Here is a 72,089-nt window from a genome sequence, read left to right as displayed (position 1 = left end):
AGTATATGGAAGATTATGATGGAAACAAAGAAGATTCTTACTTAATGTACTCTGATACTAACAACTTGTATGGGTGGGCAATGAGTCAATACTTATTTAAGGGATTTAGACGGTTAAGTGAAGGCGAGATAAGAGAATCAGATTTTACAAGTATATCTGATGATTCTAGTACTGGTTACATATTAGAAGTTGATCTTGAATATCCTAAAGAATTACATGACTATCACAAAGACTACCCATTAGCACCTCAAAACATGTGTCCACCTGGTTCAAAACAATCAAAACTGTTAACAACCCTTTGCGATAAGGAAAAATATGCTATTCACTATCGAAACTTAAAACAATGTTTATCACTTGGATTAAAAGTTACGAAAATTCATCGTGTAATAGAGTTTGAACAATCAGATTAGTTAAAGAATTACAGAGATTTAAACACACAGATGAGAACTAGAGCAAGAAATGACTTTGAGAAAGACTTCTATAAGCTAATGAACAATTCTGTTTTTGGAAAGACTATGAAAAATATTAGAAAGAGATGTAAACCTATAAAAATAGAATGTGACCCAAAAAGAGTAGAAAAACTAATTGCTAAACTAAATTTTAAAGATAGAATTATTTATACTGAGAATCTATGTGCAATCATAATGAATAAAACAAAATTAACTTTCAATAAACCAATATATGTTGGAATGAGTATCTTAGATCTATCAAAATATTTAATGTACAACTTTCATTATAATGTGATGAAGCCAAAATACCAAGACAGATTAGAAATGTGTTATACAGATACTGATAGCTATATATACCATATCCGAATACAAGATGTGTATGAGGACATGAAAAATTTTATTGATTACTTTGATACGAGTGATTACCCTAAAGATAATAGATATAAGATGCCACAGGTCAATAAGAAAATACTTGTTGGTTTAAGATCGAAAATGTATTCAACCAAGTTTGGAAAGGATACATATTGTAAAAAAGCAAAAGGAGTTAAGAAAAATGTTGTAAGTAAAAAACTTTCATTTAACGATTATAAAGACTGTTTGTTCAACCAAAAAGAATATTACAAGAAGATGAATTTAATCAGAAGTTATAAGCATGATTTGTACAGTATAGAAGTAAATAAATTAGCATTAAGTTGTGTGAACGATACGAGATATGTTTTAAAGAATGGAATAACTACTCTACCATGGGGACATTATAAAATAGAAGAGATGTAGTTTTAGATGTAAGTTAGGTATAAGTATAACTTTATGGATATAACTATAAAGTTTTCACAGGCTATATAAAAATTAATTTAAATATAAAAATATATATATTTCTACAAATATGAGCAAGACGCTTTGTGAACCATGTAACAAATACTTACTAGATATAGAAAAAACATAATAAGACTAAAACACATAAAGAAAATAGTAAAACTAAAATTTGTAAGAAATGTAAGAAAGAAAAATATAAAGCTCAGTTTAGATATATAGAAAAAGATTCTCTATGTCGTGAATGTCTGTACGAAACATTAGCACCCTTAACATGTTTAATGTGTCAAAAAGAATTTATAATAAACCCAAGATGTGCAAATGCTAAAAATGTATAGAATGTAGAAAAAATAAACCTGACTTTAAATATACTATAATTAAAGGTACTCATTTAGAAGGGCTACAAGATATTTTTGATTATGTAATTATTAATGGAGAAATTTATGCTGTTTTATCATCGCAAGAAGAAGAAGAAAAAACTTTATTAAAACTACCATTCAGATACGAAAAGCACTATGATCATCTTAAAAAAATATTAAAACTGGAAAATTACATATATACCAGAATGAATATAATCTAAATTGTTATAGAATTATATTTATTAACTCCAAGTCTTTATGTGGTAATGAGGATTGTTTAAATAGTAAATATATTTTCTTATCATTAAAACTTTATGGCTATAACATCATAAAGTCCTATGCGCACAAAAAACTATTTTTCAATCAAAGATAGCACTATAAGTTGTAAGATTTTATTATTTTAAATGTGGTAAAAGTCAATGCACAGTGTACAATACCCAATCTACTTTGTGCTATTCTTCTTCGTTAAAGTACTATGGTCAGTGGTGGCTTCGTAATTTTTTTGTTAGTTAGGGGTGGAGGGGGAAAAGTGCGCTCACGGTTAGGTACCTATGCTACTGTGAATTGTGCTTACATTTTCAGTAATCGATTTTCATTTCCGTAATTACATGCGCAACGCGGATAGTGCGACCTTAAATAATAATCGGACGCAAATGTCGATTGCAATTATGGACCAATAAATAGCAATACCCACATAGTGCATATTTGTAGTGCAGAATTATATTTGTGCTTCCAAGTTTAAGGTGTTATAATAAATCGATTATTCCTACATCAGTTAATTTTCCTTAGGTCCTATTGAAGTCAACATTTACGACAAAAATCAACTGGGTTAGATTCATTAAATTGTGTGAATAGTGTTATTGATATGCTTGATACGTGGTCTATCCTTTATTTATTATTGAGATATGTTCATGATGTTTTATTAATCAAAAATATCCCAGGTAAGATTTGAATATAATTGTGCGAATTTTACCCTGATTTGTATGTCATGCAGTTGGGGTTGTACAGTACAATATTGCGCTTGCTTCCTAGACAACCATTGAGTGATCAAGTTAATTACGTTTTAATTCTGTGGATTTGTCCCCGAGGTTATGAGAGACAAGATCATTACCTGGATCAAGGCTATTTGAGACGATGAAACAATGGAGTTTATTCTTCAGCCGTTACTGTACTGTATGGTCTCGTCAGTGACGGTGGATACACGGAGAAAAACCTTATCTTCTTCATGTCTTGACGTTCCCGCACCGGGACATATTTGTTCGAATCCCAGTTTTTAGTATAACTTGACACCCGAACCCGAATTACCGTCGTATCTTGGCTAAGCCTTTATTGAAATAACAGGAATGGGAACCCCTAGACCTTCGGACTCGAAGCCGGACTATTATAAATTTGATGCCCGAAGAGCAGACTCCAACCCGGACTGTTATAAATTTGATGCCCAAACAGCAGACTCAGACCCGGACTGTTATGAACTCTCTGATCAGACATGATTCAATAGATAACAGGGCACGAGCATTGAGCTTCTGCTGCGTCATGTTACGCTTACTGGACTTTTTAACCATTTAAGTTTAGAAAAGGATCTTTAGCCAGTACAATTTGTAAAAAATAAATGAAGGGTATGGGGAAAAGAGAAGGAATGTCACAAAACTGCATTTTCGAGAAAACTGCGATTTAATATTGAAAACCGCGTAAGAAGAATAGGGTTAGTTACATCTTTTGCCCCTTTTTATATGGACATTTTTACATCTACGTACGCATGGCATATACAGTCAAATAGTACCAAGAATCACCAACAGATAGGACAAAGCACCAAAAAAAACACATACATGGACATTCCTTGTTTTTCCCCCTTGTCCCTTCAAATAAATAAATTCTATACGCAATGGAGACATTTGAGAAAATTGTATTTAAGTTACTTTCATATAACATCAAAAGTATTTTGCTTTCTGTAAGAGAACTCATCCTGCTATTTTGGGCGTTCTCATTAGCAATAAGAGTTTGCATATACGATAAGATATGACGGAACTCTTCGCAAAAGTCCACGTCATCACCATTGTACTTTGGAACATAATCACTGATGGCTCGGGTTATATCCTCTTCGATCTTTAGGTTAAATTTAGTAAGAAACACGAAAGTCTCGTGAAGATTTTTGTACTAAGCTGTTCTTTGCTATACCTCTGAACTGAGGTTTTCTATGATCGGAAAGAACAATTCCGAAGAATATATTACATCACTTAATAAATTTGAAGAAGAGGAATTACCCCCGAAGGAAGCGTTTCATAATACTTTAACTGGTGTAATAAGTAATGAAGATTATTTGTACGCTCTCGCAGTATGGTATAGATTTGATTGCAAAACGCTGGGTGATTATCATGAGCACTATTTATTAAGAGAGGTATTACTTACTGGTGATATTTTCAATAATTTTCAAGATGAGTGTATGCTAACGTATCAGATCGATCCAGCACACATGTTTACAACACCTGGATTAGCATGGAATGCTATGTTAAAATTTACTAATATTGAACTTGAATTGCTTTCAGACATAGATATGTATATGTTTTTAGATTTGAATATTCGTGGGGGAATCACACAGTGTTGCCAAAGATATGCAAATAGTATTGAAAATGATTCCTGGATTGCGTATTTTGACGTAAATTTTTTGTATGGATTTGCAATGGCAGACTATTTACCATATGGAGGATTTCATTGGGATACATATCCTGAACAATATACTGTAGAAGATATCTTAAGTTGGTATAGATAAGGAAGAAGGGTGTTTTCTTGAAGTAGATTTGATATATCCAAAACATTTACATGAGATACATAGTGATTTTCCGATGGCGCCCGAAAAGAAAAATAAAAAGTTAATGTTAACCCTAGATAATAAATTCTACTACCGACTTTTACAATTTTACATCTTACAAGGTCTTAAACTTACAAAAATTCATAAAATTTTATGGTTTAAACAGGCTCAATGGTTAAAATCATATATTGAACATAACACAAAATTACGAGCACAAGCCACTACATCCTTTGGTAAAGATTTTTATAAACTTATGAATAACTCACCCTACGGTAAAACAATGGAAAATGTAAGAAATGGGGTTGATATTCAAATGGTATCCGATCGACTGAAAGCTCAGAAACTTTTAGCATCACCTCGTTTAAAATCTAGAGTTATTTATAACGAGGATTTGGTAATGTTTAACATGGAGCGTTCGAAAATTAAATTAAACAAACCTATTTATATTGGTGTTAATTTTAGAATTATCGAAACTTGCAATGTATAACTTTCATTATAATGTAATGAAAGCAAAATATGGTGATAACATCAAAATTATGTACACAGATAAAGACAATTTCATTTACCAGATATTTAAAGATAATTTATACAATGATATGAAAGAAATGTCTGATTATTTTGATACTTCTAATTATCCGGAAAATCATGCTTTATATAGCACAAAAAAGCAAGTTTTAGGTAAAATGAAAGATGAAGTAGGTGGACTCCCCATTATAGAATATGTTGGGTTACGTGCTAAAGTATATGCAATTTGCACTAAATCTGATAAAGAAATAAAAAAAAATTAAGGATATAAGAAAAAATGTAACACGTATGATTTCTATCGAAGATTTTAAGGATTGCTTAAACAATAATCGAACTATTAGAAAGAAACAAGCTCAGTTTCAATCTAAAGAACATGAAATCTTTACAGTATCTGTTAATAAAATTGCTTTAGATCCTCATGATGACAAGCGATGTATACTTAATTGTAACATTCATACATTGCCATGGGGTCATTATCAGTTACCATTGAAATATTGTGAGATGTGTAAAATGTAAAATAAAATCTTTTTTAAAATTTTTTCCTGAACTTTATAGAGAGCAAATAGTGTCTGAATATAAAACGTATAAAGGGTCAAAAATCAAATCTTTTTTTATAAAGAAATTATACAAAAAATACGCTTTTCAATCGAAACAGCATAATGATAATCAATGTAAAATATGTAAATAATATTTTAGGAGAAATATATAGAAGTGATGTCTTATCAGGATGAAAGAAAAAATATTGTAAATGAATTACATAAATCTGCTAGAAAACACTATGCTAGAATTCCTGTTATTACCAAAGGTATTCACGATTTATGACAGGCAGATCTTGTAGAAATGAATAGTGGGAAATTAAAAGGTCTAGCAAAAATTAATAAAAATTATAAATATTTATTAACTGTCATAGATACATTTAGTAAAAAAGCATGGGCGGTGCCTGTGAAACAAAAACTGGTGAACATGTTGCCAAATGTTTTGAGTCGATTTTAAAGCAAAATCAGATAAGTCCTAATTATCTTCGGACGGATAGAGGCAAAGAATTCTACAACACATACTTTACTCAATTAATGAAAAATATAATATTAAGCATTATTCTACATATACTGAAATAAAAGGTAGTATTGTCGAAAGATTTAACAAAACATTGCGTAATTTAATGTGGAAACGCTTTACTTTACAAGGTAATTATAAATGGGTCGATATATTACCAGAATTACTAAAACAATATAATCACACTAAACATAGCACTATCAAAATGAGACCTGCAGATGTAGCCAAAAAACATGAACAGGTTTTATTATCAACCGTGTATTGTAAAAAATTTGCTTCCTTTAAAGGAAAACCAAAATTTAAAGTGAATGATTATGTTAGAGTAAGTAAGGCGAAGAAGCAATTTCAAAGAGGATTTACTCGTAATTGGACGACTGAAATCTTTCAAATAGCTAAAGTATTCCTGACAAATCCACCGACGTACCACTTAAAAGATAGCAAGCAACAACCTATACAGGGACGTTTTTATGAACAGGAATTAATGAAAACCAAATATCATACGTATTTGATTGAAAAAGTTTTGCGGAAGAAAAATAATAAAGCCTATGTGAAATGGTTAGATTTTCCAAAAAGCAAAAATTCTTGGATTGATTTAAAGCATACTCTATTGTAAAAAAAAAAAAGAAAATTCAAAGCCTTTATAGGTGAATCATGTCGTCACAAGTATTTCTTGTAGATTTTATAATTTCAAAAGGTGAATTTTATATTTTAAATTCTAACAACACTGTAAATTTTCATTGCTTAGTTAAATTGTCATCATCATCACGAGGTTTATCAGTATCAGAAGTAAAAGGTATATTAAATCAAATTTGTTCTTCAACAAACGCTGTTTTTATGTAAAGGAGAAAATAAAGCAAAATGGTTAAAACGTTATTTAAAATAAATGTGATATATTTGTAATAGAGAGAAAAAAATCATGGAGTGGAAAATTCCTTTTACATGTATGGTAGCAGGTCCTACAGGCTGTGGAAAATCATATTTTGTTAAAACATTTCTTGACCATTATAGTAAGTTATTTAAAAATATTGTATGGTGTTATGGTGAATGGCAGCTGTTGTATGATACTCTTTCATGCTGCACGTTTAAAGAAGGTTTACCTAAAAATAATGAATTTTAAGCACACGAGGGTCCACATCTTGTAATTATTGATGATTTAATGCGTGAATGTGACCATCGGATTGTAGATATTTTTACTAAGGGTAGCCATCATACAAATATAAGTGTAATATTTATAACACAGAACATTTTTCATCAACAAAAGGGAATGCGGGATATTTCGTTAAATTGTCATTATATTGTTTGTTTTCAAAATCCTAGAGACCAAGGTCAAATTAATTATCTGGCACGACAATTGTATCCAGGTAATACAAATTTTTTTCAAGAAGCATATCAAGATGCAACTCGAATTGCACATGGTTATTTACTTTTTGATTTAAAACAAAATACTTTTGATGAGCAGCTAGTTCGAACAAATATCTTTCCAACAGATTCTTTTAATTATGTTTATGTGCCTGTAAAAAATAATTGCAATATGGTTTATATTCTAACAACTATTTGTGCTTTAGTAGCCGTAAGAATGATTAGTAAGGAAAATGCACATTTGTTAAAACTTTTAGCAAAGTCAAAACCGAAAGCACGTAAGGCAATTTTACAAAATGCAGATCCTGATTTAATTCGCTCTATTTGCGAATGTTCCTATAACGTATTACAGGGAAATGTTACATTAAATAAAACAGAGATAAATAAATTAAAAATATATGAAAACGAAATGATATTTGGTGAAAAAAGGTCCGTCATTAAAACAAAAGAAAAAAACGAATTATTATACAAAAGGTGTTTTTTACTGCATTGCTTGGACCTATTTTAGGAGGTATATTATCAAGTTTAATTAAGTAATTATGCAAAACGCACAAAACCTTATTTTAATCTCTATGAAACGATATCTAACTTGATGATAAATGAAAGAAATTTTAAATAACAAAAGTTTAAATGCAGAAGAAAAATGGGTACGATATAGAGAGGTCTTACAAAAATATTTAAAGATAATTCAAAAACCGGCAGCAGTTACAACAGCAACTACTACTATTGATAAAGAGGAGGAGGAAGAAGAGGAGGAGGAGGAGGATGAAATAATATCTACTCTTCCTGAAATTTGTAAACGTAAAGCAAGTCCTTTATTACGTAAATTGAAACAAAATCCTAGTATTCAATGGGATGATTATGGAAATGTGAATATTAATAATAAATTAATTCCAGGTGGAAATATAGTGGATTTGGTATGCGATTTTGTTAGATGTCGTAAGAAAAATATTTCAGTTGCCGGTCGGAAACCTTTTGCTACATTATTAGCTAAAGCTAATATACCCTTAGAGCACATTGGCAATCCTCAACGAATGGAATATATTATAAAACTCACACAAGTAGAAGGTGGAGAAGAGAACGATGATGATGATGAGAATGAAGAGGATGGTCCTCCAAACCGTAAACGTAAAGCTATCAACAAATGGTGTACTTATAAGCAATAATACTAATATAATATTGTAATCTATTGATATTTTTGAGTATATAGAAAGAAAGATGAATAACCCGTATTTTCGTCATTACAACAATCAAGCAGGAGGTGGTTACAATGTATATAAAGGTACAGCATATCAAGAAGGTTATGGCATTGGTAGTTTTCTAGTAGGCTTATTCCGTACTGTATTTCCTTTATTAAAACAAGGTGCAAAAACTGTTGGTAAAGATTTGATACGTACAGGAATTAATGTATCAGGAGATGTACTAGATAATAATAGACCTATTGATGTCTTTTTACAAGATCGGTGGCAAGAAGCTAAAACAAATTTAAAAAAAAGCTCAAAATAAATTAAATCATTTGTTGGTAGGATTTTGAAGAAAAAGAAAGAAAGTTCATTTTACATCAACATGTTGTGGTGTGAAGCGGATAAAAAGATCCAAAGATATTTTTAATTGATTGATTATGGAGCAAAGTGATAGTTTTTCTCACACTACCTAGCAATAGTTCTATGGAATATTTTCCTCAAAATACTCTTGCTTGTTATACTACTAAATTATATCATCGTATTGTACTGGAGAAGGGAGTGTGGGTAACAGCTTTTGTTGAAGTATATTATACAAGTTCATTTCAGAATGTTTTCAAATATACAAATAATATTTATTACCATATCATGAATACAAAAAGCTGGAACATAACTACAATCTTACCAGGACACAATTATGATGTTGATGATATTCTATCTCAAATTAATCATAAAAGTGATATATTAAATTTACAATTAAAACTTAAACCATCATTAAAACGAATTGAGGTTAATTGAGTAATAAAAGATCAAGAGAAGCATATAGAAGTACGTCTATCTCCTGAACTAGCTAGAATACTAGGGTTTGATCATATACAACAGGAAGATATTGTAGTTGTGCATCATGCTCGTTATCCACCTGATTTGCAGAAATCGCTACCTACACTTATGTATATTTACCGTGATATTGTAGAACCACAAATGGTAGGCGATACTATAGCTCCATTGTTACGTATTATAAATACAAATATTACAGAGCATGGTATTAATAATGTACATATTTTTGAATATCCTCATTATGTCACCGTGCAACGTAAACAATTTGATCAAATTATTATTGATTTAAGAGATAGTACAGGTAATCCACTTCCTTTCCAAAATGGCAGTGTATGTGTAAAATTACATTTTGGTAGACGTAATACGGTATTGTAAATCTTAACTTGTGTGAATATTAATAGTAAGGAAAATGCAGTGTGAGTGTATGAAATCAGAATTAGATTTATTTGCTGGTTTACCCACTCAAACTATTATTATAGGTAATAAAATAGTTCCATATAAGCCTGTGGCTTCAATATCTGATAATGCACCAATAGAATTTGTTGTCCCCGGTCATGGGGATGACTATATGGACTTACCGCACTCAATGTTATATATTAAAGGTAAAATTACCAAATCAGATGATTCTAATTTAACTTCTGCCGATAAGAAAATTGGTCCTGTAAATGATTTTCTCAATGCAATGTTCAGTGAAGTGCAATTATATTTGGATAATCAACTTATTTCCTACTCTTCACATACATATCCATATCGATCATATATTGGAAAACTACTAAATTATAATGCTAATGCTAAAACAACGCATCTTCAAACATCAATGTGGTTTAAAGATACTGCAGTTCATATGGACAGTGTGGCCGATGGTAATGTAGGATTTAAACAACATGCTGATATATTTAATCAGGAGAAATTTTTTACTGAATGGTGTACAACTGCGTATTAAATTAATTCCAGCTAAACCTACATTTTGTCTAATGGGTGACGCAGATGCTGATGGAAAGGTTGTAATTACAGATGCAACATTGCTTATGAAAAAGGTTGATGTATCACAAGCAGTTAAAATAGCACAAAATAAAGTATTACAAAATCCTAAATTTAGAATAAAATATCCTCTAACAAAAGTGCAGGTGAAGACAGAAACTTTACCACAAGGAATTATGGATAGTACACTTCCAGATCTGTTTTCAGGCATAGTGCCTAAACGTATTATTATTGGTTTTGTTACTAATTCTGCTTTCAATGGTACTTATTAAACAAATCCATTCCATTTTCAACATTTTAGTATGCCGTTTTCTACACTGTATGTTGATGGAACGCCTGTACCATCCAAATCATTACAACTCGATTTTGAGTTGAGTTGAGTTGATTTTAGTTTAGCGTCCCTTTCAGCAGCGAGGCTATATGATACGTGGACCTACTGATTAACGTGGAATCCGAACCACATGAGCTCCCGCCGGGAATCGGACAACCCGATTTTGATAGTAAGCTATATATACAAGCATATTCTACGTTATTTACAGGTTCAGGTATTTATTATTCTAATCAAGGTAATGATATTTCACTTGCCGAATATCCTAATGGTTATACTCTACTGGTGTTTGATTTAACTCCCGATTCAAGCGCAAGTGCTGCATTTCATACTAGTCCAAAAATGCAAGGAAGTGTACGTTTAGAGGTTCATTTTAAAGAAGCACTGCCATCTCCTGTAACAGCAATTATTTATGGTGAATTCTCTTCAGAATTAGAAATTGATTTCCAGAGAAAAAATATATTTATTAAAAAAATGTAAATACAATTGAACTTTATGAGGCACTACAACAAAATTTACCTAATGATCATTTTATTGGTGTTTATGCTGGAGATGAGCTACCGCTGTTTATTCATACATTTCCAGCCGTCGTAATTATAAGCACTGATTCTAGTGATAAGCCTGGAGAACATTGGGTTGCTGTTTATATATCTAATATGTATGTGGGAGAGTATTTCGATAGCTATGGTATACCTCCTTATATACAACATCATATAAGGTTTTTAAAACGGAACTGTCTGTATTATACATGAATAATAGACGTACTCAAGGTGATTTATCTCAATTTTGTGGACATTACTGTTTTTTATATCTAGCAAGTCGTGCATCTGGTTATTCACTGCGCGATTTCTTAAACAAATTCTCACTCACCACCATTGATGCTAATGATATTATGCTTTACTCATTTATGAGAGTACGATGATGGTCACTGGCATGAGATTAACCAGACTTGTTAAATGGTGTTGTTATTTCTTAATCTCTGTTAAAAATCCTTTTAACTCCGCCATTGCCGGTTACACCCCTTTTTGCCATGTTTAAATAGGGGTGGAACGAATTCTTTGCTATGTTCATTCTCTGCTATGTTAATTTAAAGTAGGTATTGGAACGAGTACACCCCCTTTGCTATGTGTCTCTGCTAGAGGAGTTGGAAAATCCGCTATGTCCGTAGCCTGTGTGGGAAATAGGGGTGTCCACAATAGGGGTTAAAAAGGTAACAAGTACATCCACATTATTCTCTAGTTTTTGCTGTGTTCGAATGGGGGTTGGAAACGATGCTCATAAAAGAGAATGAGTCCACCCCTAAAATGGACTATGTTCAAATAGGGTGGAAAAATAGGCCAACTGCTATGTATTCTAAATATGCTCATAAAAGAGAACGAATACACCCCTGCTATGTTTCCTTATGTGCACCCCCTTTGCTATGTTACATAGGTATTGATTGTCTTAAAATAGGGGTTGAATCTTATGTATTCTCTGCTCTGCTATGTGTTCGTAGTCTTATGTAATTTCTGCTATGTTAAAATAGGGGTTGGAAGGGGTGGAACGAACCTTATGTATTCTCCGCTATGCTCATAAAAGGAAACGAGTAGGGGTGGAAAAAGTGGCTATAAAAGAGAACGAATACACCCCCTCGTAGTCTGTCTGCTATGCGTTCTGTGCTACTGCTATGTTCGTTAGGGGTTGAACGAGTCCACTCCTAAAATGTACTCATAAAAGAGAACGAATACACCCCTATCACAGATGACTCAATTTCTCGTATCTATCCCCGGGTGTCCTCCGGCATAGTGTCAGGCGGCACTGGCCATACTCTTTTACTAGTTCTGCTCAGTTTAAATAGGGGTGGAACAAATACAGCCCTACTATGTTAAATAGTTGTGTGTTCGTAGTCTTGTGTATTCTCTGCTCTGCTAAAATAGAGGTTGGAAAATAAGTCATACTCTGCTATGTTTAAATAGGGGTCGAACGAATCTTATGTATTCTCTGCTAAGTTCGAATAGGGGTTGGAAACGATGCTCATAAAAGAGAACGAGTCCACCCCTAAAATGGACTATGTTCAAATAGACCAACTGCTATGTATTGGAAAGAACGATACTATGGTCGTAGTTGGAAAATATGCTCATAAAAGAGAACGAGTACATCCCTGCTATGTTACGTATGTTCAATTAGGGGTGGATTCTCTGCTATGTTAAAATAGGGGTTGGAAAAGTGCTCACAAAAGAGAACGAATACACGCCCTAATTATCTGCTCTGCTATGTGTTAAATAGTGGTTATTAGCTCTGCTATGTTCATAGGGTTTGAACGAGTCCACGCCTAAAATGTGCTCATAAAAGGGAATGAATACACCCCCTAAAAAGTGCTCATAAAAGGGAACAAATACATCCTTAAAATGGAGGTGGCAAAAGACTGTGGGTGGACGGTTCAAAATGCTCGATTTCCCATATCCCCCCTGTGTCGTCCGGCATAGTGTGTCAGGTGGCACTGGGAAATTCATTGTCTGCTTCAGGCGGGACTGAGAAAGTGGGTAGAGGTTCAGTGGCGCAGAACTCCCATTTTTCTACTACTATATATCTATTTACATAGGGTGTTTTTTTAACAATAAGGGTGCCGGTACGCTGGAACTCACATCCACAATGTTTAAAAAATTGAAAAGTTAGTTGCATGCCTTTCAAGGTAATAATAATAATAATCATAATGAGCACAATATATAGCATAATTAGCTCCCAAGGTTCAGACTTCAAGTTTTACACTTTTGAGCAGAACAGGATTCTCATAAAAGAATTAAAATATAAGCACGTCCCAGGATTTTTTTCGGAAGGAAAAATGAAATGAAATCTTTAAATTTTACGAGTACGTCCCACGTTTATGCCGGTTAGGGTACAGGAGAAGGTGATAATGAAACGATGGAATGAATAAAGTGGGAGAAAACGGGAGAACCCCGAGAAAACCAATGAGCACGGTATTTATCCACCACAAAGTTCACACGGTGCGAGCTGGGATCGAAGCAGGGACCTCAAGCACCGGAGGTGAAAAGCTCTACCACTAAGCCACAGCACCCTTATTTATTTCGGAAGAGTCAAAGGTATTTAAAGGGGAGTTCAAATCCAATTTGAGGATAAATTATGTTAAAATTTGTAAACTTGTCCCTAGAATTAGACTAAATTTGGACAAAAATCAGCATTTCGGGGGGGGGGGGCGGATCCTCAAATCCCACCCCACTCCCAGAGCGGAGTGCTATTACGAACAAATTACACTACCATAGAAACAGTAAGGATACAAAGAGCTAGTTGGATATATAAAAGATAGTCTTCAGAATATTATTGATGCGATAAAATTATTTTCAAAACCTTCCTGTTACGTCTGTGTATCTTATAAGAAACAGGTACTCAAAGTTCAAAAATAAATTTAATTTTTGATCCTTTATTTTAGACCTTTCTCTAAACAGAAGAAAAATACACGATTATTGTTGTTGTGAAACTTTTACAATACTTAGTTGAAAGGGTTCATAAAAAATTTGCACTCTAAGAAATCAATTGAAAACGCGCTGTAGAATTTATTTTGAGATTACCGTGATTCTGAAATTACAAATAAATTCACAGATTATGCATGGTAATGAATGGAATAAAACCTAGATAATTACCTACATTACTTACTGCTGGAGACCACAAATTTAAGCTAGTAATATACAATTGAATTCGGAGTTACTCATAGGTGGTTTATTATAAGTAAAGAACAGTGGAAATCAAAACAAAAATATATGTTATTTTACTACAGCAGTGTTTTCCTGATTTTTCAAGTATGAAACGAATAAATCAAAAACTATAAAGACCAATCTTTAGCTAATATAGTAAAATATTAAACTTAAAACCATTAATAATTTGCTACAATACGAAAAGCTAAAATAAATAAATTTATTAGCATCTACATAATATAATAAAGACCTAGCGTAAACACTATGTAATATATTAATAAAGTAGAAAAGGAAACTAAGCATCGTGTAAAATTATGGTAGATAACATACAAAGATAAACATGTTATTTAAGAAAACAGTAATTTCGTATATTATGCAGAGCACTCTCTCATATGCAAGGGTACTACCCATTCTATTCTAATAAATAAATAAAATATTCCCAAAAAATATCATTCTTAAAGTGATAGAAAGTATCAACGCTCATCTTAGTTTTTTTTATAGAGTTTTAAGAAAAACCGCAAAGTCATAATAAGTAAGTTTATTATGCAATAAGAAACCAACTAGCAATATGAAAATTATTTATAGTTGTTCCAAGAAACAACCGCAATGTTATCATTCTTATTCAATCAATGCTTCAACATTCCATTTGTCAACATAATTCAAACCGTTAGAACAATGAAAATACATCAATCTGTATGTGGTACACTCTTGCTGCCTTATTAAAGAACTAGAGGACACTTTCATTTCTGCGGACATGTGAAATACATTTAAAATTAAACAAAACAGACTGTTTTAAATTCGTAACATGAGTATAGAATAAAAATTATAATTATCGATTTTTATAATGTAGTAACTACGGCTGCTAAAATAAACCATAATATACAATTGAGTAAATACAATTATCTGCGAATTCATCGCATAGAACATAACAGAAGAAGAAAAAATGAAATCTTTGAGTTTTACGTCCCACGGTTATGCCGGTTAGGCTAAAGGAGACGGTGATGATGAGAGATGAGTGAAATGGTGGAATGAAGAAAGTGGGAGGAAACGGGAGAACCCCGAGAAAACTCACGAGCACGGTGTTTGTCCACCACAAAGTTCACTTGGCGGGGGTTGGGATCGAACCCGGGACTCCAAGCACCAGAGGTGAACGCTGTACCACTGAGCCACCGCGCCCCCGAACAAAAGAAGAAAGTGTCATGTAAAAACTACTCTGCAGGAAACAAATAACGAATGACTCCAAAGAATGTTTGTCTGACTAGGTTTTTGACTGTCACCAGTTTTGAATTTTGGAAGAGGTAATGTTGATGTTTTCCTTAAGTTCCATTACTTGAAATGGGGTCAGAAATTTCAATTTTTGTTGATTTTTTAATGACTCTAGTGTAAATTACCTATGAAGGAGTATTTGAAATTCTAAATAGAAACTTAATGTTTTCTTGTCATTGAGTCTTCGAGGATAAAGGAACTGTGATATAACAGGATGCAAACTGTGGACCTTACGAAGTGGGAGGAAGGAGAGAGCCCCAAGGAAACCCAGGCGCAAGTTGTAAGTTCATCACAAACTCCAATCAGTCCTGACTATGATCGAAGTAGGTATTCCACGCATCAGTAAAAAAGGCTTAGCCACTGAGAGTCTGTCGTTTGTAGGTTTAGTCGAGAGTTTAAACAATATTTCGAGAGTGGAAGTTTCGTGCGATAGTCCTACAGCTCTCTGCTTTTGCTATATGAAATTTATGAAAAGAATTGAGAGAACACGTTTTTCATAGACTGTGTGAATAAAGAAACTGATAGCAGAATATATTAGAAAATATGTAGGTAATGTGTACGTAAAGAGGGGGATAAAAATCTTTGTCGTGGGATCATTGTTTTTTCGAAAAATAGAAACGAGTTGTTCTTTGTTGAAAAGGAATCTTCACACTTAATTTGAAATTACAATTATTAGATGTTTATGTTCCAGAATGTGTTTCACTAAGGTATATCGAACCTGATTAGCTTTCAGTTCTCTCGAAAAATCTTAGTATCTATAAATTGACTCGTACTTGTGTTGGCAGTATGTGAACACAGTTTGTGTTAAGCTATTTTCTACAGTTTAAAAAAAGTATATATAGTATTCGTCGGCATAAATTTACATAACTTATTTTTTGGGAAGTGCGTTTGTTCTTCAAAGGATATTATTTGTCAAATGTGCAAACGCATATGGCATTTCAAAGTTGACTTATAACGATATCTTTTAGTACACTTTTCGCAAGTATACGGCTTTTCTCCTGTGTGCTTTAATTTGTGTTTTGATAAATTCCCCTTGGTACAAAATCCTTTAGCACACACCGTGCAAGAAAAAGGTTTTTCACTTGCATGAATAAGCATATGCAGTTTTAATTTTGACCTTATATTAAATATTCTACCACACTGTTTGCAAGTATTGGATCCCTGTCGTGTGTGGGTTACCATGTGGTTTAACAAACTATGTCTATAACGAAACCTTTTTCCACAGTCCTGGCAAATATAAGCCATCTCTCCTGTGTGGGTTAGCATATGGCGGTCCAAACTTGCTTTCGAACGAAATAACTTGCCACAATCCAGGCAACTGTATTGTTGGTATGCTCTGTGAATTAACATGTGACTTTTTAAAGAGGAGTTTTTAGTTAGTGTTACACCACACTGTTTACATTTATGTTTCTTACCCATATGTTCCGAAATGTGGTCTACTAAAGCATATTTATATCGAAAATTTTTCGCGCACTTTTCGCAAGTATATGGCTTTTCATCGGTGTGGATTAACATGTGTCTTTCTAAACTTCGCTTTCCAGTGAGAACCTTGCCACACTCCTGGCAAATATGAAGTAATGAATCAGAGTGCGTTGACATGTGATTTTTCAAATAGGATTTTTGACTAAATCGCTTTCCACACTGCATGCAAATATGAGGCTTTTCACCAGTATGTATTAGCGTGTGCTTTATCAGTTGTATTTTTTTTCTGAATCTCCTTCCACATTCCTGGCAAATATGTGATTTCTCAATTGTATGTATTAACATATGGTTTTTCAAAGATCCCTTTAAACGAAATAGCCGACCACAATGTAAACAAGAGTAAGGCTTGTCGCCTGTGTGAATGGATATGTGGAGTTTCAAGTTCCCTTCTGAACTGAATACCTTGCAACAGTGACGGCAAGTTCGAGAACTTGTATCTGCAAGAATAAATCCTTCGCTTTGTGAAGCTGATGCATTCCCTTTTCTGAAAAATGTACATTTATGTAAACGATGACGTGAAAATTGTTAATTAAAAAATACAAAAAAAAAACGCTATCCCTACCACGTTTTACACCTTAACATTTTAAAAATTTATTATTTTTTCTGATATACATATATATTACTTCTCTAGGAAAGAGCATTGATTATTCATGCTTAATTATTTGAGCTGATTGAAAAACAGCACTTACGGAGCTTTTATATAAAAGGACACTAATTACAAAAAAATCTAGCAATTTCTCAGTATTTTCGAAGTATTATGTAAAAGTGAAGAGTAATATTTTATTTCGTCTTTAAAATGTTTCCACCAAGGAAGTTAATACTCAGAGAGCTATGTTGTTATACTACTACGTAGTAACTGCAGTCAGGTGCTGAGTTGAGTTGATTTTGAGTTTAACGTCGCGTTCAGCAGCGAGGCTATATGATACATTGACCTACTGATTAACGTGGAATCTCAACCACATGAGCTCCCGCCGTGAATCGAAACCGGTCTTCCACGCCAAAGGCGCGTATGCTAACCACATAGCCACGGAGGAACTCTGCAGTCAGTTGAATTTCCTGGATATATCAAGTGCGAACAACAACCAACGATGCCCTTACGGTAAGAATAGTAACAAGTCGTAACTGGATGGAAAAGAAGACAAACAGAAAGTGTTAGAAAAATTTAGTATTATAAGTTAGTAATGGTGATTAAAAATAACTTCCGAACATACCATAGCTATAGTAGTGTAGGTGTTCCCCAGCGCGTGTGTGTTCTCTGTACCACCATCTATGATATATTATTTCTCTACTCAATTTCTTTATATGCCAGTTGTGCCTTAGGAAGATGATATATGGTAATACAATAAATTTATGAACTAAAGAACACTAAGTCTAAACATTCTACGGATTTGGCTTAGATGTAACAAAACTGAATACTACTAATTCAGTATTTATTACTTCTTAACAAGATCATAAAAGCACACGTTTTACTGCTCAGTTACTTATCAGACGAAAGAAAATTTTAAAATGGATATGTAGCTACAAATCTCAAGTCGGAAAAGAATGTTCACTAATTGTTATATAAAAAACACAAACAGAAAAATTTAAATATGCTTTCCCTTTTTATTTTCCTTAGCTTTCGTTTTAGTCCGTTTAAACCTTCAACCTTCTTTAGAGTAATTGGGTCTTTACAGTACTTGGAGTTCAAGGTGACTCAATTGCCGAAAATCCCACCGAAATCAGTAGGTTACTACAAGTAAAAAATTGACAATATGATGTGAATTTTGGTGGTATATAACTGATCCTATCAATTCTTTGTACGAGAAAGAGACAAGAAAATCGTTCATTTCTTCAAAAGGCTTAAAGATCTCGTGAAAGAAAGAAAAACAACATTTTTTGCAATACAAATGTTACAATTTTTAAGACGGTATAAAATTTTTTTGAGATTAAACACTTTATAAATTTTGATACGGTAACGTCAATCATTTAAAGGCGGGATTATCAAACTAGTTTTCTTCAGCGAAGCATCTAAAGAATTATGTATTTTTTTTCTGCTGCATTGTAATTTTTGCAAATAATAGCAAATACTGTTTGAGATATCATATTGCAAGGAGATTTCTAATTAGTATTAGAGATATTTATGCAAAGATTAATGTGAAGAAATCTTTAAAAAGGCAAATTTATATTTTAAAAAATATATAGCCCTATACATTACACATAAATAAATATATAGTAATTGCTTTCTTAAGATGATTTTTAAGTTAGCATCCAAGACAAATTCAAATTGTTAGTGAGGGGTAGTATCATAAGCAGAATTTCATACGAACGGTCTCATGTTCTCAAGATCGTATTGTTTTAGTAATATTATGCCCGTATTTTAAAATGGTAAACGAATCTTTAAAATTATAAATTGCTCAAGGGGTGAAAATCCGAAAACCCTCACGACTTTGCGTTTGAAGCACCCTTATTTTTTGTGAGGAACGCAATTATACGCATATGTTCTAATGCAAGCAAAAACATTAAACGAAATTACTTTGTCAAAGATCAATTATACATTTATTTCGTAATGGAAACACGATTTTAGTTTCAGTGTTATTATAACCCTTATATATAGTAAAACAATATCCCGTCCGCTGAAAAGAGTTGAAACGATGGTACGAAATGGAAATCACATTATAAGGCAGTAAAATAAGTCTACATAATCCAAGTGTATGAAAGTAATTGTTGTTAATAAAAATTAAGTTTGTCATTATGCTATTCTCTCTGCTATACAGGTACGTTTGGGAATAAAGTAAAGAAATACGAGGTGTCAGGCACATAAATACCTATCCATGGGGGCCTATGCATTCCCACTCACAACTTTGCATATGCCTTAGCATTGGTATTAAAATAATCACAGGATATGTCTTGTCAGACGATATGTGACAACGAAATACATTCATGAAGGAACTCACCTAAAGTTATACGGAAAGTATTGCCACTAGTGAGGCATTTTTCTTTGCACCTAGCCATTTTTAGTTTAATATGCACGGTCTGTAAGTTTTTACGCATAACGGATTGATCCTCACAGGTTCCATCCCCGTTACGTCAATGCTACACAGCATTTGTTCTTTTAGAATCTAGATCCGGATGAGGAATGAAAGACTTCAACGTTTTCATTTAATATTTTTCATTATCTTCACAAAATAAACGAAATAGATTTCAAACTATTTAAATGAGACATTTAACGGTTTTTATTCTCGTTCCTTTTTCTCTTTAGTGATGTAGGTCATTACACTACACAAAAATTGTATTCGTTTAACGTAGCAATTACTTCTGTTCTCTTAGTTGTCTTACATCTAGATCATATTTTATTTATGTTGTAGATCTTAGCGCAATGTGCATTAATTTTTATTATTATTATTAATAGGAGTACCGATTAGTTCGGTCCGTTTGTTTGTGGTCAAAATGCATGTATTTCAGAAGAAAATGAATGAGCAGATTAATTAAAGTATTATTCATCGCTGCTGGTTACTTCCTGAAACATGTCAGGCAATTTTCCAATTCTTTCTCGAAACGATATCTCATCCTTTCAGGCGATCCAAGTTAGGGGCCAATTTCGGATTTCTGTGAAATAAGTGAATCAGTCATCTGCCAAATCATGCTGTATGAATCGGAATAAACAGTAATCAGATGGAACAATGTCTGGCGAGTACGGCGGGTGTGGCCAAATATTCCACTTGACCGCTTCTAAATAATATTTTACGACTTTTGCGACATAAGGCGGATTACTTGTGTCATGCTTGCTCGTATTCCGGCCGTTTTTCTTGCAATGGACGGCTCAAACGAATCAATTGTAGCCTATACCAATCGCACGTAATGACATCGCCAGGTTGTAGCAGCTCATAGTGTACGAAATTCTTTTGGTTCCATCAGATACACAGCATGACCTTCGAACCATGAATATTCGGCTTTGGTGATAATATTATGGTCGACTGCAGCGATTGACCGGATATAGCGTAGTATTTTTTTCTTGGGGTTGTAGAATATCCATTTCCCGTCTCTAGTCTCAATCCGATGTAAAAACCCTTTCTTTGTTGCCTTTGAATCAGCTGCTCGTAAGTGAAACATAGCATTTCAACGTCTCTCTATTTCAGTTCATAAGACACTTAATTGCCTTGCTTGAGAATCATTCCCGTTGATTTCAATAGTACGGAGACTGCTTATTATATAACTTCCAACGATTCTGCAAGCTCTAGTTTGCGTTTGACTCAGATCATCACTGTCTAATGCCTCCAACTCTTTGTTTTCGAATTTCTTTGGCTGTCTAGAGTGAGACTTGTCTTCAACGTTAAAACCACCATTCTTGAAAAGTCGAGGCTGCTCCCTACATGGTTTTATCAGTTGGAACATTGTCACCATAAACTTCTAGAAGCATTCGATGCGCTTCAGGTGCACTTTTCTTAAAAGAAAAACAAGAAACTAAAGCCTGCCGTAAACGCTGCTTAGTTAATATAATATTTGGCGTATTCAACAAAGTAAAACACAGTTTCTGTAAAAGTCAAGGCGTCATAAAATGAATATTATATGCTGATGTCTAAACTCTTTGAAACTATCATGATCAGCTGTGGCTATGAAACATTCATAACAACCAAAATCATGATTTGAAAACGGACGGAACTAATTTGTACTACCAATAAATACACAGTGTATGACACTTTTATTTGAAAGAAGGTAACTGATACTTCGGAGGTTAATAATTTTCAACTCTGGTAAACAATCTGAAAGAGATTATACAAGTGCAGTGTGTGCAGGAAAAGATCGTTTAAATAAAGCTGTGTGTTTTTTACTGAACAAATCATAATTGCCATATAGACCCTAGCCATAAGAAATAACGAAATTGCACGTGCCAAGAGGAGCTAAAAATTCAAAATTAATTAAGTCCTGTCCTTGCATGTATGGACTCGCCATTGATCTGGGATTTTAATTGTTTGTGGTAATTTACTTTCTATTATTTTCTGGATAAAGAGCACATGAGATGTATGGGCGTCTGTTGGGATAAATGTCAATGGCTCAAGGGTCATTTTCCCTGGTGAAATGTAAATAGCGTAAAAATACATACGAACACCAATAATAATTGGTAGGTATATTTGGCTCATCCCTTTAACTTAGGGAGGAATACAAACGATAACCCCTAAATTAAAGAAACTGTCAAATGTGTAGATTTGTTATGGTATTATACGACACGGTATGTATAAGTTTTGGATAGTCCATTTCCTTCCCTTCTATCACTAAAAATTTGAAAAAATTTAAATTTCAGAAGTGTTTGATTTATTTTAATCTCTTTGATGAAGAATTTTTAAGGTCTCTTATGGTTATATGATTGAGTATAAGTGTAAATTTCCTTTCATCGGACATGGGTACATTGATGCTCTTATCTTAAATCTTAGGAAGAACTGATTGGTTCCCCCTCAAATTTTAGAACTGCGAATAAAAAAAAAAAAAAAAAAACAGAATTGGTATTTGTTCTCTAGGACTGAAATATGTCTTTCTGTAAATTTGGTTGGTCCGCCTGGCTCTCTTCTATTGCTAAAATATATGAACGCAAACAACATGTCATACCACCTGGTAGCTTATTGAGCCGATTTGTCTTTTTTGATAACACTTTGTTACAACATACGATTATATGGATGAACTTAAGGGCATATATTTTTGAATGGGATACAGGTATTATGGTGCACTTCCCTACGATCCCTTAAATTGGAAAATTAATAAAAAATAGGGATTGTTCAAAAATAGGTTTTTCTGAGACTAGAGTATATATTTCTGAAAATTTAGTTAATATTGTTCTATTGGTGAAAAATATTTAAAAAATGAAATTTTGGAGGTTTTGAGAAATAAAATTAAACCTTGAAGCTTTACGTTCGCATGGTTATGCCGGTTAGGCTAAAGAGACTTTAGTGATGAGAGGAAATGGTGGAATGAACAAAGTGGGACGAAACGGAAGAACCCCGAGGAAATATACACACACGGTGTTTGTTCAGCACAAAGTTCATTTGGCGTGAGCTGGGATTGAACCAGGGACGCAGATACGAGAGGTGAACGCTCTATACTGAACCAATGAGGCGCTGTGTTTTTGAATCATACTCTCTTTGATGATGCTGTAGTGTTCTATAGATTAGAACTAACTAACTCTATGGCCTATGGAACACGGAGGTTCAATGCCGCGTTCACAAAAGCTCTCCACTGACTTCTATCCTTAGCTAACTGCATCCAGTTTCTACTTTGTATTCCAATCTCTGCGAGATCCATCTTAATATTGTCCTGCCATCTGCGCCTAGGTCTTCCTAATGGTCATTTTCCGATTGGCCTTCCAGTCAAGACTTTGAAAGCGTTTCTACTTTCTTCCATTCTAGCTACATGACCCGCCCACCTAAGCCTCCTAGACTTGACGACCCTAACTATGTTGGGCAGACCATATAAATTATGTAGTTCCTCGTTATGAAGTTTCCGCCATTCCCCATTCACGTTCCTCTTGGGTCCGAATATTCGTCTCAGGATCTTGTTCTCAAATATTTTCAGTCTATGTTCTTCCCTCAGAGTAAGTGACCATGTTTCGCAGCCATACAGAACAACAGGCATTATTATCGTTTTGTATATTTTAAGCTTCAAATTCTTCGAGAGAATTCGCGACGACAAGAGATTTTGAACCTAATAGTAACACGAATTCCCTGCTTTGAGTCGACATTTAAGTTCTTCGTGAATATGATTTTCCTCTGTTAAAATTGATCCTAGATATTTGAAACTATCCACTTTATTAAAGTATTATTTAATATTTTAACGCATTCATAATTTGATGTATTCCGGTCCCGACGCACTTCCATGTATTTAGTTTTCTCTGCATTTACTTCTAAACCCATGTCCCTGCAAGCGTTTAATAAGATCTCTGCATTTCTTTCTATTGTTCTCCTATCATCCTTTATTAAATTTACATCATCAGCATATGCCATAACCTGGTGAATACCGTTCAACTCTAGGCCCTGGTTGCTATCTTTGATTTCCCTTATAGCGTATTCCAGAACGAAGTTAAATAATAATGGCGGCAACGCATCTCCTTGTTTCAGGCCATTTTCGACGTGAAAGCTCGTGGACAAAAATTTTCCTACCCGGACTTTACTTTGGGATTCATTTAAACATATCTTAATTAATCTAATTAGCTTTCTCGGTATTCCAAGTTCTGTAAGAACGTTGTATAATGTTTCCCTTCTAACCGAACGTACGCCTTTCTAAAATCAATAAATAGTTGATATACCGGAGTATTGTATTCCCACTTTCTTTCGAGTATTTGGCGAATGGTATATATTTGGTCGATAGTTGACCGATTTCGTCTAAATCCGCACTGATAATCTCCAATAATGTCATGTGCGTATGGGGTAAGTCTTGCTAACAGAATATTTGAAAGGATTTTATAGGATGTTGACAGAAGGGAAATCCCTCGATAATTATTACAGTCAGTTTTGTCGCCTTTCTTGTGAATTGGACCAATGATTGATTCTTTCCACTCTTGTGGCAATTCTTCCTTGTTCCAGATAAGGAGAATGAGTTTGTGTATCTTGTCCCACAATTTTTCGACTCGATTTTATTATATAGGATATGACGATTATTGATGACTTGCTTTTAGAAATTTGGAAAAGATAGAACTGGCCCTCATTTAAATATTGAAATTGTGAAAAGAATCAATAAATATTATTTAGAACTCTGGCATAGGAACAACTCACAGTTTAGTGTCATTGATGTAATCTGTTAATTGATACCTGCCTCCGATTATCTTCAATTTTATACTTGAAATAGAAGTTTTGAGAATGAAACTTGATAAACAGTTCTTAAATCCGATTGATATACAAATACAATTTCAAAGTATGAACTTTAAGGTTTGTAGGCATGATTCAAGCTGTCTAACAGCATTCGTGGAAGGTTATCTTTAGTGAAATCTGACTAGTCGTTCCCTGAATTAAAGTCTAAATTTTGGACTTCAAACGTAATTGATAATTTTTGTAATTCATTTATACTCGTGAACAACTTCATAGTTTGAACTCTAGGATTCTAGCTACGACAAATAACCTAAGGCCATCAGTGTGGAAATACACGACTTGAATCGTGATAGGCAGTATTAAAACCGTTTGGTATGCAACGTTATCAATTTCAAACTTTGGTCTTTAATGAAATGGAAAATGGATGTCGGTATATAAGTTCCTCCTTAGAAATATGCTAACATGTGTGTGTTTCTAAAAATTCCTTTTTTATAAGGGAGAATATCGCTGTGTTCTACTTTCTGTCACTTTGAAACAGGCCTTGTTTGTTTTGTGATCGACTTAGAGAGGAAAGGCTCAACAGTTCGATAAGAAATTTGTCACACAGTACTTGACTCGTGCTAGATCTTTACCATGTTTCATTTAATAAAGTGTATAATGAAAATGGCGGCTAGAAAGAGTACCAAATATATGTAAAAGCAGCGTATTTTATAAGCCGATGAAGTTGTGATGATGAAGCCTGTAACGTATATTAGCGTTTTCCGTCGAAGAAAAAAAAAAGATTTCAGATGGAATTATAATTGTATATTTGGATGTAAAGGTAGGAGTTAGGTAATACGGCTTCTACTCAATAGATGCCCTTCCACTTCACTTATGAGTGCTTGTCACGAGGAGTTCCCTCGAATCTCAAGAGATGGCAGCACTTGTGGCTGTAGCTGTTGGGTGGGTTTGCCCAGCAATTCGGTCACTTGAAGATTGGAAAGGGTAAGGGTTAGATTAAGACTCTTTGAAATTAGTTAAATTCATTTTTCGGTATGATATAACATTGGAATTCCCTTTCGAACATATGGTTTTGGAATTATGTGACAGTTGGCTTGATACTATATGAAAGATTGCTTCAATTAGTGTGTGAACAGAATATTATGAATATTAATGCATGTATAAGAATTTTGTGTGTGTTTTTTGGTAAGTAGAGTGCTAATTTTCTACTGTAGTGGAGTATTGGGTTTGCTCTTAGTACTGTCTTGGGGAATAAGGTGAGGACGAATTATTTAACCTCTTTTGGCTGTAGAAGGAGATTCGAAATTTATTCGTCCTCGCGTTATTTGTCAGAGCAGTGCATGGGACTCCCAATCCTTGGGTTTGGATCCCATTATAATATATATTGGTTCGGATCGCGCATGCTGGGTTCGGATCCCATTAAGCACATTTATGCCAACTTTAAAAATATTATTGGGAGAATATTTAAGTACGAATTTTCATGTGGGAACAAACGCGTAATACCCGAGTAGACGTATTACTGTTAATTCCTAACCTAACCAATAAATATTGTGAGTTTTGGGGAAAGAAAAGCAAAATTAATTATTCACGTGTATCCGGATTGTCACTGAGTGCCGGAAGGGTGGTAAACTTCAGTGAATTGAAAGAGTAAATGTATATACGGGTAAAATTGTATCTTTTGAAACTTTTCACGTTGCTTTTGACTAATTAATGTTCAAAGAATTTGATATTTTCGTAACTTTGGATAAATTAAATGTTAATTGTTGAAATTGTCATTTGTTGGGAAGTTTTTGGAGTTATTTCAATATTTAATCGTTTTGCTACGGGGTTTAAAAATTTCTTGTTGTTGTTATACCTATATTCTGTTTATAATAAATTGTTCAAGTTGAATTTTGAGAGTTTACATATATCTCCTAGTCAAAACAGGCTTGATTGCTTCCAGGAAAAAAAAAAACATATTATTTTTCAGTGCTTTTACTCTGCTATTGCCAAAACAAGAATCGGGGAATCTAACTCGACTAGTGTGCTTGTGTTTGATTTGTGTGCAGGTGAAGGAAGGAATTGTGTCTGTTAATTGGGCAAGGTTTGACTTTTACTTGTGGACAAATTGAACGCGGGACCACAGTTGTATGTGTGAGCATGCAACGTTACAACTTTCCAATCTTCCAGTGATACTTGTTTTGGCTATATACTTGCTTAGATTAGAATTTAATGTTGGAAATAAAGCGCAGAGTAATAATCAGGAGATATATGATAAGAAAATAAATTTGTGTGAAGAAATTTTTGAGGGTGCACCTAGCACAAGTTGGCACGAGTTGTTGCGCATTTGCTTATTGTTTGTAAAAGGAGAAGAATTTACGGATAATTTTGCATTCTGGCTACAGGAAAGATGGATAATAGGCAGAATTATGAAAATATTGATAATTTTGATCGTAGTAGTTCGAGTAGTGAAGAAGGATTTGTAGGTTATGTAGCTTTTGAAAATCCTTGCTTTCATAATGCTGCGACAAATTTTGATAGTAACTTTGTTGAACCAAATCGTGGGAGGCCACGGATACGTTCTTCCTCTGTTCCAGGCTTAGATAGACGAAATGTACACAGACATAATATGCGTTCTGAGCATTTGAAGTTTGATTTTAATAAATTAGCAACCGAAGGGGTGTATAAATTGTTGTTAGCCGAGACTAATCAATTGCCTTTAGTAGACGGTACAAATACAGAATTGTCATTCCAATTCATTTTGAAACTAGACAAAATAGTGCGTAGTAAAGATTTACCGTGTGATGTTATTTTAATAGCTAGTTTAGCGCGGACTAAAGGGGAATTTAATTATCTTTTGCAGTCGATGATTGGTACAGGATCAGTTTGGGGAGACATTTGTAGACAACTTGTCATTAAATTCATCTCACCTTTGGCTAGAACACAGTTTATGCGTTTAGAGTTTTACCGTGTTATGAGGGAAAATCAAACCTTGTATGAATTTGTGGAGGAGAAATTAGCGTTAATACATGTTTTGGATATGAACTTCGAAGAACCAGTGATTTGTAACTTAATTTGTAATATGGTTAGTCCAATGGTTCATAAATTTTTCAACTGTAGGGGAGTACCGATGACTTTTGAACAGCTTGAGGATGCAGCTTTACATTTTGATAATATGTATAGATATAGTAGCGATTATTACAAATTGAGAAATGCTGTCGGACCAGTAATGGGTAGTGTAAATAAAAATCCCCATAAGGGAATAACAAATAAAACGGCTACTTGTAATGTAATTAGTCAACCTAGTGTAAATAATAAACCGGTAAATTTGGTAGAAGGTAGATGTTTAGACGGAAATCCTGAACAAAATCAAAATGTAATAGTTTCTGGTAAGAATACTCATACGTCATCAGGTAGTGAACAATATCAAGGTAATACAGGTGCCATTAGGAAGAATATTGTGACTAGTTCTTCGAGTTCAAACAAACATTTTCGAAAAAGGAACAGTGCTTTGGGTAGAAATTCTGAACATACGTCATTGGTGAATGAATCTGGTTTCCAAAATATAAATTCTTCACAACCTAATAAACATAATAGAGATCTTCTGGTTGTGCCTGCATATATAAAAGGGAAATTAGTTAACACAATCCTCGATACAGGGAGCGAGTCCTGCTTTGTGAGTGAAGTATTCTTTAGAAATCTGCAAAAACAGTGTAAAATCAGAGAAGTAGATGTTAGTTTGCAAGTTGTAGGACTTGGTGATCAACAAGTGACAGTAAAATCACGAGTTCGCTTATATTTTCGGATGGGTTTTCAACAGTTTACAGAAAACTTTTATATAGTTCCATCTTCAGAGTTTGATCTCTTATTGGGAAATAGTTTCCATCGAAAATATCAAGCAGTGATAGATGTGTCAAACAGTCTTTACAAAATCCAAGCTAGGAAGTTAATAATTCCTATAAATCCCCCATCTAACCTACAACAGTCTACTCCTCGGACAAACTTTTTATCTTCTAGGGATAGCGTGGTTCATCCCACTCCCGCATGCTCGAAGGGGGCTGAGGAGGCTGCTCGATTCCCTAGAACCTTACAAAATCAGACTTGGAGATCAGAACAGCAGGCGCTTGGAGAACAACAGTTGGCTGCCGAATTGGAAACCTATGTGGATCATGAGGTGCTTCAGGTTACTGATTCTGGGCAGAATGCAGCACCTTCTGAAGGTAATTATAAAGTTTCTTCGGAACTTTTAGTTCAAGATCCTGAATTACAAAATTATGTAAATAATTTAGTAACTTCCTTTTCAGATGTCATTTCGGATCGTTTAGGATGTGTGAAGGATTTCTATTATCAAATTGAATTAATTGATAAAACTCCAGTTAAGTTACAACCGTATAGTGTACCAAACTATAAGCAAAAAGAATTAGATAATTTTATTCAAGATTTAGTAAAAGAGGGGGTGGTAGAAGAGATTAATGCTTCTCCATTTTCCAGTCCATGCTTTTTGGTCCAGAATAGGGACCACAGTAAGAGATTAGTCGTGGCTTACGGCTCTGTGAACAAAAAGATAATTACACGGAACTTTCCGTCACCCAATCTTGAAAATGTTATCTCTAGTATATCAAATAACCATATATTTTCAAAGATTGACCTCAAGAAAAGTTTTTACCAGTGCTTGCTCACTGAGGATAGTAAACAGGTAACAGCCTTTGTAACTAAGAATAAGATGTATCAATTTCGGCGTCTACCAATGGGGTTATCAACTTCACCTCATGTTTTGAGTTATTTGATGTCAAAAATATTAGACGGCTTAATTGGGGATAACTTAGAAATATTTTATGACGATGTGTTAATATTTACACCTGATTTAGAATCACATAAAAAACTGGTTGAGGAAGTTCTAAGTAGGTTCAGGGAAGCTGGGTTAACTGTATCACCTTCCAAAACTCTTTTGTTTCAAACCAGAATAAAATATCTAGGGTTTCAATTTGAACGAGGTACGATGACCATAGATGAGGACCGACTTGAAACCATTAAAAATTTACCGAAACCCAAGAATAGGAAAGGCTTGAATAGGGTGTGTGCATTTTTCCAATTCTTTTCAAAATTTGTACATAACTTTGCTGAACTCATTGCACCTTTACAGGAGATGCGTTCCGCAAAAGTTCCATTTAAATGGACTAAAGAACACGATGATGCTTTTCAAAAACTTAAAGATGCGTTTTGTGACGAGGTAATCCTTAAGGTCCCGGATATGAATTCAAGTTTTGTTATTCATTGTGATTCTTCTCTGAAAAACTACAGTGCGATATTATCTCAATATAATAAAGATGGCGAATTAATGCCAGTACATATGTTTTCAAAGGCCATACCACCATCAGATTGGAGCAAAAATGTGTACGAGTTGGAGGCGAAGGCGTTATCTTTGGCGTTAGAACGTTTCGAATATTATTTGCATAATTTCTTTGTAGTTTACACAGATTCGAAGGCTTTATCTTGGTTATTACATAATCATAAACGGCAAAGGAAGTACGGTACTCTAATGGAGAAAATTTCTCAGTTTAAATTTAAAATTCTCCATATTAGGACGAGCTCTAACATTGCTGCAGATTTCCTGTCGCGAATAGGAAATCATGTGGAATTTTATACTAATGACCCTAATACAGCTGAGGTTATCAAAGATAATGGTAAAAATGTCAACTTGAGTTTTGTAAATTTTTGGAAATTGCCGTTGTTAAACGAACCTTTGAAAGAACATCAACAGTCAGATAAAGATCTTCAAGAAATTATAGGTAAATTAAAAAAGAAGGAAAGTGTAGACTCATATATTTTAAGAGATGGTATCTTGTTAAAGAAAACGAAGAGCCAGATTGGGGATGGTTATAGAGTAGTAGTTCCACAAAGTTTAGTACCAACTATACTAGACTATTTCCATTCTCAGTTGATAAGTGGTGCTCATAGAGGGGTAAGAAAGACAACTGCCGCCATTGCTAGACGTATGACATGGCCGAATATGTTTAAAGATATCAGTGAGTTTGTGAGATCTTGTTCTAAATGTCAAAGGATTCGTGATAGGAACACCTTGCCTCAGGGAAATTATTATACGAGACATGTAAAAGCTCCAAACAACACGTTTTTTATTGATATTGCCGGGAAATGGCCTAGTAGTCAGGGGTATGAATATGTATTAGTTGTAGTAGACGCCTGTAGTAAATTTGTATTTCTAGAACCTTTAAGGAAACTCTCAAGTCAAGCTATTTGTAAGAAATTGATGGATATATTTTTAAGAACTGGATTTGTCTCTAAGGTGGTTCATGATTGCGCGACATATTTCGTATCACAGTACTTTACTCATTTCCTGTACAGCCTAGGGATACAGGACATAAAAACTTCGCCTTATAATCCATCTCCGAACATTTGTGAGAGAACGATACGTAGTTTGAAGGGAATTCTGAAGGCGTACATTGATAAGAATCAAAGGAATTGGGCCCAATTACTATCTAAAATTGCTTTCTCTATCAATGTGAGTCTTAATGAAACTACGGGTCTCTCTCCATGTGATATCTACTATGGAAGAACCATGTACAGCCCGCTTGATGTCAAGTGGCTAGTAGATTTGGGAATATTAGACGAAGAAGTCGATAAAAATACGAAATATGAAATCATAAAAAGAAATTTGGAGAACGCCTGGAAAAGATGTGAAAAGACCTACTCTAAGAGGCATTTGCCAGTTAACTTTAAGGTTGGTGACCAAGTCTTAACCAAAAGATTCATGAAGGCATCATTAGAAAAGCATTTCAACCCTAAACTTGCTGAACTTTGGGAGGGTCCTTATTATGTAGTTGGTCAACCAACTATGAATACCTTATGGTTGGAGAAGGTGGACAACCCCCAGGTCAAAATAAAAAGACATGTTCAGCATTGTAAACGGTATATTCTGCCGAGAAAAGCACAACCCGTGAACCAGGTTGGAGACTAAAAGGTTTAGGTGTAAGAAAAAAAAAATTTTTGTAAGGAAGATCATTTTATCATGTTTATATATATATATTTGTGACATGTTTGTGTGAATTGTTTGTGTCGCTTAATTTTTGTATCCTGCAGGAGCTGTCCGTGGTTTTGGTCCTAATGTCTTTTGTGGTTATGTCCGAAAGAATGAGGGAAGACGATCTTCCAGTATATACCCGAAAATGGATACTCATTTGTACGCGGATCTATCTTACCATTGTAATAAAGCACGTCCTCAAAGTATAGATGGATGGAGACTGTAAGTTGTAAAATTTTTGTCTATAAGCATGCAATGCATGGAATTTGTAATTAGAACTAAGATCAAGATTCTTCTCCTTAAACGCATATACTTTTGATGGATGTAACAAAATTTTTGGGCAGACGGATCTATATGTAACGTATATTAGCGTTTTCCGTCGAAGAAAAAAAAAAGATTTCAGATGGAATTATAATTGTATATTTGGATGTAAAGGTAGGAGTTAGGTAATACGGCTTCTACTCAATAGATGCCCTTCCACTTCACTTATGAGTGCTTGTCACGAGGAGTTCCCTCGAATCTCAAGAGATGGCAGCACTTGTGGCTGTAGCTGTTGGGTGGGTTTGCCCAGCAATTCGGTCACTTGAAGATTGGAAAGGGTAAGGGTTAGATTAAGACTCTTTGAAATTAGTTAAATTCATTTTTCGGTATGATATAACATTGGAATTCCCTTTCGAACATATGGTTTTGGAATTATGTGACAGTTGGCTTGATACTATATGAAAGATTGCTTCAATTAGTGTGTGAACAGAATATTATGAATATTAATGCATGTATAAGAATTTTGTGTGTGTTTTTTGGTAAGTAGAGTGCTAATTTTCTACTGTAGTGGAGTATTGGGTTTGCTCTTAGTACTGTCTTGGGGAATAAGGTGAGGACGAATTATTTAACCTCTTTTGGCTGTAGAAGGAGATTCGAAATTTATTCGTCCTCGCGTTATTTGTCAGAGCAGTGCATGGGACTCCCAATCCTTGGGTTTGGATCCCATTATAATATATATTGGTTCGGATCGCGCATGCTGGGTTCGGATCCCATTAAGCACATTTATGCCAACTTTAAAAATATTATTGGGAGAATATTTAAGTACGAATTTTCATGTGGGAACAAACGCGTAATACCCGAGTAGACGTATTACTGTTAATTCCTAACCTAACCAATAAATATTGTGAGTTTTGGGGAAAGAAAAGCAAAATTAATTATTCACGTGTATCCGGATTGTCACTGAGTGCCGGAAGGGTGGTAAACTTCAGTGAATTGAAAGAGTAAATGTATATACGGGTAAAATTGTATCTTTTGAAACTTTTCACGTTGCTTTTGACTAATTAATGTTCAAAGAATTTGATATTTTCGTAACTTTGGATAAATTAAATGTTAATTGTTGAAATTGTCATTTGTTGGGAAGTTTTTGGAGTTATTTCAATATTTAATCGTTTTGCTACGGGGTTTAAAAATTTCTTGTTGTTGTTATACCTATATTCTGTTTATAATAAATTGTTCAAGTTGAATTTTGAGAGTTTACATATATCTCCTAGTCAAAACAGGCTTGATTGCTTCCAGGAAAAAAAAAAACATATTATTTTTCAGTGCTTTTACTCTGCTATTGCCAAAACAAGAATCGGGGAATCTAACTCGACTAGTGTGCTTGTGTTTGATTTGTGTGCAGGTGAAGGAAGGAATTGTGTCTGTTAATTGGGCAAGGTTTGACTTTTACTTGTGGACAAATTGAACGCGGGACCACAGTTGTATGTGTGAGCATGCAACGTTACAAGCCGTGTGTTAACTTATCATCACAGGTAAGTCGACATGTGTCTGAGCTTAGAATATATGCTAAACACAGAATATCGTATGGACCATTAATTTTACACCTTTATAAAATTAATATACTAAGCAGCTGGGGAGTTAGACTAATTTCCATAAATCTGTTCTCTGTGCAAAGACAGGATGTTTCAGTTATTAGATTATAAAAATGTATAAGACATTAGCACTTGACCTCGCTGTTGAAGAAATTTTTAGAGAAATTAGCTTAAAATTTTTTTTCGAGTGTATTTACTTTTTTCGTAGAACCCGAATCTGCGATAAAGAAATGGAATATCCTGTTTGTTTCCAAAGTTGCTTCCACCCCAAACCCGGTCCACGAAGCGTACTATTTTAATCATAGATGAATTCCTCCCTTCAATTAATATTGTTATTTAGAATTTTTTGCTGTGGTGTATATTTCTCCAGATATTTTGCGGTTTTTACTTAAAACACTCACTGTGTATATGGAGAATGGACCATTTATCTTGGTTCGCTCTTGTAACTTTTATACTGGTAGGTCCAAACTTCGAAATTTCGAGAATGCTATTACTGAGAGGACATTTTTTATATGCTATATAACACAACCAGATTAAGTGTCGCAAACCTGGTACAGATGGCTATTTTCTTCAAAGAAAACAACGTCACGATATTACATGTTTTAAATCTACATGCAAAACGAAAACTTGCAATGCCACACTTAGACAGTATATCAAACTAAGAACGCTAAAGTAGAACAAGCATAGAGAAACAATCACTTCTTGGAGGGGTCTACAATAGTAACACAAAGGACATGGATAGGGCAGTACACATGCAAAGCACCTTTGCGTTCAATATAGGATCATCATATGCCGTATTTCGAACGAATGGAAACAGTTATAAGAAGTGAAAATGTTATCGTTTTTTAAAGGACGTCATTTCGATAAAAGTGTTTAGGTAAGCATCACATTTAGTTACGTGATACAGGTAGTAGACGCTGAAACACATGGTACAAAACCGTAATTTGTGTTTAATAAGGAGTTGGGACACCTTTGGCTGCCAGTATAGCAGCATTGAAAGAATTGAAAGATGTCCTGTGCTGTTGGCAAAGGGATTTTCAGCCATCTCTCTTGAAACGAAGTGACAAATTCAGCACATGCACGTGGCAGAGCGAAAGGTTTCGTCACTCGATCCTCTAACAAACTTCATACAGAGTCAATAATATTGAGATCTGGCGACTGAGTGGCCCATGGCAGATGTTCAATCTCACTCTCATGCTGATCAAAATATTGTGACAATGTGAATGGGGCAGTTATCATCCTGGAATACTGCACGACTGTCCAGGAAGAGTGATCGAATCACAGAGTGTAAATGGTCTTCCAGAATGATCCTATAGTCCTTGGCATATAACTATTCTATCAGGCCTTGTTTGAATTTTGCACTAATACACAATAACACACTAAGCAAGGCTATGTGATAATATGTAAAATACAGTATCATGTTTTTTTTTACATATTATCACATAGCCTTGCTCAGTGTGTTATTGTGTATTAGTCCTTGGCAGTAACACGGTTCTCTATAACTATTAGAGGGCCGAAACTGTGCCACAATTTTGAACCCTGAACCATCACGGATCTGGCTCCAAGTTTGACTGTGTGTACTAAGCAGTTTGGATTGTATGCATCAGAGGGCCTCTGCGGACAAATACTCTCCCTGTTGTTTGGAAAACGTTACAGCTGGACTCAACCGAGAATATGACACGTTTTAGATCATGTACCGTCCAGATTTTATTCTTCTGGCATTACTAAATGCGCTTTGCGGCATTCGTGCTACTGATGTGTGGTTCGGGTATCGCAATCTTGTCATGGATGTTCGCCTTATGAAGGTATCGGCGGATTGTTTACGTGGAACCAAGTTCTGTGAGGTCTAAATTAATTCCTGTGGTGATTACCAATGCGATGATTTTCCGTGTTCGTGCAATAATCCTAGTCAATATCCTGACGATCCTTTCAGACAACTTTTGTTTCCTTCTGCAGTTGCTCCTTCTGGATTTGGTTCGTCATTCCGTTTCATTTGCACACGTCACCATGGATAATTCCTGTTCATATGCACACATGATCTTGGATACTGTAGCTCGTGAGACATCACAAAGTGTTGCAGATTTCGACACAGATTTACCTGCTAGACACGGCCTGACGATCTTCCTTCTTTTGAAGTCGGATGTCACCCATTATACCACTCTACACACGATTTGACTTTCACTGACGAACCTCTTCTACTGGAGTGACAACCAAGGAACGTATATGTGACTTATTGCCGGAGAGAACGATATGAACTACCAGATGGCTCTGGTTAGCCCTACAAATATCCTATGCTATTTTTGATGGTGTATCGGTTTCAATGTCCACTACATGTAGGTTTCAATAGTTAGAAATCTCATAATGTAGTTGACAGATATTTGATATTTCAACATTGGGATGATATGAATTATTTAAACTTGATACATTACTTAAAATCGGGTATTTGTGGAACCTTTTGAAATATTTTTTGATTTACTTCACCTTTATAATATCAGAAGAATAGATTTTCGTAGGTGCAAGTGCAAGAAACTCTAAGAGTACCATAATTTACAGTGTTAGGCATATGATAAATACTGGTAAGAAATAAATTTACCATATGCCTAAAACAGTTTCAGATATGAAATTGCTGTAAACGACATGATGATCTTCACATCTATTAAAATATATGGAACTGAATAAGGTATTTGTCTAACTAATGATACAATAGATGTTGAAAAAATCCAATTTTCAATCGCTTATATCTTTTTTCCTATTCAATCGACATTCTAATATCATTGTCATAATATGAGACACTAAATTACTTTGAATATGCATTGACTGGGATAAACTATCATATCTGTTCTCCCTAGGAGCGTGAACTTGACTCACCCGGCCCAGTCAGTCGCGAGATGAGACCCGGCCTAATCTGTGAACATGGGTGTCGGTGAATTACCGGAAAACGATAAAAATAGAACAAAGAGTAAACACAAAACTTCTGTTGAATTTCGAAAATCTGCTACTAAAACATTTACATGTAAATAGAAATTTACGGTCAAGTATGCATGTGAAGGACACAAGTTTTTAAGTGGCACAAAAGGTTTCTGGAAGGTAGGGAGAATTCTGATGCTGAACGAATAGCTAGACACGTTCTTCCCTAACTCAAACAAACATAGGAAATGGTCGTTTTATTCTGAGAAATGATCGCAGAATTGAGTGCTAGAGCAATAGTTGAGTTGTACTTTTGAACAAGGAGTAAGCTGGACGTACCTTTGCGTAACAATTGCAAATGAGAAAGATTTGTGGGAAGGTGGTTCCCAAAATGTTACCACATGATCAAAAACAGTGGTGAAACAAACTGTCTTGGAAAGGACTGACGGCAACTCAAATTTCCTGGATTTGGTTGTAAGTGTCAATAAAACTTTGATTTTCGCCTACAAACCAGTCACAAAACAATAATCGATGCAGTGAAATTGCCCCGACTCAAAAAGTTTTGAGTGTGGAAATCTAAATTTAATGCAATGTTACTAGTGTTCTTTGACTTTTGTGGGGTAGTAACGATTGATTCATTTCCTAATACACAAACAAGTACATCAACCTTACTAACATGAGGTGTTTGAGAAATTTCGTGAGAACGTATGAAAAAAAAGTTGCCGGTTGTGGGAAATTAAAGAGAACCTGGCATCAAAACACTGCATGGCCACCTTGTTTCCCAAACTTGCTTCTATGGATTTCTTCTTGTGGCGTTATGATAAAGATCGAATGTATGTTTTGGTCCTACCCGCCAATTTTGGAGGCCTAAGTAACCGCATCCACGCTTCCGTTGCAGAACTTACGCACCATCAGTTTAAACGAATATGGGAAGAAATTGAGTTCCGGTGAAATGTTTGCCGCATCAACAACAGTCATATCAAACCAAAGTGAGACCTTGATTTTAAATTTGAAATGTTTTGCTACAAATTGACATTTTTCTCGTCCCTTTAAGTAATCTCAATAAATATTTGCATGCTTGCAAATTTGTGATGTAATTTTTTGACTAAACCTATATATATATATATTAGAGCGGAGCGAAAAATCACTTATTTATATATCGAAAAGGCAATAGTGCGGAAAATTTGCCAAATGATATCGATAACATACTTCCGGTGGCGAATCCCCGATGTTTTGTTTTTATAGGATATACAAACCTACTGTACACACTACTGTATTGTGTTTCTACGGTAAATGGACAAAAGTATTATCTATATTTCTTAACTTAAGAAGTCTATAAAATTTAAGGCTTGGTGGTTTAGGCAGATTAGGAACGATAAAATAGTCCATTCTAGCTATACAAAGTATTACTTATCATATATTGTACTTGTGTTTTCATATAAGGTTCTAGCATTCAATTAATACGCCATTAAATGTGTTCATTGTTCATTATAACTTTTCCTTCAACTTTGTTTTCTTTTACTCCTACTGAATTATACAGCTTACTTTCCTCCCCTGCGCAAGAATTTAATTTGGACTAGTCCAGTTGATAGCAGTATTAAAAAAATTATTATTCGATAACTTTGTTCGAGTATGGAAGACCATCTTTTCAAGGTTTTTTTGTGGTGTTAACATTGTATTTCAGCGTTCAGCGTTTTCAGCGTTTCAGCTTCGTTGTACGTATTTGGTAAGTCTATAAGCGGTTTGTTTGTGTAGTATAAATTAAATTTAACGTAGTTGTTAAGTGTAAAACAGTTGTTTGTGTAGTATAAATTAAACTTTATTTAGCGTGTGAGACCTGTATTTTATACCAATATTAAAACTACAACCATGCCAAAGAACAACATTAAGAACGACTTACCCCTTATTTGGACATTCAGCTGAGCTTTCAAGTGTTTAGTTGCCCACAAAATCAAATGTATTGAATCAATATTTTTATTTGGTAGAGTTTGAAAAGTGTGAAAAAGGGTATGATCCATCTGTAAAGAAGTGGCAAGAGACGTTGCTCAATGTGTGAAATCTGTTTGGGACAAGGCTTCAATCATTACTGTGTCGTTAGAACGTATTTTTCAGCTTCTACTTGCCTTGTATGGAAAGTACGAGAAGTTTGTTAAATCTGGGAAGAAGATGAAAGCTTCTGCTAGATTCCAGAAAAATTGATATATTCGCGAAATTATTTGATATATGTCCTTATAAATGTAATGAACTTTCCGGGTGCTTATGTGAATTAAGAAAGAAAGTGGCCAGGAAGGAGTGGACATTTCTTCAAGATCAGAGAACAACACGAGTAGGCAGAATAGACTTTAAAACTAATCGCACGCACTAAAAGGAAATCACGAGACCACCCGCCAACAGTATTCTCACATATCACAAACGAAAACTTCTAACGAGCTCGACATAAACTTCTGATGGCGATGAGTTAATTGTTGATGACTGCTTTGCGAAACAACAGGATATTAGAGGAAAAAGATGCAAGCAGTAACATGTCTTTAGACCTCTGGTTATGATGGGAGACCGATTTGGAACATCTGATCGTGCAACTGCTTCGATAGGAACAGCTGCGTTCGAATCGTTTGGAATAATTAGTCTAGGGAATGCAGTCCAGGTGATAGATCGCTCAAAAGTCTGTCGAGAAAGGGAAACGATACGACAAAAGAAAGTGCTAATGGCCAAAGGAAAGGTTCTTACAGGCTTGGACTTCGATGGTCGTAAAGATCAAACTCTATGTAGGAAGAAAAGTAGAGTTTGCTGGCACACCGAAACAACTGTCGAGGAACACATAGCAATAGAAAGGCAGCCTGAGGGAGATTATATTAGTCACGTTACTCTTTCTGACAGGTCAGAGCATATAGTCCAGAGTTTACTCGCGGAGCTTGAACTATAAAACGTTTCTACCGATGACCTCTGTGTTATAGGCTGCGATGGAACAAACACCAATACAGGTGTTAATAATGAAATACTTCGTCGACTGGAAACAGCTCTCAATAAGCCACTACAGTTGTGCGTGTGTCTTTTACATGCTAATGAACTACTTTTGCGTCATCTTATAAAGCATTTAGATGGTACAACTTCAGGGCCAAATTCGTAGAGGTGCAGTTGAGAAATTACTGGAAGCATGTGAAAATTGTCTGTTGTTAGTTTTACTCCTATAGAGAGTGATGTTCCTGAGGTGCGAGTGGAAGAGCTTAGTACTGATCAGAAATATTTTTGGTTGATTTCCCAAGTAGTGATAAAGGGTGAGTGCTCTCCGCAAATTGTTAGCTTACACCCTGGTGCTATGTCTCATGCACGATGGTCAACTACAGGAAATCGTATTCTGCGACGTAATGTGGCTACATTGAACCCTTCGGAAATCCTCCAGTTCTTTGTTGAATTTGTTGTGAAACTATACGTTAAATGTAGGTTTTCAGTAAAAACATATTCTACTTGTAAAAGTGGAGATAAACACGTGCCACTAATAACTTCTTCAAGATACCTACCACACAAGAAGCAACAATTGGTTCAAGAAGTAATCCAAAATAACAGTTATTTCGCTCACACGAAGAATATATTTCTTTGTACGCTTGACGATGGAAGACTTCACGTCAGAAAACAGGAATGGAGAAAGATAGTCAACGCATGAGGAAAGGTTAGAAACGAGAAGAGTAAAGATAATAACAGCAGCAACAGTACGAAGACGAAACGAGGACGACCTGTTAAATGTAGACAATTAGTCACTTGTAAGAAAAAATATTCTACGAAAGCTCAATTTCAATTCAAAGAAATATACATACCTTATTAATTGAGAATCAGTTGAAGTGAAGCCTCCTCCAGCGCTGTCATTATTTTCCAACAAACAACTTGAAATCTACAGTAATAACCGTGAAGATCTAAGCATAAAAAGAGCTCTTAAATATGCCTCACATCTACAGTACAGAACGCTGCGTGAGGCTTGTAACAGAAGCATCTGCAGCAGTTTGTGGCAGAGATAGTTTTATGAGATTTAAACTAAAATCCCGATGTGTAAACCAAAAACTAGAGACAAATGCAAACTATGCTCTGCAATGAACCATAAATATATTTTGTAACACGAGTATATGGATGGTATGGGCAAGACCCGATCTGCAACCACGTCTTCGTAGTGAGTCCAAGGTTGTTTCAGCGAACCAAGGAGAGAGGTGCGGAAGAAATATTTATTTTGTATTAAAGAGGTTTTTTTGATCAAATTGGCTACTGTGTGACTCCAATTGTGCCTAAATCATGGAGAAAGTATTTATTAAATTTTATAGACTGCTTAAGCTAAGAAATATAGACATTTTTGTTGATTTACCGTAGAAACAAAAGAGTGGTGTGTGCAACGGGTTTGTATACCCTATAAAGCTACAAAATCTTGTTTGGCGATTCGCCACCGGAATTATCAATATTAATTGATATATTTTTCGCACTATTGTGTTTTCGATATACAAAAAGTGATTTTTCGCTCTGCCCTAATATCTATCTATCTATCTATCTTTTTCTATCTCTCTCCCTCTCTCTCTCTCTCTGTCTATATATATATAGGGTGTTCGGTTATGAAAGTAAAAGATTTAGGAGGTGATAGGTCCTTATATGCAAAAATGCTTACGTGAACATGGGACCTGTTCCTCTTCTTTCGGCAGATAGAGGTGGGGATAACTTTTTGGCTCTTGCACTTTTCGATTTTCGTTTAAAACATTCTAGCACACCTTATAGTTAGGGTTATGTTACATATTATACCTCGTTTGAAAGCTAATGAAACAGACTTATAGATTGTCTCAGTACTGCATACAAGAGGGAAATAACGGAGAGGAATTTTTCGAATTTCCTTATAAAATTTCCTTTTTAAAACAATTTCTCACTGTTCTTGAGTGGAAGCCCTGTCGCTAGAGGAACAAAATTTGGTTAGACAAAAATGATATTGTGTACCAAAGATCCAGGTGAGGTGTTAAGTTTTTAGCTTCATTTAAAGATGTAAAAAAAAAAAAAAAAAAGCATTCTTCCGAACTCCACTACCTCCTTATTCTCATAATTTAATAATGTTCTAACTTTCCATAGATGACAATGATAGTGAATGTTTTTATGCAAAATTGTAATACAATACTGTTCCCTAGCATACGACTGCTCTACATTTCTATGGGGGAATACTAATTACAGTTCTAAACAACAGATGTCAGTGAAAGAAAACCCACTTGAATTAAAGTTTATGTACAACATACTACACCAGAATGTCCATTGCAAAAGGGTTGTCGAAATCATAAATAATTACTTTTAATACAAATACTTCTAATACATAAACAATAATTATTTCTAACGCATAGACAGAAACGTAACCCTATTAGCGTCAATCTGCAACAAACGTATTATTTTGGGCCTGCAGCAAATGTTCAAAGATATCACCATTCTATTCAATGCACTTGCACTGCGCGACAATACATGAAATGTTGCCCGATGGATGTCTTCTCGGTGTTCTTTGACGGTGTTGAATGTCTCTAAAATGATCTGAATTAACTCTATTGTGAGGGTTGGCCTTTCGTCTGTATATAACGCCCTTCAGCCACCGAGAAGCAAAAATACAAAGGTGTAAGATTCAGGGAGCGTGGCGGACAGTGAATAAACGACCTCCGTCGTCCGCGACCCATCCACTGATGAGGAAACTTGGGAGTGAAGATATTGAGGGAATTTGGCATAACAGTGGCAACTCTTCTGCAATAGGGCTGTATGTGGGACAAGCAAAATGTATGTGTGCATTGGATGTAATTATTTATGATTTCGACAGCCTTATTGCAATGGACATTTTGGTGTAGTATGTTGTACGAAACTTTAATTCAAGTGGGTTTTGTTTCACTGACATCTGTTCTTTAGAACTTTTATTAGTGTTCCCGCATAGAAATGTATGTTAGGGAATAGCACTGTATTTCCAATTTTGCATAAAAACATTCGTTTATTAATATTCGTAACCACTGTCATCTATGGAAAGTTGGAACATTGTTGAGTTATTAGAGTAAGGAGGTAGTGGAGTTAGGAAGAATGCTTTCTTTATACATTTTAAATGAGGCTAAAAACTGAACACCGCACTTGGATCTTTGGTATACAATACCATTTTCGTCTAATCAAATACTGTTCCTCTGGAGACAGTATTTCCACTCAAGAACAGTGCAAAATTGTTTTAAAAAAGGAATTTTATAGAGAAATTCGAAAAAATCCTCTCCGTTTCTTCCCTCTTGTATGCAGTACTGGGACAATCTGTATACCATCTGTAAGCCTGTTTTATTAGCTTTCAAACGGGGTATAATACATAACATAACCCTAACTACAAGGTGTGCTAGAATGTTTCAAAGAAACTCGGCAAGTGTAAGAGGCAAAATAGTTATCCCCACTTCTATCTCCTTAACGAGGGGGAACAGGTCCCATGTTCACATAAGCATTTTGCTTAGAATGACCTTCCCTGTCACCTCCCAAAATTTTTGACTTTCCTCACCGATGGTAATTCGATGCATACCTTGCAAGGGGATATTGAACAGGTACTTCGGAACATTTTCACCTATATGAACCGGGGGTCGCAGAACAATAGTTTCTTAGTAATTTGAACATGTGCAATTTCTTTGAAATTTGCCGGCTAATGAGAAGTGCGCCAGAAAATTTAACCCTGACCCACTTTCGCATATCGTTGAGCGATGAAATTTTACATGTATAACTGTACATACCTGTGTATGTCATGCGGTTATCTACACTTCTTATCTCTCCACCGTTGCTGTGTTATAGATCCGAACGTGAAGTAGGGTGTGGTGGTATAAAATTCATTACTGCAACTCAGAAATCAATGTGACAACATCGCAGATGTACTTGCCCCTAGGAAATGGCTACATGGTTGGGAAGAGGTGGAATGAAAATGGTGTGTGGGCAGGAGAAAACGCGAACTATGACGGATTTCATACCCAGGTTCGTCCATTGGCCTGGCCAAGATAAGGCTGGTGAATCAGTGCATTGTTTTCCAAGAGGCGGACATCTTTTCTCATCATGCCACGCTCTGCGATTCCACAGAATCCAACAACGAACGCACCAATGAGGCTAAGTATATCCTGAAAATTCTGATACCCCTTGCTCGGAAAGCAAGTAGTTATATCCCACACTGATCGGAAATAAACGCGATCTTCACTTTGGTCGCTCAGAGTTGAACACAGACTTGGTGGTATTACGTCTGCACGTTGTGATTGGCTTGACAAGGTTTGCCCTCGTTTCCTTCACTATCACTAAGCGAAGGCCGGAATTGTAGCTTGGCCTTCCTAAATCCGACCCACCTAGAGGACCGATGTGACTCCCGAGCTGCAGGTCCGAACCCTTTCCTGAGTAATTTAATTGCATAAATACATGCATAAGACCCTAGTCATGCGTGCATGCCGACGCACTATCACCAAAGGAAGTCTGTTAAACTCTGAGCGAGCAAAGTGATAATCACGTTTATTTGGGATCAGAATGGGGTTTTACTACTTGCTTTCCAGGTACAGGGTATCAGAATTACAAGGCTATGCTATGTCTCACTGCTGCGTGCGTTATGAGATTCTGTGAAATCCCAGAGCGTGGCATGCTAAGAAAAAACATCCGTCTTTGGGAAACAACGCATCGTCCACTGCTCGAATCTTGGCGAGACAGGTGAACGATCTTGGATATGAAATCCGTCATAGTTCTTGTTTCTCTTGATCACACACCATCTTCATTCCACTTCTTCCCAACCATGCAATCACCTCTTTGGGCAAATAAATCTGCGATGTTGCCATGGTGGTTTTTGAGGTGCAGTAATGGATTTTATACCACTACACCTTACTTCACGTTTGGAACTATAATACAGGAACGGTGAAGAATTACGAGTTGTACATTACACATGATCGACACAAGTACGCACAGTTATACATGTAAAATGTTATCGCTCTACGATATCTGCAAGTGAGTCAGGGTAAAATTTTCCGGCACCTCTAATTAGCCAGCAAATTTCAAAGAAATCACACATGTTAAAACCACTCAGAAATTATTAATCTGCAATCCCCGGTTCATATAATTGAAAATGTTTCAAAGTGCTAGTAGAATATACCCTTGTAATGAATGCATCGAATTACCAGTCACTCTGTGTATATATAATACCACGGTAAAAAGCTGTGTCTTTAGGGAGCTAAGAATTACTTCTATTAGTTGGTTTTAGCAGTGATATCCTAAGGAATATTTGTATATTTAATTATAAAAGAAGGAAAATTCATTTATTTCCTGCAATACACAGCATCCATAGGTGATACATACTTTTAGCATTCGACTTCGAAATTTAGTAAAATGTGGTATATTTCTTCTTCCAATTTTAGGAATAAGGTTTACTGTTTTCGTTCGAAGTCCGTCAAAAATCTAAATTACGTCGAAAGTGTGGAAACGTAAAATCTATCTTAAAATTTTTTTCCTATATACTAGAGGAAGGAAAAAGAATGTTATAATTTCATACAATATAGCGTTTCATTTTTAGAGCTTCTAATAGTACGTACCTTCCTGTTGAAATATTTTAAAAATAAGAGAGTAAGAACTTTATGTTCCTGACTACCAAGGTTTCTAACTTAGATAATGATAAGAAAATAACATTACTACACAACTTTCCAAAATATTATTCGATCTTAAAGATATATGGCGTTCATTCTTTCTGAGTCATCCAATCATGGTAATTGTTTGAGATGAGTCAGTTGAAAGTCAAAGGTGAACCAATATCTTTCTTTGAAAGTTTTTACCAAAAATAATAATGAGAATCTGCGGCATACTGAGGATATGGCAATTTTTCACCTTTCGTGATTATCCTCACTGAATAAAGTCGGTGAAGAAGGAGGGATACGAGGGACAATTTTTTGAATATATCTCCAACAAGGAATGAATAAATATAAATCCTCGATTTATTATATTTATACATAGACCCCTGCCTCTCTCTGAATATATATATATTTCGTAAAAAATTTTGATTTAATACAGAGCGTAAACAAGCATCTCCATCGCTTGCGTTTACAATCATTTGAGAATGAGGAAATGAATTTGTTCCCTCCCACTGAAATAAATATGTTTCTCGATAATGATAATAAGAGGTGTTTTATTTGTTGCAATACTGCGTACTTTTGTCTGAGTTTTCTTCTAACTATCCTTAGAACTTGACTTTAAACCAAATGATAACGAGGAAGTGAATCTAACTCTTTCCTACACACACATTTAAAAAAATAATGTAACAAGTGTTTTTAAGATAAAAAAGAGTATGCTTTATATAGAGCCTATTTTGTGGTACTGAAATTATTCAAGGAAAAGGGTATATTCATATCATCTCACAAAACAAGTTTACGAGAAATTTTCAAGTATCCCGATGGGGCGTATTAGTTTTGATTCACATCAGATTAAATGAAAGTGTCAATTTTAGGGTAAGATAAGACATGTTTCAGTGTAAATTTAGTAAAAATTCAATAATAAAACAGGCTGCACTTTCCTTAAAGCTGCAGAGTTATTTCCTTTCATTGAGATTTAAACAGATGAGTTTTAAATTAATGAAAATCTGAATTTTAAATAAACAGTTTCCAGAGTTTTAACAATTTTCGAGTTTTAAGTGAGTTACGCTCACAAAAGACTATAACAATCTGCGTTTACAATTTTTGGTGTCACCAAACATAATCGAGTACGCAGTTAAATCTTCTAAAGCTAGAATTTCCGGATGTGCCAATGTTTTATTTATTTAATTGTTGGCTACCACATTGGCCTAGTGTAAAGTAAGCAAAGAAAGATGACTTGCATACGTACTCTGTTATTTACTTCACCTTTTACTTGTATTGTTTTCGTATACCCTGTCACTTTCCTCAGAGAATTAAGGAACTTACGAGCAATCCACCTCACTTCTCAGAATTTACTCTTGCCTCTTTTAATTCATACGGACATGTTAATTCGCTAGAACTCGTATCGTCATATAGTACTACATCGTTATGTGCTAGCTAAACACTTTAGTGTATCACGTAAACATTTATGTTGTACATATTACAAGGTTAAAAAAACTGTCCACTCATTAAATTTTAATTAACATTTATCATACACACAATATTACAATAGGATCTTCCGAATGTTCCTATTAGTAGTGAGTAAAGTTTTTTGAAACTAGCCAAAAATTACACAAGTGCTCAGGAGACTTCTGGAAATGTTTCTCCACTAGAATAAGTAATTCCAAAATAGGAAGACCCTTGTCCAAGGAGAGTTAATAAAATAATATGACTACGATAGTTTGCCAGTAATTTTCCGACCTGCCGAGGAAAGTGTCAAGGACCACTGAAACAGTAACATGAATAGTACATTAAATGCATTAAATAAAACAGTACGTATAAACACTATTTCAAATATGAGACAATTCACAATTCACAACATTACATAAAGGAAGAAGAAGTAAGGATATTTCAAAGTCTGGGAAATTATTTATATAAAACACAACGTTGAAAAATGTGCATGAAAACAAACCTGATTTCTTGAATATTGCAGCGTATTTCTTGGCAACTATTTTCTTGAATATTCTCCTGTGTGTGATCTTCATTGACGCAAGACATGTTTTTGCTTGATGCTTCCGTAGAAAATCTAACATCACTGACTTTTGTCTTTAAAAATCCTAAGTCCTTATGCAAAGCTTTAATATTGTAGGGAAAATCAGACACTGTTAAGCGCTTTACCAAGCATATTGCTCTTGAATTTAGTTTCCAGTCTGCTATTGTACCATCCTCATTACCTTCTAATTGGAATCTAAACTTTGGTATTAAAGTTTCTTTCAACAAGACAGGTTTAATGATATTATATCTCTCCACTCCTTTTCCTCCTTCTGTTGTGCGTTTCAAATGTGACATCGAACATGTTGACAGAGTATTTTCGAATCGACTTTTATTGCTACTATTTAGTTTATAGTTGCAATGTCTAACAGATTCATTTTCTGTTTTGTTTTCAACTTTAATTAAGGCCATATTGAAAGTATGGAAAAAAATTCAGTTAACACAGAAATTGCTCACATTGGATATTTGAAATCTGAAGCACTCAGCGACTAAGCGAAGTAAAAGTCTGAAAGTATTAACAATATATTATTAGTCACTCTGTAACATCCTATTCTTGAACAATTGTAAAACTTGGCTAGTCCATTCGTATATTACTTAAGATTACTTAGAAACCATTCTATGCAAATTGGTGACAAATGATGAAAGAACTGACAATTCGAATAAAACTTACTTCTTGAAAAACCGTAGAAACTTTCCTCTTTTAAATATTATTCAATACTTTTTACCATTTCATTTTGTCGGCTTTTACAAAATAATTTCAGATAATTATTAGAATGATTATAAACCACGGCCAAGAAGCTATTTCATTAGTTCAATTGCAGGCAAAATTTGAAGTATCCATGAATTAGTAAAAATAAAAATCTGCTTTTATTTACGGCTGATGACAGAACTAACAACTGTCCATTAGGATACCCTCGGATATTTGTAACTCTCTCGTACACGTTTATATTGAACAATGTTATGCAAGCTACATGCCACCTTGCCCCACATCTTAGTGCTTTTATATTTTTCGTTGAAAAGTGCAATAATAGCAGGTGCAATGAAAAATTCCAAAAAGTGCTTCAATTATACTAGTCGAATTTTGCGCAGAATTTACAAAATTTCGATTTCCTGAGGATGGAGGATTACGTGGTTATTGGTTTTTTTGTAATAGAGGACGAAGCATAGTTTGACGTGGATTCATGTGGATTAACTGCTACCAAAAAGGGATTTTTTCTGGGTCTGTTGGTTTTATGGTATATGGGATATGGGACGTACTCCGTCAGCATGTGTATGTAACAAGTGAAAGTTTAGCTTCGATTTGTAGCGAAAACCATCATCTAAGACTGAAAATGATAAAACAAGATTATTTTCTAAACGATAAAGCACAACTTGTTACAGTAATTTAGAGTCATGGTTTGGCAAACAGTTTTACATATTTTTATATATAAAGTCATCACAATAAAGGGTCTATTATTGTTAATATAAATAATTTTATACCCTGCATTTTGCACACTCAAAACTTAATGGGAAAAATACTGGACATTTAAATCTCAAGAGCTTATGATGCGGCTCAACTGTAAGACGTAAAGGCGAACAGAATGGTGTTGCTGTTTAGGTGTAAGTAAACAAAGTTGTGTTCAGAAATATTTATTTTCAACAATAATTTGATTTCTTTATTGTACAGAGTATAATTGTTTCAAATTAAACTAAAGACTTAATATTTTGATGATATTAAAGGAAGATAATAGTTCCGAAGAATACCTGTATACAGCAAAAGCTTCTAAACTGAGCTTGATGAAGAAATCAGAAATCTGACAAAGAAATGAAAGAAACAATTTAGCAATAGTTTTAGGATAATAACTCCATACAATGGGAAAATGTACGCCAATATGAAAGACATAAGACAGACAATTAATAATAGAAATACTTAGAATTAATTGATTACACAACAACAGTTTATTTTCGTGCAATCGCTATTAACGTAGAAAGTTGATAATGGAAAATAGTTTCCAAAGCTCTGGAAAACAATTTTTGTAAAAAGCAGAAAATTGTGCAATTATTAGAGAGAAATACTACCTTCATTCTGGCATAAGTAAGCGTAAATAAGAAAGGAGTTGCCATTTCAATCTCCTTCTTCAATTTCGCGAACGCCCGCTACTTTTTCTGCAGATGGCAATGTGTGAAGAAAAAGTTTCATCCAATAACAATACATATGCACATTTGCTATATGAGTAGTTTTAAAATAAGGCTCTATTTAGTTTAACAGTCAAGTTATTACCTTAACTTGGGTGAGTACCGAATAGAATATTTAGTGTGAACTTGCGATGTTTTTCAATTACCCGGCCAAGCTAAATAAGGCCCCATATAACAGCAACATTAAGCGTACCCGAACTGAATGGCATTTTTCTAAAGATTATATTAATTGTGGGCTAAATCAGTGCTCGAACATTGGAGGGAAACGATCTATAATCAGTTGTTTGTTAAGTTTTAGTGGTACTTTCTTTAAATTAATATTTTAGAACCCCATCCTGAAAATTTTGGGGAGAAATGGTGTTCACTATCCAAAATCTTCCACGACAATCCTCTTGGGAGCTTGAGTGTTGGTTTTTTAAAGTGTTTTTTATTTTTGGGATTCGCAAAAAAGAAGACCGAATCGTGCACCTCGCGACGGTAGCACTTCTTCGATATCAACGCGCAAAATTTGTCTTTGATTGCTATTATATTGGTCAGAGAGCTTGACAGAACTTCTCAAGAAACAGATGGAGGGACATTAGAAACAGCGTCTTTCTTTTAGTCTACCCTACACAAACTATGAATCGGAAAATTTGGTTAGATTATAGTTCAGACATTATAGATTTCAGTGATGTAGTTCAGAGTTCAATGTTAGGGGCTAGAATGGTAGTAATGAATTATTGAATTATATGTAATTTCCCTGCTTCTGTCATAATGCTATTACCATAGCAAAACAGTATAAACACTATATGCTATTTATCCACTCTAGCAAAATCAAATTTAAGGCCCAGAACCCTGCGTGGTATTTCTACATAGGTATTTATTTTTCACGTCAAGTATATCGATAGGAAGAGGTAGAGGGAAGTCCCAACCTTTCTTAGAGATTTGTAATCTATTTCCACACTTACAATACCCTTTTTAATTTTATTGCGATATTATTTGCTAATCAGGAATCTGGTAGAGGGCAGACTCATACTGACTTAGGGGGAATTGCTTCCGCATCTGGATTCATATTCATACACCCTACCTCGATTAACAATTATAATATCAAAGGACTAGTCTATTTGATACGGAAAGATTTATTGCTACCCAATTAATTAATCAGTGTCTTGCTGATATATTTTTACTATTGAACGTTGTATATATATATATATATATATATATATATATATATATATATATATATATACAATTTCCAAAATCAAAATCTCGGAAATATATATTGAACGAGTGTATATTCGCAATTAATTAAAATTTAAGTAAACACTGGATATATTCGTCTTGGAATTCTTACTTTAAGAATAACAGTAATAATAATGAAATTATAGTTACCTTTATCACATGTCTAGCTTAGTCAATAAATAAACGAAATTAAATGCTTCTTATACAATCTCTACACAGCCTTTTTCTTTCTATTGTGAATTCTACTTAATCGAATCCGACAGGAAGAAACAGAAACTTGGAGGAAAGTGAAGAAAAATCATCGTACGGTAGCGGGATTCGAACTAACTTTCAAAAGGAAATACAATCTATAGTCGAACGGTTTAGACCACTCGGTTAGGGCGGCACCTAGCAATTGCAGATGATATGGGGCTTGTTGCGAAATCTGAAAAGAATAAGATGTATTAAATTTGAGGAACTGCTGTGAATAAGGGGTGAAAATAAATGTTAGAAAGACATGAGCCATGGTGATTTGAACGAAACTATCGGTGCCAAATATAGAAGTAGGAGGGGAGAAAATAAAGATAGTTGTAAGTTGTCAATACCTGCGCAGTATTATTAAAGATATGTGGAGTGGGAACGCTAGGTAAAAGCAGGCATAGAACTGGTGAAAGAATCCTTTAGGAAGAAGAAAAGTTTATTTTTTGGGTCCTTGAATAAAGAATTGAAAAAAAAAGGTTCATAAAATGCTTCTTGTGAATTATTGTACTATATGAGAGGGAAACCTGGACAATACGCAAGAGTGAGGAAAACTGAACAGTATTGAAATCAAAATATCATACGTGAAGACGAAGAGGTTAACTGATGTGGAATGGAAGCTTCTCAGTTACGGCAAGTGACCTGCCAACAATGGCAGAATACGTATGATGATGATTATGTTGGCTTGGAGCAGAAAAATCCCTTTACTGTCGTTTCTGGTACGAGTCACAACGCAAATTTTTAAGAGGCTGTCCAAATGCTTCGCTCTAAAGGCTGTAGAAAACTGTGTTACTCAATGAAGGGAAATCATAGGCTGAGCAACAATGTGACACACTATCCCTTTACTATTTGCCAAAGGGTTCTGCTTTTGTTATCTGATTTAATTATTCTATTTGATGTATGCAATTTATTTGCCTTTTATCATTGCTTTAAGAATATATATTTATAAAAGTATTCCTTATTTCCTGTTATTCTTTTCACACTTGTATGTGATTGTTTCTTTCTCATGGAGGAATTAATTATGGCTGGTGTTACCCAGTTAAATCTTGTTTCGTTACAATATACCTTTATTTTGCTAAGTGGGAATGCTATTTTGAAATAGTGCCTTTACTATTGGACTGTCTCTATTTGTTGTTTACGTCATTTTCTAGTAATGTTTCGTTCCAGTTTTCCTTGAAAACTAGATATTGAAGTTACGTTCGTTTTGCGAAAATTTTTTGCCTACTTACATTCTTTAATATGAAATTTCTGGTTTTAGGGTGCAAGTGTTATATTTATTCGAAATGGATTATGATCTAAGAGGGACGTGTTAAGATTATTTGTTATAAAGGAAGTTGTTTCATTATCTATTATAATTTGATCTATACAAGGTTCAGAGTTTTGGTTGGACTGTTTATAATGTGTTGTAGACCGAATGATTGTAAAATATTTGACAATATTATTAAGTGATTTGTTGGTGTTAGGAAATCAATGTTTAAATCACCACATAATACGATTGGTTTATTTTCTTTGTTAACTTGGGTTAAGAATCCTTCTAATTTTCCAATGAAAAGGGGAAGGAGCTGTCAGATGTTCTAGACAAGAGTATTGTAATGAATCTGTGTCTTGATTTTTTCAATTTATATCAGTGCATGCTCAAATATTTGATCCTCGTTTAGGTATATGGTGTGGTTTTTGACTTTATACTCTAATTTCCCACACAAACATTAGAGCACCACCGGATTTATTGAAAGTACGGCAAAATCCACCAACACATCTATAATTAGGTAGGACTGTATACTCTAATTCAACTTCCCTCAACCTGTGTTCCTTAATACAAGTTACATCTGGGTTGTCCAGTTCACTGTCATTTCTAATTAATATGTCTAGTACATCTATTTTATTTTTTATGGATTGTATATTCTTATGTAGTACCGTACCTTTAATCTGAATGTATTACATTGGTTTATATGATAGTCTACTTCCCCAGAAGAGTTGTTTCCAATTATATCGACGAGTGGAGCAGCTGTTATCTCTTTTGTGCTTAGATTTTTATCTAATTTAGGGACATGTTTCCCATTAAGTACCTTAGAAATGATACTATAGTCTCGTCGCATAAAAAAAAAAAAAATACTATTCCTTAGCTTTTCAGGTAATCGCCCTTGTCAATTTGTCACACGCATACTACTACTAGGGGCGCCAGCTGTTGAATGTGTATGTCTCTTTTACAGTGTCATGCATTGAAAAGTTGGGAGGACGATATCAGCGTTTGTTTTACTGTATTCCGAAAGAACGTTCTCACTGCCTTCTGGGGTACCATTAAGACTAGAACGGCGGTGTTTTTGATACTCTCTAGAACAGCGGGAGTGGGTCAAAAATGCCCCATTCCATTTTTATTGAATATTTATATTATAACCACTAATATTTATTGCATAATAAAACGTGACTTTCATTCAATAAAACAAAAAAACTTCTTTGAACTCTAGCTTATTATTTATTGATAAATGTGTTTTTTTGCCAATAATACAATTTTAAGAAACATGCTATTTTTATGAATATAATATTATTAGAATGATATTATTGAATGTATTATATACAATGTCAGTTTATTATATAGTAATGTTATATATCATTCTAATTCCTAGATAGTTATTATTCTTAAATAGTTTGTTCAAGCGCATGACTCAACTGAACTAAACTAACTTAATCTACACACATCTAAACATACAGTCTTACAAAAAATAAAGTTGTCACTCCTCTACAAGGAGAAGGGTCATACAAAAACATTGTTCACAAATAAAAACGTGACGTATTACACAAAAAATATTTTACTAATATGGTTGTAATACGCATATATGCATTTTTATAACTTTCCTCTCCCTATTTAGAATTTGTGGAAACACATAACCTGACATAACCTAAAATAGCATACACAGTCGTAAACTTGCAGTAGTTCAAACCAGAAAAAGGCAGCATAGAGTGATTGTTTTATAAATGAGATATGCTAGGTTCTAATCATGAAAGCTCTGACATGAAAAGAATGATAAACTACCTGTTCTTTTGAACAATTCCTTTAGACTCTACTTCTTTGGTTAAAATATAATTTATCCAAACATAAGAGAAAGTAAGTTGTCTCCCATTTAGACCTCTAAACTTTTTGGTTTCGGTAGCTTTAAAATTTCTGGTTACGCCACAGACTAATAGTTTAAGAATTCTTGGCAGCGCCGGAAATTGAACTCGGGATCCCTCAATCCGTACTCAGCCACGTTCACCACTACACCACCGGGGCGGTCATATAGTGGCGATCGCAGTGAAGACTTCGGCTTTCTTCTCCCAACCCGTCTGGTATATAGGAACCTTGTCCCAACCCGTCTGGTCAGCGTGGGAGCAGTAGACCAAGTCCTCCCTCCAAAGAGAGGTCTCATCCAATATTGGATCGAATATGGCTGTGGTTTATTTATTATTATTATTTATTTGTGCTATAAACGTCTTCTCATGAAACATTTCAACATAGTGATACCAACTAAAAAAAACAACAACAACAAAAAAAAAAAAAACGGCTATATTTTTTCACAATAGCATGCAAAATATTTGCAAATTTTTTGTTAAAGTGATTGAAATTATTATGAATATTTTGATACGATGTAAGACATAGAATTTGAGCTTAATAATAATAATAATAATAATAATAATAGTCTTACCTATTTTGCGACGCTTATTTGCAGAAGTATGATTTTCTGTGCTTATCTCTTCCTCTTTCAATATTTCATCCGAATCATCATATTCATTGTTATTCGGCAGATACTCTCCATCTGAAGAAATATCAAGGCATTCAGCGTCAGACTCGCTTATGTCATTGAAATTTGCAAGTATTTCATCCAGTGTCATCAGTTCCTTGCTCATAATGAGTGTTTGAAATAGCACATCAGGCCGAAAATAATGAGATTCAAATAATCAACAGACTTTCTAAAGTATTACTAACTCCAACTAAACTGACAAAATTGCTGAGAAGCTGGTCTTGAACACGAGATGGAATGGGAGAGTATTATGAGAAAGCACGGTCGCAAAATATAGACGCTAGCTAGCAGTGTTGCTACAATGCAACAAAATATCACTAACAAAATAGTTGGATCAAAATTGACCCACGCCGCCGTTCTAGTATAATTGTTTGTTATTTCAAAAGGCAAAGTGTCGATAACAGTGATACTTAGTACAAATATTTCTTGAAGAAAACGAGTAAAAGTCACAAAAAATCGATCCGTTTCGTAAGAAAATAAAAAAGTCGTTAAAATGACCCATCCGCCGTTCTAGTGTTAATGTAAACATCGCAAGATTGCGAACTCACTATAGAAGTACCTGTGCGCATCTATAGGTTATTAGTGCGCATTATCATTTAATAATGTTTTGGTGCACGTCCCAGATATCCATTTTTTTTTTTTTTTTTTTTTTTTACTATTGATAAAATTTGATTATTCTCACTATGTACTTCAAGCAGCTCATATACCATAACTAAAGTGAAACTTAGGTTGGAGAACTGAAATGCGTTCATAATTCCAGATACATCTTTTACAACTATTCTTGTTACATTTGCATTATTAGTAGCCTGTTTAGATGCTAAAGTGGTGTTTGTTCAGTTGTGTACTCTACTATACTTCCTGATTTTACTTGACTGGTTTCTTATTAATTGATTTACCTTGTATACCGTGTAATTTGACGTTACATTTGCATTATTAGTAGGCTGTTAACAGGCTAAGGATGTTGTCTGTCCTTTTGTGAACTCTACGTTATTATCTCATTTTACACTTGCCTGGTTTCTTATTAGTTCACTTACTTCGTCTAATATGAAAAGTTTATGTTTGTATTTTGAATGTAGGCTATGGTAAGTATTGTACGGTCTGTCAAGAGACTGGAGATCGATAATATGTACATTACTTGTACTTGTTACACAATTTTATAATTTTCTCTTTTGTTTTCCTTACTTTTAAATATACCCACGATTCATCGATTAAGTCATACTAGCGAGGGACTAATAAACAAGAACGTTAGTATTAGTTAATATACCTAACACATTTTGAGTTTAACGTCCCGTTCAGCAGCGAAGCTATATGAGACGTGGACCTACTGATTAACGTGAAATCCGAACCACATGAGCTCCCGTCGGGAATCGAACCCGGAACTTCCACGCCAAAGGTGCGAACGCTAACCGCTTAGCCACGAAGGAGCTCCTAACACGTTTTCATGATCTGTTATTACACTATGTGCCTCGCTTCTAGATGCAACATGAGATCCAATGATTATTAACACATAGACCTAATCTTCTTTTGTGAGTTTTTATGTTTCTTGTACACAGTATCTTTTTTTGTATCTTAAACATCATTTTTGGGATGTGGACTTACCTTCCTCTATACAAATTCAATTTAGTGGGAGTTTCAGAGCACGTACATAGGAACGATTGTACACAAGACAGTATAAAGCTTGTGCTAGGTTCTCAGTAAAAGGCATGAACGCTATCTCACATTCAAGGCAGGATGGCAGTAAGGGGCCCGAGCGGGAGCGAAGGAGTGCGTTCGTAGGGAACAGGCGCGTAAGTGAAGGGAAATATACACAAACTGGGATAGCACCAAATACTGCACATGGCATAAAATTACTTACTTTAGGTGTTAAATTATAATTTTGTACGTTACTAAAGACGTTATAAGTCATATTCCGATATGTTTTTATTGCTTTCTTGTTTGAGTTCCAAAGTAACACATTATTGACGTATATTTCACAATTATGTGAATGTCTTCACTCTTGGACACTTCTATTGTTGCGCGTCATTAGTTATTACATTAACTTCAGATACTTCCCTTTAAATATTGTTTTTACTTCATACCTTATTGTGCTTAACTACTCCAAATTTCATTGATGTATTTTTACGTACGTACACATCTCACAAGTAAAAACACAACATATTTACATTATTTACACAATAGTTTATTAAAATATTACAAATTTGGTGTTTACCAGAGCAGAGGATCCTGCTAAATAGAAAAAAATGAAATGAAATCTTTAAGTTTAACGTCCCATGTTTATGCCGGTTAGGCTAACGGAGACGGTGATAATGAGTGAAATGGTGGAATGAAGAAAGTGGGAGGAAACTGGAGAACCCCGAGAAAACCCACGAGCACGGTGTTTGTCCACCACAAAGTTCACACGGCGCAAGCTGGGATCGAACCAGGGACCCCAAGCACCGGAGGTGAACGCTCTACCACTGAGCCACCGCGCCCCCCCTGCCAAATAGAAAGTTTATAAGTAAAATGCAATGTGAAACATTTTCAGTGAAAGAATGAGAGTATGAATATAAGTAATTGCTGTCAGTGCACTGCGTATTAAAAGGAATTTTGTGTAATAATGAAATTATTGCATGTGTATGTTCTTCCACTACCGCCCCTTATGCGTGTACCTCTCGTCGCTAACGCGTCTGCTCCCTATGGACGCACTCTCTCGGGGCCCGTGCTGCGACTCATTTAGATAGCGTTCGTGCTTTTTAGTGGCGTTGGTATTTTATGCACTAGTTTCTATGTCGTATGTTCACATTGTATTTACTGAACCGTTCTCAAATCAATATGCAAGTAGTAATAGAACTGCTCATTTAGTGCAATCTCTGCTAATAGAAATACAAAGCTCTTACTTAACCTGAAAATATAGGAAATGAGTCAAAATTTTTTTATGGCGTCTACTCGAGTAACGCCCAAATTTTACAAATATGTGGATTCTATCAAAGGAAATATTACCTTCACAAAATACGATTTAAGCTTGTGGAACTCCCATATTATGATTCGCATCAATGTATTTCGAATGCAAATGTCTCTGAATTGGATTTGAAATTTTGGGAATATGAATTTAACATCAGGAAATTTTTAGTTCGAAAATTCAGCATAAAGCACAGCAGCGCTGAACTAATTCATTATGAAATCCTATTACGACTATCGCGAACTACAGTGTTGTCATATCTACAGTGTTGCCAGGAATTTGACGCAAAAGTCACTAAAAATATTAGGGAAATATGTTCTTTAAATGCATTGTTTTAACCCTTTATTTACTGTCGGTACTTTTAAGTACATGCAGAAAGAAAACGTTATAGAAAATCATTCGTACGTTGTGTTCGAACGGTACTTCTTGGTAACGCTTCACTCTGTTTTGCAATACGACTAACAACTGGCTGCACGATGTAGAAGAAATATTTTCCCCGCCAAAGACATTTTGTTTCAGCAATTCAGAAAGGGTGCCACGCAGTTTTGGCTACTAAGGATTTGAAAGGTCCTGGAGAGTTAACTAAAACAGATAGGTGCTCAGATATTTTTTATTTTTATCAACGTACTCGGTATTAATGTATTCATTGTTCAGTTTCGGAATCATTTGATGATTGTGTACGAGAAAGCCAATTGTTGATTCTTGCCTTTGAAGTACCGTCCGGGCTGGAAAAATAGATTATTGGCTCATTTTACTTGTTTTTGTGATTTTTATGGGAGAATTGAGTAAACTTCTCCATGTAATGTGAAATGTGTTTGCAGCTTCTTTGAATGAATGAAGCATGGATATATCTGACTCAGATGCAAGCAGTGGCGTATGTGGACAGGGGTTTAGGGGGCATTCGTCTCCATGATTTTTTAAATATAACATAATGTATATTTGGAAATGATCTGAAAAATGGATATCGTAATCAAGTCAAAGTAAATAGGGAATGTTCGGGAGAGCATCTGATGGTCAATCTTCCCATGCTGGTCGCGCCAATAATGCACCCATCAATACATTCAGGTGTTTTATTGGCGCGACCAGCAAGGTACCCGTGGTGAGAGTTTGAGACACAATCTGATGAGCAATCACACTTCCGGTTGTGATAGTAAATTTTTAAGTTTCTACTAGATTCCTCAGTAACATTAGTGTAAATAAAATGAACATACGGCGCAACAGCCTGTTAGGACCAGGGCCAGCTAAGCGCCTTTTCTGAAGGGTGCACGTGGTCAGTATGCCGCTATTCCCAGCCGCATTGAGTAACCTTCTCGACTGATTTGATTCCGGTTTTCCTCAGCACTCACTTTTAGAGGATGAGTGAACCTCTGGGATATTGCTCTCAACGGGTCGGGTCAAGGTCCTACCCGGTCCGACCTGGGACCCGAGTAGCTCTGACTTGACCCGACAAGTTACTCGAGCTTCTCTGACCTGACCCGACCCGTTTGAGAGCACTACTCTGGGACTTAAGGCCTGAAGTGAAAGGTTCCTCTACTACACCCACTGGAAATTGAACCGAAGTAGATGGATTGGCAGTCGGCCACCCTACCGACTGAGCTACCGGCTAGGCATATTTGAGTAAATAGGGCTCTAAAATTAACTTATTTGTACAATATTTATGTAATTCTCCTACGATACTAACATTTTTAGATGGATGAACATAGACTCCTGCTTCCCTCAGACGAAATCCTTTTTTGCTTGGAAGAGATGGACGACAATGTTGTAACGCCTGAGGGTTCAAACGACGAAGATGGAAATCCAAGTTCTGGTCAACAGGCAAGTTCTTGTTCCAAAGAATCGCCATTACCCGAAGATAGGGAACCAGAAGTTGCTTTGAAGATGAAGAAAGTTCGCTTCCATCGAATATTCCAATAGCAAGAAAATGGCGGAAGTAGGACGTAAGCACAACTATCCCGATTTTCACACTGCAGAAAGGTCCCATTACAGAAATATTCTATTCATTGGACACCGCTACTGATTATTTCATGACATTTTTTGACAGTAATATCATTTATAACATCGTCTACCAATCCAATTTGTATTCCGTGCAAAAACAAAGGAAGATTCAGCCAAAAGTGTGGAAGAGATTTATGGGTTTCTTGGTTTACAGTTTCTCTTTGGGTACCACAGACTTCCGAAAATCAAAGACTATTGGTGCAGTGATATAGACTTGTGCGTTCCAATCGTGCCAAAGTAGTCTAGGCTCAATGGAAATAGATCGAGATACTAATTTCGACGTTATTCCTGTTGGCACTTAGGCTATTTTGTATTCAACTGTGGTTAGTAAATGTCTACATTTATTTCTGAGTGGAAATAAAGGTCAGTTGTTCACTTACAATGTCATGTTTTATTTAAAAAAAATCACAAAACAAAGAGTTAAAACATTTTCTTGTATATTGCGCATTTTGTGAAAAATGACATTTCTGACCTGACGGTACTTTTGAGTCAAAGGGACCGCCAAAAATTCAGGAAAGAATTTTTTTCAATTGTGCAAAAATATTCTATTTTACTCCAATTCAAGCAAAAAGCACTAAGAAGATCATGTCTAGCTTCATTGGTTCATAATGTTGTAGATAAAGGGTTAAAGTTTCAGGTGTAATTCACATGATTCATTGTGTTTTCAAGAAGGTCGTCTCTATATAAAAGGAAACCTGTACGTATATATATATATATATATATATATATATATATATATATATATATATATATATATATATATATATATATATATATATATATATATGCAGTTTTACCATACGAATCCATAGTATAAGTAGTTGTAGTAGTAGTAGTAGTAGAAGGGGAGGAGTAGAAATGGGATAGAAGCACTGGAGGGATTCTTTGGGTTCTGTTGTCAATTACAAATGGGTAAATTAAAGATTTCCCCAAATTTTTCAGTACATTTTAGAATCTGTGGATCCGTAAAATAAATCTGTGTAGTGTGTCCGTAAAGTTGCGCAACCAAAAGTTTGATTGTATATATCTTTTGATCTAAGAATGATAAAGACCTGAGAATTCAAACAAATGTAAGGATGTTCTATGTAGATACTATCGAGATCTTGACCATTTGCTGAAAGTTGTAACGTTTTTGTGTAGTAACGAAAGAAATTGTCACAAGTGGAATTTTAGAGAAAATCGCTTATATCGCAGTTTATCTAATGAATGTGAGATAGTGTCACCATAAACAGTTACCACACTTTTCTACGCAGCTAAAATTATACTTTGTACATTAGATATAGTGGTGTTATTAAAAATTTTAGAATAACATACTAGCTTATGATGCTGTTTTAACTGCTTTATTATATTGCTTTTCCCGACGTAGAATATTTGCGACGTTGTGTCCCGACCAAACAAAGCATGTATAAATGGGAGACTCAAATACAAATCTTCTCCATAGGTTATTGTTACTGTTTTGATACCTCATACCCGATGCTTATGCGTGTTGGACTTGGATCTGATTGTAAAAGCACAGTATAGTTATTGACATTGACATGGTAACAAAGAAGCTCCATGATGTCTGTGTCATGTGCAATAACAGTAACATTGGTTTGTCTACCTGCTTCTATAGCGGAGTTCACAATTAGATGGAATATTGGGATCGAAGTGAATTACATGTTGTTATACAGACATACTTATTTTCACTCCCATTGTGACAGATTGTTGTTTTGTTTAAATGAATATTCACAGATGTTTTCCCCTTTCATTGACATTATTATTGCAGATTTATCCACATTCACAGGATCTAGTGCAACTATAACTGATGTTAAATTTCTTAGTAATTCATCCACCTCAAACGTTCATATTCCGGATGAAATGATTCTGTTCATATTCTGGATGAAGTTTTTCAAAGTCTAATGTGTCACGTATTTCCCTTCCAGTCGATGCCTCCTTATGTTGGTCACTTATGTGATATTTGACTCCTGTAAAGTCCTGCATTGCTCTGTTCACAGCATGGCACCATGGATTGTACCCAGAGTTTTCTTTGCGCTTCTGCCATTCCTCTTCCTCCTGTGAGACCTGCTGTTCCTTTAAGGATTCTCATTAACACCGGCTCAATAACCAAATCAGTGGATAGTCCAGCCCAGAATTGAATATTTCGACTTACAACATGAAACAAATGAATGAGCACCCTGAGAACAACTTTACCAACTCTTACACATACAAATGTAATAGTTGCTACGTTACCGCATCGCCACGATCTAATAGATTAATCCATAGTGAACAAAGAGGTACATGAAACAAACACTAAAATTCAGAATATTTGCAAACGATTTAGAAATGTGAAGATTCTTAATATTAGCAGATATCCAAGACACTATCACACGAGACACGGTAAGCATCTTAATGGTACCGGTAAAAACTCCCTCGCCGAAGACCTAACCGATCTACTATCAACAATAGAGCCCATGAAATCTCCTATAACATTACCGTTTCGTGTAAATTCCTCTCAAGCGGATCAAGTAAAGGAATCGACTCCTCGGAACAACAACAATATGCAGGTGGTTAGTAACAATAACAGTAATGACAGCGATAACCGAAACATACGTCGAAGTGACCATAGTGAGCTACCGGCTAAAAAGACAGTTCACAAATAAAACGAAGGTGAAATAACAAGTGACAAAAGTGAAATATCTCCCAAAAGTGCCATTGTGTCAGATAAGATCGCGTGTGTTGTGGAAAATCAACAAGCGTCAGAAGTTGAGAATGGAACTAAAAAATGTTCAAGTGGAAATGAATCGACTTTGCAAACTAGAAAATCGGCAAGGTGTAAAAAACCAAATACTTTTAAAGGTGACTTTTTATGGTGAATGAAAAGCCGGGTGAGTTAGTAATATACCATCAGAATGTGCAAGGGTTTACGATTGATAAAAGAAATATGTTGGAACTGTTAATAAGTGACATTAAGAAATATGTAAAGTTAATAGGCCTTATGGAGAGTCGTTTTGAAGTATGATTAGCGTCATACTAAAGACCTGACTACTGCAGGAAACATATGTTAGTCGAGCCCTTTAGTATGGTTCTAATCACGCTTCAGAACAACTCTGCATAAGGCCCAATATGTTTAACTGAGCATTGGTTGAATTCAGATGAGCTGAGTATAACTAACCTTCCTGGTTTTAATCTAATCGCTAGTTACAGTAGATCTGTTAGGAATAGAGGGGGGTCTTGTATTTATGTCAAAACAGGTTTAGAAAATAAGGTCGTAACTAAATTTAATTATCTAAATATAGAAAAGGATTTTGAATCATGTGTAGTAGAAATACCGTATATGAAGTTAATTATTTTGTGTGTATATAGAACCCCAGACGGCGACATTAATATTTTCTTGAAAAAATTAGAAATTATCCTTGAATCTTATATTAAAACGGGTAAGCAAGTTGTCGTAGTAGGTGACATTGACTTTTTAGAACCCCAAATAAATGGCCAGCTCGAGATTTTGTTGCAAGCATATAACTTAACTGCAGCAGTCAGAGTGCCAACCAGGTTATCTAAAAACAAAAAAGGGCAATAGATCAAATTTTACACAATACCGATCGTCTTGCCTGTAATGTTCAAGTACTAAACAGTGGGTTCTCAGATCATGAGGCGCAGATTTTTACAGTAATGTTAAAAGGTAACGAGATTACTAACGGTACAGTACATAAACGCGGTACTAGATTATTAACGAAAAGAAACTTTAATGACTCGAGCATACAACATCTAAACTGTCGTTTATTCAACGAAACTTGGGAGCAGGTATATGCGGCTAATAACATGAATCAAGCGTGGGATAGCTTTCACAATATCTTTGCAAATTACTTCAACGAAGCGTATCCCCCCCAAAAAAAACTCTGTTCCTACATCGACATGTAATAAAAAAACATGGGTAACCACCGGTATTAGAACATCAAGCAAAACACTAAGGTCTCTAAATATGGCGTATAAAAACGGGAATTTATCTCCAGAAATACAGGAATATTATCAACGCTACAAAACCGTTTATAAAATGTTGCTTAAATATGCCAAGAAATCACATTACTCAAATTATATAGACAATTGTAAAAACAAACAGGCAGCCATGTGGAAGGTAGTAAACATAGAGTTAAAACATAGCATCAAAACGAAAAATGAAATTACTGAGTTGGATGTTAATGGGAGCAAAGTTACATACCCAGACCATATTGTAAACGCCTTCATAAATTATTACACAGGTTTACATAACCAGCACGTTCCTAATGATAAATCGCACCAAAACATTTGCAAGATAAACACAACTATCGGTACCATGTTTTTACGCCCCACCTCAGCAAGAGAGGTACAAAACATAATAATGTCATTGAAGTCAAAGTGATCTTCTGGTCTGGATGAAATACCAATTGCCATAATCAAAAAATTCAGCATTCACATCTCGAAACCCATGTCCTACCTTATCAATATGTCCTTTCAGACAGGTACCTTTCCTGAGAAATTAAAATATGCCAAAGTTAAACCGCTATATAAGAAGGGGGACAATACAAAAATCGAAAATTACAGACCAATTTCCTTGTTGTCTTCTTTTTCAAAAATTATAGAGAAAGCCTTTCTCAACCAAATTATACCATTCCTATCTAAGCATAATGTAATTTCACTTTCACAGTTCGGGTTTCAAAAATGCAAATCAACTGAAATTGCTATCTATAATTATATCAATGAGGTTAAGGAGGCCCTGGACAAAGGCAAAAAATGCGTAGGATTGTTTCTAGATTTATCCAAAGCTTTTGATTCCATCCCTCATAACATTCTTATCCAAAAGCTTAACAGTTACGGTCTAAGAGGAGTCCTTAACTCATGGATTAAATCTTATTTGCAAAATCGCACCCAAGCTGTTGAAATACCTTTTTCGTCAGACACAGCTGAATCAGCAACTTATAAATCTCAATTTACAAGCATCTCTACCGGCGTCCCTCAGGGTTCGATACTATGACCCATATTATTTTTGTTATACGTAAATGATTTGCCGCATGACGTATCATTAGCAAATACAACTATGTACACAGTGACACAAGCCTAACAATAACAGGTACATACTATGATATTGTCTGCGATAATATTGACGAGACAACTCGTAGTTTAGAAAACTTGTTTGCCCAAAACAAACTAAAATTAAACACAGACAAATCTACAGCTCTAAATTTTCATCACATTCAAAATAAGCAGTGCGTAGAAATTGATATAATGCTAAATAATCATAAAATCATGTATTCAAACTCAACCAAATTTTTGGGACTCTGGCTAAATCACAACCTCTCCTGGGAAACTCACATATTTTCACTGGCCCAAAAACTCAATAAAATGCTCTATGCATTAAAATCAATTAAACATGTTTTACAACTTGACACGATTCGTAACTTATATTTAGGGCTCTTTCAGTCTTTACTTACATAGGGCATAATCTGGGGAAATTCTCGAAAAAGTAATATGTTGTTTGTAATTTAAAACAAGGCTTTTAAGAACTATAGCAGGGACCAAAATAAACGACACATGTAGGCGAATATTTAAGGAATTTAAAATTTTGCCGTTACCCTCTCTTTACATATTTCGACTGCTGCTCTTTGTCATAAACAACGTTGACTTATTTAACACACCATCAACACATAAATATGATACCAGGCGTAAGGATAAAATCCCCAGCAAACAGCACTTCACTAAGTTATATGAAAGGAATCCAATGTTTATAGGTACTATATTGTATACACGACTCCAAAAGTGCATTACCACCTGCTATTCTCCTTTTCCTGCAATAGCAGGCAACCCAAAAAGCTCGGCGGTTTGGTTGGTTGTGAATTCGAAAGGCGTTGGACCAAACCTCAATTTTGTAACAAATATATCAGTGTGGCAAACTGCAAATAAAAGAATAAAACAAATTGTTAAGAATGACAATTTTATTATCGTGACGGAATTAAATGACATCAAAAGTTACAAAATTATCTTACTTAAGCAGTTCAAACAAGATGAATGGCAAGAAAGAGATACCAGAGGAAAGCATTTCTCTACTCCCCCCAAACAAGAATCTCATAAAAAAGAAAAGTTACATAATGTAAACGTTCAATATAAAAGCCCCACCCAAAATTTATAAAGTTGACACCCGAAAGGCAAGAACAAGTGAACCGAAGTAAATGAAATTCTGCACAGATATTGCAGACGTTAAATGAGGAAATACGGTTTCGTATTTTCCTTAAAAAAACGGTTCGAGGGGCACGGACCCCTCCAAACATTTGATCACGAAATATCAAAATTGCTAGTAACAGTATGTCAGGTGTATGTAAAGGACATGAAGAATTGCAACATAACTTTACGTATGGACAATACACAAAAATTAACAAATACGTTTTTTGAAATTTTCTGCGGAAAAATGGTTTTAGAGGGCAAAACCTCCCACCCAAAATTTTGAAACTTAACGCCCGAGAGGCAAAAAGAAATGAACCGATGGGTATGAAACTTTGCACAGATATTTTAGACGTAAAATGAGGGAATACCTGTTTCGTAATTTCCTGGAAAAAACGGCTGGGTGAGGCACGGACCCCTCCAAACCTTTGATCATGAAATATTAAAATTGCTAGTAACAGTATTTCTGATGTATGCAAATGACATCAAGAATTGCAATATAACTTTGTGTATGGACAATACGAAAAAAATAAACGAATACGGGTTAATTTATGTTCGCAAGAAAAAGGGTTTTAGGGGGCAAAAGCCCCCACCCAAAATTTTGAATGTTGTTGATCGAAAGGCAAGAAGAAGTGAACCGAAGTGAATGAAATTGTGCACAGATATTGTAGATGTAAAATGAGGGAATACGGGTTTCGTATTTTCCTGGAAAAAACCGGCTGGATGGGGCACGGACCCTTCCAAACTTTTCGTCATGAAATATCAAAAGTGCTAGTAACAATGTGTCAGATGTGTGTAAAGGACACGAAGAATTGCGACATATCTTGGTGTACGCACAATACGCAAAAAATAAAGGAACACTTTTTTCTATTTTCTGCGTAAAAACGGTTTTAGGGAGCAATAGAACCCACACAAAATTTTGAAAGTTCGCGCCCGAAAGGTAAGAAGATGTGAACCGAAGTGAATAAAATTTTGCACAGATATTGTAAACATAAAATGACGGAATACAGGGTTCGTATTTCCCTGAAAAAAGGGTTGGGTGGGGCACGGATCTCTCCAAACCTTTGATCACGAACTATTAAAAGTGCTAGTAAGAGTATGTCAGATGTGTCTAGAGGACATGAAATATTGCAACGAAACTTTGCCTATAAATAATAGTATTAAAATAAACGAATACGTTTTTTAATTTTCAGGGGAAAATGGTTTTTGTGGGCAAGAGCTCCCGTCCAAAATTTTGGAATTTGACCCAAAAGGCAAGAAGTGGACCGAAGTGAATGAAATGTGCACAAATATTATAGAGGTAAGACGAGAGAATACGTGTTTCGTATTTTCTTGAAAGAATAAAAAACTGTTGAATGGACCATGGCGTTGAGTAGCGAAAGGAGTGGACCGAAGCAAACAAAATTGTATGTAGATATTTGGATATGTAATATATGGCTTTCGTGTTTCACAAGTGTCTTGTCTCCATCCGATTTTTTCAATTTGGCAGATCGAGTACAAGCAAAAACACTATAGCGTATTTTATATTTCAGGAAGCAGCTTGAACGCTTACAAAGTTTTTGCGTATAAACAAGAACACGTATTGATTTATGTTCAGTTTGCTGTTGATCAGCCAAATTTGAAGCAAAACGGATAGAGGCACTTGAGAAACACGAAATGCCCTATATTACATAGGGACTATATAATATCTACACACAATTTCACTTGTTTCAGTCCACTCCTTCCTGCGCTATTACGGTAATATTTACTTTGTTTCGGATGGGGAATAGGCCCCAACATTGTTTCTCCGCAAATATTAAAACACGTTTAACTTATTGGTTTGCAAATTGTCCCTATACGAAGCTTCGTTGATATTCTCCATATTCTTTACGAGGTTCTGACGTATGCTTATTTGCACTTTTGATATTTCGTAATCAACGGTTCAAAAGGTTCGTGATTCACTCAACGCTTTTTAATAGGAAAATACGAAACCTAATTGTCTCATTTTACGTCTACAATATCTGTGCACAATTTCATTCACTTCTGTTCACTTCTTCTTGCCTTTTGGGCCCCAAATTTCAAAAATTTTTGTAGGGCGCTTTTGCCCCCTAAAACCTCGCTTTTCCGCACAAAATAAAAAACATATTCGTTTATTTTTGCGTATTGTCCCTACAAAATATATCGTTCAAATTCCTCATGTCCTTCAAGTACTCTGACATACTGCTATTAGCACTTTTGATATTTCACGATCTAAGTTTTGGAGGGGTCTGGATCCCACCTATGCGTTTTTTCTTCTTCAGGAAAATAAGAAACTCGTATTCCCTCATTTTATGTCTACAATATCTGTGCACAATTTCATTCACTTCGGATTACTTCCTCTGGCCTTTCGGGCCTCAACTTCCAAAATTTTGGGTGGTGGCGTTTGCCCCCTAAAACCGTATTTCCGCAGAAAATAAAAAAAAACTTGTTTCGCCATATTTGTTGGCTCACTTTGATCCACTTGCGGTGACGCACAAAAAGTGAGAATAGGCGTACAAAATGGCAAAAACTATGCAAAAAAACCATCCCGAAATTCGTTGGTTGCGGAACAAGTTAATGACGCCGGTGCTCACGGCATTTGACGCTGTCTCGTTATAAAAATCTATAGTCGTTTCGCTATTGAGACGAGACGAAATGCACTAAAAGTACCCCTCGAGATGCACTAAAAGTACGAGACAAAATGCAACCCTGTCATGAGCACCACTAAAAGTATTCCACATTACTGTTTACATTTTTCATGGTTGTTCTTTCCAGTATAATCAGATCATGATTTCAAAACGAGTTAAAACGAGCTGAACGAGGGAGCTATTTGTCAAACTCGGCTCGACACGAAACTAGACATCAATTTATGGAGCTAAAAATAAACAGAACGTGTCCTTCAATTTTTTTAAATCTCTTTTATGGAAGGAAGGACTTTCTACATATGGGAAATTGGTAGTGGGTTGATTTGTAAAAAATAATCGAAAACGATCGATGTTAGTTGAGAAACAAATTGAGAAACAAAATACAGTGCTTCGCATTATATATCCACTGCTTTCTATTATAATAATTGATGATGCTTGTGTTTAGCGTTCAGAGCACAAGGAAATTAAATTGTGGGAAAAAGAGATATACAATTTGTACAGTAAACTTAATTACATGGAAATTTTAAGTTTCGGTACGCTTAATTATATGAAAAATTTTATACTTTTTTCATTTACGTTGGTCTCCTTTACCTTGATTTTGGATTTCAAATTTTAATCCTTTTTCCACTGAAAAGTATCTATAATTCAACAAGGTAATAATTATCAATGATAATTATAATAATTATCTATGTAATTGAATTCATTGTAATTTGGTCCATGAGAAACACTTTACCATTTCGTACTAGCTGTTATGCCCGTTCTTCGCACTGATCAGATAAAGTATCAATGTAAACAAACTGAACAACGGAAGAACAATTAAGAAACATTTCTAAAATTGGATATATTTTGTGTGAATATATACCCAACAACGTACATGTGTTTTCATTGGGAAGGCCGATGGGGGCTGAATTTGAACGTAAACACTATCGGGGATGTCACTATACATCTGAGAAATCCCGATAAATATGGATTCGACACAAATATTGGTCATTTTCTACTACTTTTACATGTCCCGGTAAACGCCCCCTGAGACCCCCTTGGTTCCAATTGTGAAAAAATCCCCTCTGGCCTCCAGCCGATACCGCGAAAACTATGAATGTAACACTAACATCTGCCATTTTCTACTACTTTTACATATCCCGGTAAAAGCCCCTATGATCCTCTGGTTCCAATTTTGAAAAAGCAACGCCTCTGGCCCGCAGCCGATGGCGGCTGTATTTGGAAGTCAACGCCTGTGGGAGTATCGCCATTTATCTCAGCGATCGCGAAAACTATGGATTTTACACTAATATCGGTCATTTTAGATTACTTTTACGTTTCGGTATCCCTTCCCCTCAGTTGACTCCTGGCCCGCAGCCAAATAGGGTGAATTTGGAAGTTAATGCGATCGGAGTTTCACCATTGATCTCAGCGAACGCGAAAACTATCAAATCGACACTCATTTCGGTCATTTTCTACTACTTTTACTTGTCCCGGTAAACGCCCCCTGAGACCCCCTGGTTCGAATTTAGTCAAAAACGCTTCGCCCTGGTCTGGGTCCTGAACCAAGGTATTCGTGGCCAAAATTTGGTTACTCTCGGCCAACTTGTCTGGTTCCCAGGCTGGTCCCGGTTAAAAAAACACTCTTCGTCTTGATCTGGGGCGTAGACCAAGCTAACCGTGACCAAATTTATAAAACTTTCGTCCACTCGTCTGGTTCACAGGCCGCACACAGATAGAGACAGACACTCAAAGAAACTCTATTTTATTTATATTAGAAAGGTCAGATCCACCGTTATGGTAATAAAGCGGTGCTTGAGTGATTGATCGTAGAAATTCAAACTCCAATGAGTGATAATTTCATAGCGTTGTTTTATTACAAGTTTAAACTCTTTAGTCAGTAGAGAAGAGGGCATGAATTATGGGTCAGAGTTGATGATAATGGGTTTCTACGGGTCTGTGGGTCACAGTGGGTGAGAGTGGTTCATGGTGGGTGGTGGGTCAGAGTGGGTCACGGTGGGTCGTGGGTCACGATGGGTGGTAGGTCAACTGGTCGTGGCTAAAGTTTTCATTGCCCTACACCCTCTCTGAACTACAGTGTTGAAAATTAATCAGTGAAAATCAATTGCAATTGATCAATCAATTGAAAGTAATTGCTGTGGAAATCAATTGCAATTGAATTAATTGCCAATTAATTTCAATTGCAATTGAATGACTGAATTCAATTGCAATTACTTTCCACTGCAATTACTTTCAATCGATTGATTAATTGCAATTGATTCTCCTTTATTAATGGCCAACTGCAATTAACAATTAACCATTACTTACTTCAGTTGTTAATTGCAATTAACAATTAAATTTACAGATTAATTGTTAATTGTTAATTCAATTGAAATTTGCCTAACACTGTGAATCTTCTCTTCCCCTACCCCGATCCGGTCCTTCAAACTCTTTTTTTTCTTTCTATCGAAGCCAGTACTGCCTATTTGGGAAAAGTTTCAATGTAGAGGATTGCTAGTGGTAAAAGCGATGCATCCGCCGTTCTGTTGGAAAGGGGGGAGGGGCTGGTGGAAAGTGCCGTAAAATTTTACGTTGCCCCCATAGGAAAATATTTAGATTCGACACTACTAATATATATATATATATTTCAGCGACCGCGAAAACTATGGATTTTACACTAATATCGAAAACTATGGATTTTAGACTAATTTCAATATATATAAAATTGAAAAACACTATGTTTTTGACTCTAAATCTCCGGAACCGCATAACAGATCTTGACCAAATTTGTAACATGGAGGAGTTTCACGGCTGGGCTGTTAGGCTATTCACTTTGATGGTAGAGCTGAGAGGGAGGAATGTAAAAATAAATAAAACTTAAAAACTCCTGAACCACTCGACCGATCTTGATCAAATTTTCCACATAGATGAGCCTCAGACCTGGGATCGTTTTTGTAATTTAAGTTTGACGGACCAACATGGGGGCGGAGAAGGAGGGGAGATATATAAATACCAATTTATATAAGACTGAAAGTGACTATTTTTGTAACTTAATAACTATTGAACTATCTGACCGATCGCAATCAAATTTTCAAGATATATGAGGTTCGGATCTGGAAACGTTTTCCTAATTTCACTTTAACGGTACATCCTAGGAGGAGGGGAAGGGGACGTATAAATAAAAACTAGTAAAACCTAATAACTTTTGAACCAGTCAACCAATCTCGATCTAATTTTTTATATACATGAAGGTCGGGCCTTGAGTGTTTTTTTTACCGTTTCACTTTGACGAGCCAACGTAGGGGAGGGGGAGGGGAAAATATATGTAAAAAAAAATAAAATATAAATGACTGCCTTTGTGACTTCAATCTTGAACCACCTGACCGATCTAAATCAAATTTTCGGCATACATGAGTTTAGGGGCAGGGATTACTTTAGGCTATTCACTTTGACGAAGCAACGTAGGGGAGGAGGACGGAGAGAAATTTAAAAATGATCAAAAATGACCGATATTAGAGTTGAATTCATAGTTTTCGGGGTCAATGAGAAAAACAGTGACACTTCTGATGCTGTTTCAATCTACGTTCAGCCCTAATAATTGGGGACGGGGAGGGTGCAATGGAGGAGAGAGGATAAACATTTAAAAATGATCGAAAATGACTAATAT

At 35.1% G+C, this 72,089-nt stretch overlaps 1 protein-coding gene across 1 annotated transcript; it reads right to left on the bottom strand.

Annotated features, from left to right (window-relative positions):
* Positions 1-14,110: 14,110 nt before the first annotated feature.
* LOC145673526 (uncharacterized) lies at positions 14,111-57,871 on the bottom strand. Its single transcript, XM_081743308.1, has 3 exons — positions 57,680-57,871; positions 47,212-47,796; positions 14,111-17,609 (listed from the first exon to the last, which is right to left on the bottom strand). Exons 2-3 carry the CDS (start codon positions 47,700-47,702, stop codon positions 16,556-16,558), a joined length of 1,545 nt encoding a protein of 514 aa, XP_081599434.1. The 5' UTR covers positions 47,703-47,796; positions 57,680-57,871; the 3' UTR covers positions 14,111-16,555.
* Between the last annotated feature and the right edge of the window lie 14,218 nt (positions 57,872-72,089).

Source organism: Thermobia domestica, chromosome 16 (assembly GCF_964235325.1).
Source record: "Thermobia domestica chromosome 16, izTheDome1.hap1.1, whole genome shotgun sequence".
Taxonomy (NCBI): Eukaryota; Metazoa; Arthropoda; class Insecta; order Zygentoma; family Lepismatidae; genus Thermobia; species Thermobia domestica.
Note: the sequence above shows the minus strand (reverse complement) of the source record. Positions and strands in the feature narration are given on the sequence as shown.

Excerpts from the sequence above, each read along its gene's own strand:
- LOC145673526 (XM_081743308.1), bottom strand. The coding sequence starts at position 47,702 with ATGGCCTTAATTAAAGTTGAAAACAAAACAGAAAATGAATCTGTTAGA. Across the intron at positions 17,610-47,211 it reads TGCAATATTCAAGAAATCAG|AAAAGGGAATGCATCAGCTT; the intron begins GTTTGTTTTCAT and ends TACATTTTTCAG.